At 37.6% G+C, this 72089-nt stretch overlaps 3 protein-coding genes across 3 annotated transcripts; 1 reads left to right on the top strand and 2 right to left on the bottom strand.

Moving 5' to 3' along the window:
- Positions 1 to 14185: 14185 nt before the first annotated feature.
- eef1g (eukaryotic translation elongation factor 1 gamma) lies at positions 14186 to 48178 on the bottom strand. Its single transcript, XM_056250385.1, has 10 exons — positions 48071 to 48178; positions 47095 to 47253; positions 46946 to 47009; positions 44466 to 44608; positions 38506 to 38649; positions 33914 to 34043; positions 25652 to 25877; positions 25393 to 25565; positions 25104 to 25228; positions 14186 to 14471 (listed from the first exon to the last, which is right to left on the bottom strand). Exons 1-10 carry the CDS (start codon positions 48080 to 48082, stop codon positions 14313 to 14315), a joined length of 1335 nt encoding a protein of 444 aa, XP_056106360.1. The 5' UTR covers positions 48083 to 48178; the 3' UTR covers positions 14186 to 14312.
- Positions 48179 to 49740: 1562 nt separating this feature from the next.
- polr2g (RNA polymerase II subunit G) lies at positions 49741 to 51589 on the bottom strand. The gene is made up of 8 exons (XM_056250403.1): positions 51488 to 51589; positions 51030 to 51139; positions 50768 to 50927; positions 50512 to 50562; positions 50363 to 50428; positions 50190 to 50261; positions 50047 to 50080; positions 49741 to 49827 (listed from the first exon to the last, which is right to left on the bottom strand). The coding sequence occupies exons 1-8, from the start codon at positions 51497 to 51499 to the stop codon at positions 49814 to 49816; spliced, it is 519 nt and encodes a 172-aa protein (XP_056106378.1). The 5' UTR covers positions 51500 to 51589; the 3' UTR covers positions 49741 to 49813.
- Positions 51590 to 61098: 9509 nt separating this feature from the next.
- Positions 61099 to 62564, top strand: neurog1 (neurogenin 1). The gene is made up of 2 exons (XM_056250401.1): positions 61099 to 61353; positions 61478 to 62564. The coding sequence occupies exon 2, from the start codon at positions 61488 to 61490 to the stop codon at positions 62112 to 62114; it is 627 nt and encodes a 208-aa protein (XP_056106376.1). The 5' UTR covers positions 61099 to 61353; positions 61478 to 61487; the 3' UTR covers positions 62115 to 62564.
- The last annotated feature ends 9525 nt before the right edge of the window (positions 62565 to 72089 follow it).

Here is a 72089-nt window from a genome sequence, read left to right as displayed (position 1 = left end):
AGGCTTAAATGGCAAAATAACAGTCGCAGAAAAATACAATGTGTATGTTTTTTTAGAACGTTATATAAACATGAGTCAGAACGTTCAAGAAAAATAGAATAATATCTCAGGAATTTTTTTATAACAATGCAGAGCTGCATATCAAGATATGCAGCAAGAGTTTGAATTATGCTGTTTGTTATCAGCTGTTCCCATTTTAAATTTAACATAGTCAATATAATGAATTAATGAATTAATGAACAAACAAAGTAAGAGACAAATTACAGATGCTCGCAATGACAAATGCTTTGAACGAAATATTGGAAAAAAAAAATAGAATAATGAATCTAATTAACTCAAATTATAAAGGCTGTGAACATTTTAAATCCAGTATTCAATTAAATGTAATTAGACTAATTTGTGATAGTTCACTGAGGCAAGTATGCAATTCAGAGCACAAACCTTTGAAGACGGATTCTCTGCATCTATAGCTAACTCAAGATGTTTGCATTACGCAATACATCAAATTGAAGATATGTGATGGCCTTTGCATGTCCACCTCAAAAATGTCTCAATCAATAATGTAAATAATATAAATCCAACTACCCTTCTGTGATGAACTTAATATTTAACACACACACACACACACACACACACACACACACACACACACAACTATATGTAAAGTTTTTAGATAAAAAGTAACCCCAAGAGTAAAGTAAAGTGAAATGTATACCTGAAGCAACAATTGAATACACATGATTTGCATGGCTGATGAGATACCTGGAAGACCTGGAATACTGATTTAATCGGGCTTGCCACCTATACCCTACCGTTGACACTTTTTCAGTTCTTCCTGTTTTATGTTTACTGCAAGGGGTTCGTTTGCTTCAGGATTTACCCTGCAGCGACCAAACCAAATCAATCCTTCATCCTTGTCAAAAAGCAGCCTTTCCTTGAAGCGTCTCACATGTTCCTCTATACCCCTAAATTCTCCCTCAATAGTTTTGCTTTGTTTTAACCTGCCCTAATCTCACAAAATAGGTTTCACAAGGTCTAATTCACATTTGATTGAGTAAGACGTCTGTGGTTGCTTCATTTAAAGGGCTGTTTCAGCTGCCTTAGATCACATCAGCAATGCAGGTAAACATTGTAGGTGTGCATATGTGGTTCTGGGATGGGAGGGAGGGTGGTTGGTTGGTTTTGAGGCAAACAGACGGAAAGACAGACAGGCAGAGAGAAAACCCTGAGGCACATAGTGAACAAATCCACGTGTCACACCCATATTCAGGGCTGTGTAATGGTAAGCAAAGGATGAATTCTCCAAACGAGAAAGAGGTTTTACTGTCTGCCCTGTAAAGAAGCAAAGGGAGTGGCAAGTTGATTTGAGTAAAAACACATGAAATACAAGAAATATGTTGCAGAAGCCAGTACTTGAAAACCTTATACGACATTATCAGACATCTTATAAATACTGTAACCAGAAGAACAGACAAAACGTTTGAAACAACTGAAACAATGTGCATGTGTTCCAGTGTTCTCTTGTTGCTTTCGTGGTGTAGGAGTTTTGTCTCCCCAATGCAATAAAAACTTTTGGATAACAAACAGGCGAAGAATGTCAAGGAACAAAACAGTCATGCTTTTCTGCAGAGTTCCAAAACCATGTGAGGGGGGGAAAAAGACACGAAATGGCCACAGCAAATGCAACAAAGCTCAGTTTGAGGCAAATGCATATTTGTGAGATTAGTCACTGTAATCTAAACAAGAGGATCTCTTGCTTTTCATTTGGATCATGTGAGTTATCCAACGATGCTGGAGTAGTCATAAAAAATATAGTAATAGTTCAAAACTAGGATATGTGGGAACGGGTGTTTCCTGGTGAGTGGCTCATAGGTGTGTCTGCTTGTATGAACTAGAGTGAATAACAGCAGTCAGGGTTGGTGTGTCAGGGTGAGTCATCCCGTATGACTACAATGCACGCAGTGCTATACCAAGAAGCGAAGGAAGGGAAAAGAACAAGGAGGGGCAGAGAGGATGAATTTTTTCGGGTGTGTCCTGGGATCAACTTTAGGGGATAAGAGGAGCCACATTATTTGAAGTTTAAAGATAACAGAGCAGAACAAAGTGATCTCAAATGTGCACTCTTGGTTGTGTTTTTACTTGTAAATCAGAGAACAGCTAGTTTTACTGCAGGGAGTATAGTCTCGAATATAAAGCTTGAAAGCTTTCATTGATGCTGACCACAGCCACACAATGGGCAAAAATCATAGTCCCATCCAGCCAAACAATATAAGTTGTATTGTTAAAGGATATGACATTTTTTTCACAACTGATCAGGTGACGGGTAGTTTTTGTTCCCCAAACACAAATTAGTCTGGAAAACATTTTTTTGGCAGTTATAATGAACTTTAATAGGTAAAACAAAATTTAAAAAAAGATGTTTATATGTTATATCGTGTAGATTTTGTATTTAATTAGACTATATATTATATCCAGTGTTGGGAACGTTACTTTAAAAAAGTAATTAGTTATAGTTACTCACTACTTGTTCCAAAAAGTAACTGAGTTAGTAACTGAATTACTCTATAATAAAAGTAACTCGTTACCAGGGAAAGTAACTATTTGCGTTACTTTAAAAAAAAAAAGTTGCTATTTGTCAAAGAATTTTGATTTTTTTTTTAGCAGTTTTCACAAGTCAGTTGAAATGAGTTGAACAGACAGGTGTTTGTACATAACTTTCTATATTTATTGCACGTCGACACGACAGACAGCAAGAGGTTTATCCTGCACTTCACTTCACTGCACTTATTAACCCACCTCCATAGCTGTGTGAGCCAGGGGTGCGTTCGGATTACACAGTTAATTCAATCAATACATAGTAACGCACAAAAACGCACTCGCTCTTTTGTCACGAGTCATTTTGTACCCACCAGTTTTAGAAACAAATAAATAAAACATCTCCAGTTAACTAGCAGAGCATTCATTTAGTTCGCTATTAAATAAGAGATGTTTTGGTTTTGACCTCAAGCTGAGCGCTCGTTGCCGCAGCTGCATTTGTTCTCTTGTGGCGCGCGCGCAGTATTCACTCGGACGCGCTCTTCAATCTATCGCCGTTGTGGAGAGACTATTCATTCCGGTAAAATCACAAAATAAAATGCACTCAACCGTCCCGTGTCTCTGCTTGATATAGACTGTAACCACTGATGAACATATTCAGTTTTGATGAGAAAAAAAAAAAAACTATTCGAGCGTGGATTAGAAACTGTAACCTCTGACACGCTTGGCACTCACACAATAATTGTGGATCGATAGATTTATTTACGGGTTGAGCAGAGAGGCTCCACAGTTTGTAGGCTGCCCAGCATTTCTGAAAATGCACTTCCGAATGCATCTCTGTCTGTCCCCAGCACATTTCAAACCAAACTGACGCCCGTGGTAACGCATCGCATTTAACGTCCAGTAACGTTAACGGCGTTGTAACGACGGGAAAAGTAATTAGTTAGATTACCCCGTTACTGAAAAAATAACGTCGTTACCTAACGCCGTTCTTTTAAACGGAGTTATTCCAAACACTGATTATATCATTATATTTTTTAAATGCAATTTCTTTAAAAATATTTTTATTGATTGCAGATATTTAAAAAAATATATTTTAATAGCAGATATTTTAAAAAATACTTTTAAAAATATTTTTAAAATAAAAAATACTATATATATTTTTAATTATTTATAGGCTACTATGTTTAACCTTTACTTTTATAATAAATATATTTTTAGCTTCTGTTAATGTCCTTTTCATACATAGGCATGAAATACACATTATCAGAAGATAAAAATGTCAGAAAATATAATTGTACTCTTAAAATAATCTGTATGCGCTACTTCAAAGAATGTATCCCTCCTAACAGACAGCTGTGCATACTTATTTAGATAACGTAAACTGAATCCACACACATTAGTGCCAGGTGTTTTTTAACACTGCGGAGACACAACAGACATTATGTTACTGTATCTAGAGTACAGTACAACACAAAGCAAGGTTTTCGTTTTTTTCAATAGGTTCATCCTGTTCTTTGTGGGAGGGTTTGTTGCACAGCAAGGGCGTTGGCTACCTGTGTATGTAGGTTACTTCTGAGGACAGCAAATATTAATAATATTTCAGTTGGTTTTCCACATGCGCATGGAGGATGGAAGAGTTTTTGAATAAGTGGTTTTTGCCACAATAGTTAATATGATAATTTCCCCTGTTTACTGTTTATTTCTTTGTTTAAGTGTTTTATTTACTGATTTGCATATGCTTTCACGCAATACTAGAAACTCTCTTAAGTAGAAAATCTTGCCCCATCCCCCCTTTAAATGGTTTTGATTACTGTGGTATCCATAGCCACATTTTTCTGTGTGTTTTAATGGAGTTCCCCTCTTTGAGATCCAGTTCTTATGTTCTAGTAAAAATGTAGGGGAGGAACATCGTGAGATACAGGCTGAATTGTGGTTTCCCCTGCAGGTTGTGAGTCATAAACACGAGGGAGGGACAAACTGAAAAGGACTATTCTGGGATGGCTGCCATGGCAACATAATAAGCAGGAGGAAGGTTATTGCAGAGATGTTTCCATGGCGATCTCCTCTGTGTATATAAATATGGAATGTCAAAATGTTTAAAAATTAGTAACATGTTGCGTTGCTGTGCAGTCAGCGATGGCATAATGAGATGTGAGCACAGGTAAATTAGTTTTAAACTATTTTTATTTCTGCCAAATGTGCCTCAAGGACTTTGTAATGCTTTACCACTGGTTTCGATTTACGTGTAGTTTTAGCACTTTGCTAAAAACATTCACACCTCTAATCATTCCACACAGCCCAAAATACTACATGTTAAAGTAGGCCTAATGCATACGTGCTTCAGAGCTGCTCCAATTAGAATTTCATCACATATCTACAGTTCAATTTCTTTCTAATATTTGAACTAAACAACAATATTATGAGATGCAATATAAATCTATAATAAGGCTGTATTAGTACATTGTCATTTTAACAACATGCATTTCTTTTTCACAGTGAGATATTCAATCCTGCAGCAGCATACAGTCAGATATGCTTTCATTTGTTTAGAATAATCAGTGCTATTATTGACATGATCAAATGTTCCACATTATTTCGGCCTCATGGTAAAAAAAAAGGGGGGGGGGGGGGTTGGGGGAAGGCAGCACTGTTTATGTTAACTTCACTGTACAATTTTGTCTTGTTTTTAGACGCAATAGGCAACCTATGATCATTACATTCTTCTCATAGTTGTGAAGTGTTACGACAACACAGTCTTCTATGGACGAGTTTCTAACCTTGTTAATACAGGAATGTCAAGCAATCTTTTACCCACAGAACAATGTGTACATTAAAAGTACGTTTCGCAACAAAAGCCTTGATGGTTGGATTAAGAAATAAACCTACAGTTTAGAGAATTTAGTTTTATATAGTAAAAATGGTTTACTATTACACACACATTTAATATTTACACACACTACAGTAAATGCCTTCTGTCATGTAGTGGATGCAGCAAAACAGAAATAAAAGGTTATACTGCAAGCAGTATCTTTAATCAAAACAAACTAAAACACTTATCAGGGTATCTCAGGAGACAAAATACTGTAAACAGAACAACCACTATAAAAATGACGAGATCTGACAAAAAAAAAAGAAACAAACACAGGGCTATAAACACACAGAGAAACACTAGGGACCAAACAAGATAATTAACTAGACACAGGTGTAACACATGAGGGCAAATCAAAAACCATGCCAAAAGATGAACTGGGACTTAGGAGGAGGACGCGGAGCTGGCAGAAGTGACCACTATGGACGGGGAAGAGCCAGGGACGAGACGACGGCGAGAGGAGCCAGGGAGTGACTTCAAACAATGCTAACAGGCTGAAGGCCCACGGTGGAGCTGATGGAGGGAGGAGCCATGGTAGAGTCTTGGTGGAGAGGCTGGGTGGAGCCAGAGAGATGACTGACAGAGGCGGAGCTGGTGGAGGTGAAGACCCGGGTGGAGCCGAAGAGATCGGGCGATGAAGAGCAGCCTAGGTGGAGCCATGGGTCTGGAGGACTGAGGTGGAGCCATAGACTGTAAAAAAAGATGGGCGATGCCCCTTCCCTCTCTTCCATTGGTGAAAAGGGAAGCCGCCAAAGTCCTAATATGGCGCTGACATCTTGCGCACATTTGGGACCTGCTTCTGCGCAGTAGTAACGTAACGTGGGACCTGATTCTGTGCAGTATCGAGCAGGAAGTAAAGCCGCGATATCAAGGTTCCGCCCTCACTCCCGCAGAAACGGTTAATACTAAATTTACTGTGTGAAATAAACAGTTATGGACATGAATAAATTAAAGTTGAAGCTCCTATCTCCTCCTGAAAATCCCCCAAAAAAAAGTCTGTTGGTGCCCTGGTGACTAATTTGTTTAGAGAAGCTGTCAATCATGAATCATGATGTCACATTTCCGTTTTTTATAGCATCAAATAACTAAGACCAAACTTATTTTTTTAAAAACGAACACTTAAACTTAAATTAGCGTGATAAAAACTAACTAAAATGACAGAAAACATCTTTGAAAAAAATGTATTTGAAGTGTAATTTGATTGTTTAGTTTCCATCGCATCCAGTAGACTTCATGGGGAGGCGGGGTTTATATCCTATCCTGGGACCAGCCACCAGGGGGCAATCGGGGCAATTTGGCTTCACTTTTCAGCACTTGTGCTGCACGCTTGGGTGGAGCCGGTGTGAGAGAGGACTGAGGAGGAGCTGGAGGGAAGGAAGCGCCAGACGGAGCTGAAGGGAAGAAGGACCCAGACAGAGCTGAAGGGCTGGAGTCCCGGAAGTCTGTGGTGGAGTCAGAGTGACGACTGACCAATGGTAGAGCTGGAGGGATGATGGAGCCCGGTGAAGTCATAAGGATGGTTGTCCTAGGTGGAGACGAGGGAGAGAGGAGCCAAGGTGGAGCCTACTGGTCGATGGGCCGAGGTTGAGTGACGGACTCGTGGTTTGAGGTGGAGCCAGGCGGTCAACACACCAGGGCGGAGCTGCAAACTGGAAGCCCAATGTGGATCCAAGCTGCTAGGTGGAGCCAGCGAAAGAGGAGCCGAAGGGCTGTAGGGAGCTAGCGGAGACAGGGCCAAAGAACTGGATAGCATTGGCAGAGGGTTACGAAATGGCATCCTTGGCCATGACAAGACAGGGAGAAAGTTCAGAAACAGCCTCCTTGAGCAATACTGGGCGGGCAGAGAGTTTAGAAACTGCCTCCTTGACAGTAATGCCGAGTTCAGACTGCAGGATTTTCAAAATAATCGGGTCACTGTTGTTTTCACACTGCATGACTATCTGGGGTAACATTCAGTTGCTGCTGTGTTCACACTGCGCAATGGATCGGCGACAGGAGGTTTCACACTGCATGACTTTACAAAAGAAAGAGACGCCGACAACTTCTGCCTGGTCCGCAAACTACGTTTCACAACCAAACAAACGCGAGAAGTGATAGGAAATAACGGAAGATCACGCGTGCGTGAGACCGGAGTTCTCGCGCGACACTGAATTTGTTATTAAAAATGATAGCCTACAAATTGTCTATGCACTGATTTGTAGCAAAAATGAATAATAAACTGAAAATAATAAACAGTTTATGCAGGAAATGGTTGGGAAGACGAGGGGAGCAAGGACTGTGTTTTGCAAAGAGAGTTGGGGGTAAATAAATAATTTTGCAAATGTCCTGCTGTTGCTGCTGGTCATGCAAATGTTTGTGCTTTGTTTCTGAATATCTCACGGGCGTCGGCAGACTCGTCGGCGATTCTCTCAGATCGCGTCTTTGCTCATTCACACTGCGTGATTGTCACTCGCGTGAACGAGCACCGATTTGCCTGTGATTTCGGGCATTTGTCGGCGATTTCTCAAAACCTGTCGGCGAGCCAAAATCGGGGCTAAAATCGTGCAGTCTGAACTCGGCATAACCGGGCAGAAAGTTCAGAGACGGCCTGAGTCTGCGGTGGGCTCAGTCTTATGGTCCGTTGGGGGCGTGGTTGATGGTGCGGCTTGCGCTAAGGGCGCTAGCGGGTCTTGATCCTCCTTACTCTCTCCAATGGTGTAGGGGGATCCGCACTGGTGTAACACCCACTCGAAAAATTCTAGGAACGTACCTCGAGGGCCTTCACCGGGAAGGTGCACCTTGGTCCTTTGATTCATACCTGCCTGGAAAAACACGCAGAGGTTGATGTTGTCATAATGCACGAAAGAGACCTAAAAACCTCTGCATGTGCACCTCGAGGGAGAGATCCCCTTGGGAAAGGAGGTAGATCCGAACTTCTGCTATACGTTTTGACAGTCAGATCTTGTTTCAGACAGTGGATGCAACAAAACAAAAATAAAAGGCTGGATCTACACTCTACACTCATTATTGTGGTGTATTGTTGGATTGAATGAGTGCACTGGATAATGTCCACTATGGTTTCGGTCACCACTACAAATGGCTGTCCCTTCAAATAGTACCCTATTTAAGGGTATAGGGGGTGATTTCGGACACAGTCAATTAACACAGGAAACCTAACTGGGAAAAGTACAAAACTAAACAATAGCCTGGATTCAGAAACAGGGTTTAGATTAAGCCTGGATTAGGCCTTAGGTTAATTAGGACATTTAAGTAGCTTTTATAAATGTGTCTTGGAAAAAAACATTACTGGTGTGCATCTTGAGACAAAACAATAGCACTGACTTTTTTAAGATAAGTTAGCAAGTCGCTTTCAGTTAACATGCATTTTAGTCTGGTACTATTTTAAGCCTTTCTGTGAAACCGGGGGGAGGGGGGGGGGGGGGGGGGGGGGGAGTCTTTCTTACTCAAGCAAAACACAAACACAGATCAAACGTGACACCTTCCTTTTTTACTCAGTTAATTATAGGTTGTAAAACTTCATTAGAAAAATAATAATAACAGAAATAGGCAAATACATTCAACATGAATTAATTGATAATAAACCATCACTGAATTCAATTTGATCAAGCATTATCTAAAATTTGTTTGACTACACAGTACAAAATTGCAACATGTATACTATTATTCTGAAGAATTTATTTTTTAAAATTTGTAAATAAACTACAAACATGCTGCATTATCAATTGATTTATTTTCATAAGGGTTTAACCTTATTACCTTACCTTACAACACACCATAATGTTCCTTCTTGATGGCACACAAGAATTGATGTGGTTTTATGGTCATTGCTGCTTTAAACCAGCGAAACACAAACATGTTTAACCAAGTCAATCATAAAATGTACACAACATATTGTGCACAAATGATACACACATCAGAGGTGTCAGTTTCAGAACCACAGACTCCTCTGAGGTCAGTGTTATTTCACCTATAAATGCCTGAAATGATGACTGACTGCAAATGAGACTGTGTTGCAGACATCGGCACCGGCAGTAATGAGGGGTTAGACTCTACTGCAACAATACAATCATTTAACATCTGTTTAGGCAGCAATGTAATAAATTAACACTTTTAGGCAGGAATATGATTTTAATAATTTATGATTTTATTAACTTATTCTGGATAAACCATTTTACTCATGCTTACTGTAGCTCTAGACTAAATGTGAGCATGCATTTACTCATCTCACTTGATTCAGATTCAGTATTATAAAAAAAGCAGTTAAATGCAAACTCAGAAATGTACGTAAACCTGCAGTTATTTAATGTTATTATGTGATTTAATATCAATGCCTATGCTGCTGACCTTTGATCCAATTCAACCATAGTTTTAGGGTTTTAATGAATGAATGAATGTCATGATGTTAATTTTAAAAAAAAAAGATTCTGCACTATTTCTAAGTCACCAATCGAAAAATCGAATTTGTGACGTTGATTGTGAGTTCATTTGTACAGACTGTCAGATGTTCTTACTTCCATTGAATAACAACACTGTAAAAAAAGTTGCTGCCTTAAATGTGTAAGTACAATCAACATGGATGTTTGAGTCATTTCAACTTAAATTACATTTAACTGACTTAAAATAAAAAATAAAAAATAGTTAAAGCAATGTAAAACATATGTTGTCATAACTTATTGATCATACAATTTTTTACAATGAAGATGCTTTTTTGTAATAGAAAAAAAAATCCATTAGTGGGCTCATACTTTTGGACTCTATATCTCTTTGGAATCTAGTTGTGAAGTTGTCTAATCTATATAAAAGTAAAGAGAAAATAAAAATGAAATATTGTTATTTTATTTTGTTACTTCACTCAACTACAATGGATTATGATATGGCCTACAAAGTGGATTAAATATGTTTATATTTATAGTATAATCCTTATATTGTAATATATTAAATAAATGTACTAAATTGTCAGTACAGTAACTGAGCACTTGAATATAATGCATACACATTTGTCCACTAGGAAAATAACATAGTTGCAGCTGTAGCTTTCCGCATCATACATAAACGATACAAGAATAGTTGTTCTGCGTGACATTTCTGAGCATTGTAGTAGAGCTCTGGATGAAACCAACATCTATGCTCCACCTCCCCCAATGGTAATCTGAGCCAGCAGAGTTATGTATGGGGTCTCATGTCCAAAAATGCAGGGGCTGCCTGTTTTCGCTCTCCCTTCTGATTTTTGCAATGCTTTGCACGAAATCGAAAATCACCCAGTTACTTTCTCGTCCAAACACATTGAGAGGCGTTGGTTGACTTCTAAAACTTCTGAAAGCAAAGAAATGGATGTTATAAGTTCAAATCATCAGAACCATTGTGGTGGTTCCCAGTGATTGACAGCACCATCTACATTCTTCCCTTTGGCACTCTGACCTTCAACCCCTTCACTGGAATGCCAAAAATTCTCTCTTGCACTCTGGAAAGGGGAAAAAATATACAGGCCATCATTAAAACTTAGATACATACCTGTCCACACAGTTTCCCTGAGAAACTACATGCAGGGTTAAAAAGCATAACTTCATCACCACGTAGACATTTTATTTGATTCTGAAGTAATTTAGCATAAAATGAAAGTGCAAGAGTACAGTTGGTGAAGACTTTTGTGAGTTCTGGTGAGCCTGATTGTAAAGTTGCATGGTTATTTTTTCCTGGCACGGGAGCATGGCGACTGACTCGAGGGGAAAATTCACCTATCAGCACAATATAGCACAAACCACGTTCAATGATATGCTTTCACAGCCTGGTTTCTGTTCTTCTGTTCCTCATTTTAAATTGAGGTTTCATTACTGACTCATTGTTGCCATGGCACTACTTGCATACAAGGTAACACTTACGTGACGCTGCTTTGTGTCAGTATTCTAGAGTTACCATTGCGTTCTAGAGGATATATTTATCTAAACTTCTCCAGATACTGGCTGAATGTTTTTCGAAGCGGACTGCTTTCCTAACCGCTGCTACCCCTCACTCTTTCCAGATGTGTCGAACAGATTCCTGACAAAGGCATACCAGGCTTTTTTCTTCTCAACTCAATGTACAATACAGACCTCACTATAACATTCTGTCACAAGTACTTGTTGTAGCCTCATAAAATCAATGCGGAAGGAGTCGAGTGATGGGAACTAAGGGAAGAGCCGGGGTGGGAATAACAGCAAGAGAGCGAGGAAGCTCTGGGGAACTTCAGGGGGAGCTGGCAGCACTAGTATAGTGTTGCTGTTGGCATTACAGTACGTATTGTTCATGAATCTGGTTTAGTTTGACCCTTTTAACTCCCAAGCCTCTGAACCAATACAAAGGAAGAGGAGGTTTTCTGGCAAACATTCCAGTTCCACACTGTGTTTCCTAACACGGATCGTATTTTCACTCGCTTGACTCTTAAAGGAAAAGCCAGAATTTTATATATAATTCTGGCTTTCAACGTTGATATTGAGAAATGTTTCTTGAGCATCAAATCAGCATATTAGAATGATTTCTGAAGGATCATGTGACACAAATGCTGAAAACTCAGCTTTGTCAGGAATAAATTACATATTAAATATATTAAAATAGAAAACAGGGTAACACTGAACAATTAAGTCCTACTAGTTAACAAGTCAACTAAAATTAGCAATAAACAATACATTTGTATATTCATTAATCTTTGTTAACGCTGATGAAAATGCAATTGTTCATTGTTAGTTTATGCTAGCTCAGGTCCATATAATAATTACAGATAAAAAAATTCAATTTAATAAAAAAAACACTTTCAAAAAAGCCACTTTCTTTTTTTTTTTTTACTTCACAAAAGTTGAGAAACGAGTTTTTAGTGTATTAGTAAATGTTGAAATGAACATTACGTTTATTAAACACTTTTTCCTTGTTAGTTCAACTTAACATTGTAAAGTATATTGGTGTAATTAAATTTTTTCATAATATTACTGTTTTTATTCTTTTTGCTCAACGTATCATTATGTGCAGGGCCTTGTAATCAGGCAGCCTTTATGTAAAAGCCCAAAAGACAGCTTTTATCTGAGAACATCAATGTCTGTACTCTTCAAAGGCCTTCAAGTGAATCGGCTATCACTGTGTGACAATGTCCTCCTGACACGCTCACACAGTTATAAGGTTAAGTGAGGACGGCGCATTCAGCTGTAGAGAAGCATTGACATGCTTGAGCCGAGGCCACACCCTGTGCTCACCATTGAGCAACACTACTGATCATGAGGACATTTTATCAGTGTAACTATTTAGCACTAAATCCATCACATCTTTTGTAAGTAGACTTGCTGAATTATTTACTTAACAGCAATCAATTATTCACAGTTTTGATTAAGATGCTACTCCATGTGTGTTTAATATACTTAAAATTCAAGCAATGTTATTTACCTCTCCCACACGGATCAAGGTTGTATACCTTTCTTTTTCCAAATATGAAATACAGAGGATTAGTACCTAGATTGAAGCACATTAAATTATTGAAGCGTTGAAAACAAAATAAAAGGATAAGTTACCAGTTACGCCCATGGGTAAGGTGTGGCTTTTTTTCTTCTGAAGTTTACAGAGTCTTACCTCAGGTGTGTCAACAAATATGACAACCTAGCATACTCCTATGCCAACAAAAGTGTGTGCTTGGAAATCAGCAAATGGGTAATTTCTCATCCAGGAACAAGACAGACAATATCACTGTGTAAGAACAGACTTGCAATAATTTGCCTTCATTAGGGTAATTCCATAACTTGAAGCCTGGCCTATGGCAATAAATGCATGTAAATAAATACCTGTGGTAAAGATCCAGACTTTATCCCCTCGCTTCACAGACGAGGCCTAAACCTAGTCCCAGAATAAATGCATGTTTAGGTTTTAACTGTACCATTGTTTTGTCTCAAAAAAGACGACAGTAAGGTTTTTTTTTTTCTAAGGCACATTTATAAAAGTTACTTAAACTAAGGTGTAATCCTTGCTTAGCCCTGGGAATCAGAACCATGACTGTGACAATATTGCAAAAGATCAGGATGCATTTTATGGAACTAAAATTAAAAAAGGGCTCAATTTTTACCATTCTCCCATGAATGCTCCAAAAAAAAAAAAATCCTCATTAGGCTGACTAAAACTAAATTTAAATAAATTGCTCACATGACTTTGAAACGGAATTAAAAGTGCAAAGTAGTTTACATGAAGGGTGCAGAATGTGAGGAGTTAAAACTTTGCCACAGGACAACCTAAAGAAAAAAAAAAACAATTTTACAGGGTTAATAATAAAAAAAAAAAAATCCTCAAACTTCCACAGGACTAGTTGGGTCCATTCCGGGGCATTAATGGGATCCGAGACCTGAGGCTCCCTCTGGTGGATTTTAGTCTGATCAATTTTTCCAAATGCCAAAGTTAAAATAGGCAAACATTTTCTTAATTAAATGGCTGAGACGCCATTTTGTTTCCAGAGTTTCAATGATTTCCAGATTCAAAGAGCATCACAATTTATATATGTTTTCTCAATTTCAGATCCCAAGAGAGCATCAGGCACTGTGAAAAAAAGACTTTCTGGGAACAGTAAAACCAGCACTAATTAAAAGCAAGTTTTATACGTTCAACCTTGTTCAAAGATTGACCCCCACCCCCCAAAATATTACCATCAGCTATTTATAAAACATGTATCTGCTATAGAACTAAGACATGCTTTTTTTTTTTTTTTAAAGAGACAAACTCAGGAGTAACAGTCAAAACAGAAAACACAAAAGAAAACAAAGTGGGATTGTGGAAAAAAAACGTTTTATTTCTCAACTTAAGTCTTCCTTCCACCACAGCTCAAAGCCTTGTACATGGGGTTCTCAAACAAATGTCATGTCCATTGATACTGATGTTGATAAATACTGGGCGCAAGATGTTCTCACTTGAAAATCTTGCCCTGGTTGAAAGCTTTGCCTACATGTTTGAATTCACCCTCCCATGCAAAGTATTCCTTCACCATGGTCTTGCATTCTTCACTGTCCACATCCAACTTGCGCCAAGTGTATGACTCGTAGTCAATCTGCCAATCATCACTCAGCTGAGGGGAGATAAGAAAAAAACATTGAATCAAATTTTTAAAGTAAAAAAATAAAAATAATAAATGCTCAACATTACATTTCAATAATAATGAATGTCATTGAAGTGATTAAACTCCACAGTGATTATAGAGTCAACTGAAACGGTCACAAATAATAGGGCAGATTGTGAACTTCTCAGCATATGGCAAAAATAAATGGTGAGAACTACAAACAAAACAGATTTGTAGTCAACTTATATTGATATATGGTTAGTTGACAAGTCGTGAGCTTAGAATTATAAGGTTCTATCTCCGTTTAGGCTAGTTCTGAGATATTGAGCATCAAAGTTTTTACATCCCTGCTGTTTTGTGAGATGGAACCTTTTTATTTTATTAATAAGTCACTGATTCTTGAGAGTCGGGACAAAACATGTCCCACATAGAAAAGTCTAATTTATAGCAAAAATTAAGAAATTCATCATGTATGACATACTTAAAAAGTTAAATCTAAAGGAATTGTATATACCTATCTAATTTTTAAAATAAACTTTATCTTTTTGGGTAAAAGTTGTTTAAATGTATGGTCTGTGGTTAGATGGTCCATGTTATTGCACTTGTCCTCAGCAAGAGGTTACAATATTAACCATCCCAAAAAACTTTTAAAAAGCTCTACAATTGTGAAAACATATATATCAAATAAAAAATAAGGGGTATAAATATAAAAAACAATGCATGAAGTGAACAAACAATATTTTCCATAAATATCTGCCTATTAAAGTTGTGTCCTCAGTTTCTGTCAACCCCGTCAGATTTTTTCATAAAGCTCTTTAAATCAGGAAATAGCATGGTCAGCTATATCCTTGAGGACCCCTTTTCATCTCCCTGTCTGTGGTGAATGCAGCACTACCACACATGCTCTGGAACGTTTTACATTTTTTTATATTTTAGACAATGTCAATATTCCTATGGTCACAGCTGGACCATGTCAATACCATCTTTCTGTTAAGATACTTTTTTTAAACCATAGTGGATTGAATTTAAGCATTTTAGTGAGGTTATTGGGACAGCTAGCAACTGAGGAAAAACTACCTAGCTGCAGTGTACAATACATGTTTTGGCGGGAAAATACATGCCCTTACGTCAACGCCATCAGACGTCAACTCCGTCAGGTTTGACGGAGTTGACCTGTAAGCTGACGGAGTTGACAAATCCACCAATAACCTCTTAATGTGCGAATATAATATTATTTGTGAATATAGTGAAGGGTTAAACTGTTATTTCAGGGTTTTATTTACACAAAAGCACATACATAGCATGCATTACATTATTTAACCATACGCATGTCCGACGCCTGCTGCTCAAGGCATAAGCGCAGGTTAGACAAAAATGAAATCTTAAGTAAGCTAATTGAACCTGATTCTAAGCTACAGATTATGTGTTGCAGTACTGTTGTCAAGGAATGTCAATTTAAGATCACACCCAGTATAAAGTAGGCAGTGCAGGGCAATCACACATCCAACACACCCAAACACACACACACACACACACGCCACTTTAAAGTAAATGGCTACTTACAAAGGAGGATAGGAAGAGGAGAAGAGGTGGATGAGAAAAAGGAGAGCAGAAAGTGGTATAGGGGAGGTAGATGAAAACAGAGGAGGGCCCCTGGTTTCTCTTATTGTTTTTTTTTTTATAGTTGGAAACGGTGTAATTTATAATAGTTGGAAACGGTGTATGTGCAATATGTTTATTATAGTAAGTTCAATACTCTAATAACAAGGAGTAGTTTTAGTAGTAGTTTAAAGAGCACATCTGAGCACATCACAATGCACACATTTTTTGTCAACACCGTCAGATCTTCATCAACACCGTCAGTTTTTCATCAACACCGTCAGGTTTTCATTAACACCGTCATATCTTCATCAACAGTGTTGGATGTATGTTTTTGTTTTTGTTAATTTTTTGGGGAAAAAAATGTTCTTCCTTCAGTTTATGTTGTTTTTGTAATAAAGGACCATCTGATCAACATCTTCTTTAGGGCTGTCAACGAATATTCTAAATTCGAATATATATTCGAATAGTTTTAAAAAACAGACATTCGAAGGTGAAAATTAATATTCGAATCATGTGGAAAAACACGCCCGCGGTAGCAGAGGCGCGGCTGTCTGTCTGCTTTGCGAGTGGCAAAATTCTGAAGCTTAAAATGTAAAACGCATTTTCCAGCTGCACAGACAGATAGCACAGTGAGTGTCTGGCTCACTCATTGGCTGTGCTGCGTCAACTGCACATCCAATGGCACGGGCGCCTCCAACGTGTGCGCCAATGAGCTAGCATTACATCAGACACGTCAGAGCCCGCCAATGGGGGCGTGGCCAGACGCCCTCGAAATAGCCATAGTACTAGCAGGCTAGCAGCAGTTTACCACAGCACAGCTCGCTCGGAGCGTTCAATGTCGGTTCTATATACTGTAAAACTTCAATTAATGTTAATATTTGTTTCAATCACCGAATGTTGATTTACTTGGTTTTGTGTAAGTTAATACGTTGTCAAATATGTTTAAACTTAAATAAACTACCTATACAAGTAGTTGCGTCTCTTTGTATTAATTTGTCCTGTTATTGACGTAATGCGCGTCATTGACAAAATGTGCAACCAGATATTCGAATAGTTCGAATATATGGGGTTTTTTAGAGGGAATATTCAAACATCATTTTTGAGCAATTTTGACAGCCCTAATCTTCTTATGTTTTATTTATTTAAGGAATTTGTTTTTACAATATTGAAATTAAAATCAAAGTTTGAAAATGCAAATATTTAGAAATCTGAGTTTTCAGAATAGTGTGAAATCACAACTTAAGTTTATATATATATATTTTTTTTTACATATCAGAGTAACTAAACACTATTACAATATACTTCAGAACTTTAGATTCTTGTTGGATTGGAAGAATTAAAATTGTATACTTTTTAGTGTGTCTGACGGAGTTGACACAAATTCAGTTCTGAAGGGAAACGTGTTTGTTAAAAATGTGTTTTTATTTAGAACTTGTTCCTTTACATGGTTAAATAGCTAAGACCTTTCTCTGCAGAAACATACAACTCTAAAGTTTTTTAAAACGTGTTTTGTCCCGACTCTCAAGAATCAGTGAACTAACAAAATATTTTTTTTACAAAAATAACACCACACAGGCATTAATAAACACCTGATGGATAAGATTGTCAAAAACTCAATTTCAACCAAAAGTGGAGATAGAACCTTATAATTCTAAGCTCACGAAGTATTGATACATACAGCTCACTGGTTTTGAAAACATTTCTGCTTTTTATAATACTAACATTTCCATCGATCTATTTAACTGCACAAATACTGAATGAAGCGCATCTAATAATGACAAAAACAGCTAGTCAATTAAGCCTGGCTATCCTGCCTCGCATGTAAACCACTGATGTTAATTTGGCGAGCCATTTTTAGTCTTAATCCTCTGTCAAATGTACTTTCTAGTTATATTGTGTCAACCTTGTCCGGTTTTTGTTTAGGGGCTGTTTACACAACACCGTTTTCCACTTGAAACAAAAAATGTTTATGCGTTTTGGCCGTTCATTTACACAATGGCGTTTTGGGTGCCTGAAAACTCAAACTTTTGAAAACGGCTTTCAAAGTGCAAGTTTTTTTAAATACGGCCTCCGTGTAAACAAAAACACAAATCCGTGAAAACGACCTCATATTACATGTTCACTCTATAGTGTGTCATCGTCATCTAATGGCCTGGCAGCAGAATACAGCGTTTTTAGTCATTTTCACGGATCCGTGTTGAGGATCATTTTGACAATGGTGTCATCTGTGTATGTGGAAAACCTTCAAACCAACGATAAGGCAACAACATTCAAGTGCTGTGACTAGTCCCAGTTAGCCTGGCCCAGTACTTTATTATTATTTTTTTTATAAATATAGAATAGTAAGTGTTAGTATTAATGGGTCAAGTGTGCCGAAACAGATGCGTCTTCAGCAATTTCTTGCAAATGGCCAAAGACTAAGCAGCTCGGGTTGAGTTAGGCAGGTCATTCCACCAGCAGGGAACAAACCAGGTGAAGGTCCGTGAAAGTGATTTTGTGCCTCTGAGATGGCACCATAAGGCGCCGTTCACTTGCAGAATGAAAGCTTTTGGATGGCACATAGGTCAAGAAGTAATGCGTTTAAGTATAGGGGTGCAGAGCCAGTGGTTTTAGCATTATAGTTTTAGTCAATGAAAACACATTTTCGTTATGCTGCATAATGGTTAAACTAATGATTATTTTGCTCAACTAGAAATCGCAATGATTATCATTTAAGAAATTTCTCACAATGATTGTCATTTTAGAAATGCATTTTTACATTTCATCAGAGTTATTGCACTTTCACCAATAAGCACAAATTAGAATAAGCCATGCGTAAGATTCAACATTCTATTACCTCAGAGGCCTGGTTTCAGATAGGACTTAGATAAAGCCAGAATTAGGCCTTAGTTCAATTAGGGCATTTAAAGCAGCACTAAGTAGGAATTCCGTTGTCAAACAGCGACCCCTAGAGTCGCTGTGGAGTACTTGTACTGTTGTGAATAGCACTCACGCAGAGATGGCTCGCACTCACGGCCGGATCCCCTCCCCCTGTACACCGGCACCTGTTCAGTAGGATGGACGCTGTAACGAGTGGAAATAAGGTATGGCCCCTTTTGGCGCTTTTCCACTGCTGGTACGGCTCGGTTCGGCTCGGTACGGTTCGACTCGGCGCGGAACGGTTCTGTTCGCTTCGCTTTTCCACTGCGTGGTACGACTCGACTCGGTACGGCATGGTTCGGTTCGCTTTAGCTCGGTTGCTTTTCCACCGCAGTTAGTACCCCTTCAAAGTGGGTGGGACTGATCGTTATTTTGTCCCTACACTGTTTGTAGGTCCGGTGATAGCCGTGTGCGGCTAAGAGCTGAGCTACTTCTTGGAACACTTTTTCATTCCGTTTTGCCCCATCCAGCTCTCGCTGGATCCGCTCCTCGGCAACCAACGAGAGGAACGTCTGCACCTCGTCCACTGACCACGATTCAGCCATTTCTTTTTAAAGTTTAAAAAACAGATGCTACCGCGTTGGCTGTTGTCTACTGGTTATTTAAATCTAGCGGGTTTAGTGTCCAATGACGCTGGTAGTGACGATTCTGTCTGACCAATCAGTGATCTGCAGTGTTTTTACGTCACATTTTAGTACCGGTACGGTAGGAACCTCAACAGACCAGGTACCATTTAAAGCGAGCCGAAGCGAGCCGTACCGTACTGTACCATGCAGTGGAAAAGCACCACAAGTGAGCCGTACCGAACCGTACCGTACTATGCAGTGGAACAGCGCCAAAGCGTGCCGTACCGAACCGTACCGTACTATGCAGTGGAAAAGCGCCATTAAAGAGCTGAGCGCCCTGTTTAACTGTCGGCAGTCTGTATTGTATGCGCGCCTCGAACACCACATGTATACGGCGCCGGGTTATTTCTGTTTGATGCTCATTTTATCAGATCTGTTTTTTGCCGTAAAGCAATTTTTTACCTCGCGAGACCTGATATCACACGATACTTCCTAACACCGAGGCCGGCGGCCCGCCGTCCCAAAGTTGCAAGGGTGGTTTTGCGACTCACAGGCACAAGGGGGGTACGAGACGACCACCATTATTCAACACAAAATCAGTAATATAAACATTACAATGACTCCAAAGCTGTTCGGTTAAGGTAAAAAAAAGTTACTTAGTTCACCTTTAAGTAACTTTTATAAACGTGCCTTAGAAAAAAAAAAACATTACTGGTGTGCATCTTGAGACAAAATGGCACTGGCTTATATTAGGATATGTCAGTGCAAGTTGCTTTCAGTTAAAACAGCTAAAAAAATTTTTTAGATTCTATCATGTTACAGATGAATTTATGCCAACCATACAATTTGATTGGAATCAGCATCAACAAAACATACAGGAAGTGTTTTCCACATCAGAGAAGATATGCTTCTTTGATGTGCTGGTTTTTATTTACCAACATGCATACATGTCAAAGGTTCAAGACTTCAGACATTCAGGTTGTTTACTGGGATGGAAAGATTTTTTTGGATATTGGTCACAATTGGCCAAAACTCAAAAGAAGCTAATGTTCCTTTTATTCAAAGCTTTCTGCAAATATGACACAAGGCGCTGAGTTAAACTTTCACAATGTGCCTTCAATTGTGCCTAATCTGGCTGGCACTTTTTAAAAACTTGATCTAGTCAGTGTGGTTTGCAATGTTCATAAAACTAATGCACCACATTAAATGTACTGCACATGACATGGGGAAAGACTAGATTGGTGTTGTTTAGCCTAGAAAACAAAAAGATGGCTTAAAATTATGATTCACAAATTTCTCTGAACTTAAAGGATTAAAGTTGATTTGCTCCAGAAATGTTTATTTGGGGGCGCATATCTGTCATTATTTTTTGAGAATCCAAGAAACACAAACACATGCCTATCTTCATAATTCTAGTTTTGACTTCTAAAGTTTTAAAATTTATCTAGCACTGCAATATACAGTGAAAGTTCAAAGTTTCAATACTGCTCAAAACTTTATTCATGATTAATATTGCATTGCATATAATGTGTGCAAGTCAACTAGTCTAAAAATCAAGAAACCCCTAGAAAACAGTAAAAAAAAAAATATATATATATATAGATGTGAACATTTATAGTGCTACTTAATTTATTATTCCAATATCCATTCCAAATATGATACTAAATCCCACAGAAAAAAAGGGCTTTTATTTGTGCCGTGCTGTCTTTGCATTTGAACATTGCACATTTTAAACAGGACACGCATTAGCTGAATAAACGTTAGCCAATGCAAACATATTTATAGAAAAGAGTTGACAATGAATAGACAGGAGTCCTGTCACAGGACCAATAATAGCAAACTGAATCACTTATTCTAAAAAGAATATCAAGTAAGTTATAAGTTAAATGAATCCGACATATAGGGCTGTGTTAAAGGGATACTCCTTTTTTTGGAAATAGGCTCATTTTACAACTCCCCCAGAGGTAAACTGTTGAGTTCCTAGCCATATCAGCCTAGAAAATCGCAACTTTACATTTTCCGTCGGTCTTAGTGCACGATGTAACTACAGAAGAGTCAAGTTTTAAATAGGAAAAATATCTAAACTCTTTGGTCATTTTTTTTTTAGAAATGCTAATGGTCTTGTCCACTTCAATGATGTACGCTAAGCTAGGCTAAAAGTGGTACCGCCAGAACCGGAGATCGGCTGAATGGATTCAAAAACGGTAAAACTCAACAGTTTAACTCTGGGGGAGTTGTAAAATAAGCCTATTTCCAAAAAAAGTTGAGTATCCCTTTAATAGTAAAACGTCCGTCATTTAACGAATTTTAAAAACACAGATGGATAATACAAAATGCTTTCTGACATTTTGACCAAAAAAAAAACAAAAAAAAAACACCAAGAACAATTTAAACTTAGCCCGTCAATTTTCAATTTTACAATTATCTTCTCTCTGAGCGCGCGGTCTGTTTGTGAGCGAGAGCTTGCGCAGCACTGATACAACGGTACTTTTTAATCCGCAAGTAACTAATTCGCTAGTTTTCATAAAAAATAATTATGTAACATAATTAGGTACTTTAGTGATTAACACAATAACAACACATGCAGGCGACGTTTCTCAACACTGAGAATGAATAAATAAACACCTGTTTCTCCAGACTCGCGCTTATCAGTCATCCACAAATCACAGAACTTTCATAATCACTAAGCCATAGCAATTTTAAATTTTATTTAGACTTATTGTTCATCAATACTTAAGCATTTTATAATTTGCATGGCTGAATGAGGTCTTCGTCATTCATGGTCACTCAGATAAGAGGGAGTATGGTAAAATAATCCATGCGATCACTCCCGTGTGATCATCGAATCCAGATTAAGTTAACTCTACAATATTTCAACTTTCCACATCCACCCCAGCCCGTTTACCTTCAGGAGTCAGAAGTACTGTGACTACTGTCCTCGCTTATGAAATCAGTCAGACGGCGCGCCGCGGGAGTGGAACGGGGATCGAGGGGGATTCTTTATTGCTGTTGGTTTTCAGTCTCTTTTTAATGATAGATTACGCATCTGTCAATCATCCCCGCTTGCTATTTGGGGAATGAACCCAGCGTTATGATTGGTCGAACTCTGCTTTTTTGCTGTTGCTTGATTTGAGGACTGCGCGTGCAGAGGCGTTACCAGGTTTTTGTGTAGTTTAGAGTGACAAATTGTACCAGCGTACTTTGAGGTCAAAATGCGTACCCGGTACGCAAAATGCGTACATGTTGGCAGGTCTGTAGCAATCACTAAGTTAAGTGGGCTAAATGTATTTATATGTATATATCGTCTGTGGAAGGTGTAAGACCATAAAATGTTTACCCAATCATTGCATTTGGTCCAACCTGCCTTAATGTATGCATTTCCATACCTCCACGCACCCTGGTCACATCACATGTCATCAGCGCGTTTCATGCTATGAGTTAGACAGACGTCAGTCACCGAGCACCGCAACCGAAACAGCAGGCGCCTTTTACAGTTAATCTTGAACCAAAACAACAAGCTTATGCTGCATTCACGCCATAAATACTGTAATTTGGAATAGATGGAAATCCGTATATACTTGGAGCAGTTTGTGACTTGAATTTACCAGTCAGGTGGTACAGGTCAGTGCTCTTCAAGTTATTTATGCTCATTATTATTGTAATGGTATGTGCTTTGAGACACGAGTTAATTTAACAGTATCTCGAGACCCTTTTGTTTGCTCCCTGCTGTAAGCATACATGTGTTTTGAAGGCGTGGCTTTGGAGACGCTCTGTGGGGAGGCTGGGATCTTATGCTTTCAAAGCTAGCTATTGGCTAGCCTCTCTGAAAATTGCCTACCCAGCCTTTAAACATTCAGTTCCTGAGAGTTAGCTTAAATTACAAAACATGGACATGTCTTTTACACTTCTCTCTTCCCAATACGAAACCTGATATCGCAATAAGTCACTACTGTAAAATGATATCTAGTAAAAAGTAACATTTGAGGTCAATAAATGATCGGGCTCGACATTAACGCTTGTCCAGGACAAGTGGATTTTTTGAAGGGACAAGTGAAAGAATTTGACTTGCCCGACCAGACAAGTAGCCTAATTAAAACATGAATAACAAAAAATAACTAGAGAATCACTAAAACAAGAGAATGATACAGATTTTATTTAATTTATTGTAAGTTGCGATCGATAGTGGATAAATGTATTACTGAAGGTAACAAGGTTGTGCGGTTGAGGGTCGTGCAGCCTCTCAAGGAGAAACTGAAACAAATGAGCGCAGCACACAAAGAAACAGATAACATACTGCCGGTAATTCAAAATGTGGAGTTTTTATATTTTTATCATGATACAGTTAAGCAACCTCCCACGACTAGTGTGGTTTATCTGAATACCATCACGATTGAAAATGTCATACAACAGTTCAATAAACAGGTAAAATTAAGTCACTTGCATTTGATGCAATATTTACTGTTTTTGTTCCGTTTCAGCAGCAAAAATAGTTCCAAAGAAAGATCACAGCAGAACCATCGCGAATCTCACAGCCAGGGGCGCCGCTAAGGGGGGAAAGTTAGGACGATTCTAAGGGCCCACACACTTTTAGGGGCCCCATAAATCGATTTTATTAATTGAACGGGTGCAGCAGTACCTATTTTTTCATGGGGCCCAAAATCCCTGGCCGCACCCCTGCTCACAGCAACCGTGTTTCATTACTGAATGATTCTGCATTTTGAACGAATCGGTTGAGTCAAAGATTTAATGACCCATTCATAAACAACTGCCTCATTCTTGAATGAATCAGTCATTTGAATGAATGACTCAATCATTAAGACGGTCGCCTGCCACCACCTACTGGCGGTTTAGTGTTATGTTTAAAAGTATCGTACTTTCCAAAGTTTCTTATTTGTATATTAAAAAATATTTAAAACAATCTCATAACATTAATGCAGTTGTCATTTTTTTTTGTGTAAATGATTTCATTTGATCAGTGTCCTATTCTACTTAAATTTATTGATCAAATTTAGGAATTTAAAATGAAAAATGAAGCATACATTTAACAAGATTGGGGGGGGGGGGGGGGGGGATGCCCTTTAAAGGTGCAGATATGACAATATGCCAAATATACCAAAGCTGATTGAACACTGATGAGAATATTCCTTCAGAATAAATTTAACACCACAATTTTTTTTTTCTCAGACAAGCAACTTTTTTACTGGGATAAGTGAATGACAGATTTCCTTGTCCAATGGACAAGCACATGAAAAGACTTAATGTCGAGCCCTAATTTCGATTTCCTGCCTGACATATTGCAATTACCACAAGGACCCGCCGTTAAAGATCTGCCCCTTATGGACTGCGTGACTTTGCCACTTCCTGTGGACTTTTTTTTTTTTTCCTCGACTAACCGGCTACTAAAATTTTGGTTGACTAAGCCTCTTCTCTAAACTAACGTTTAGTTGACTATTAGGAGGCAGCCCTACATTTTCGATACGGTGTTTATCCTGGAATCAAACTATAAACATACATAGATACTAAACAGGGTTCTGAGTACATGTAAATCACTCACAGTAAATGCAAGGTCCTGGCCTCTGAAGACCCAGATACCAGAGATACAACCGTCGTTGTTTGCACCGAAGAGGATGACACTGGCAAATGCATTCTTACGTAGTTTGTCAAGTCGTTGGAACATTCCTAAGGAGAGGAGCAAGAGAGTACTTGTACATATTTTTTTAAACTATGCAATGCTAAACTCTTGCGCAAGTAGAACATGCTGAATTGGAAGGAACAAACCAAAAACAAGGTTATAGCATTCCAGGCACTGTTTAACGAGACAAGGCAAAGTGACCTGACTGTACCTGTGATAAGATTACAGCTCATAAAGGCCATGGTCAGCTCTTCAGGGAAGCGGTACTCAGCGTACCAGATTGAGAAGCCCTCACGATCAAAGTGATCCCAGAAGTAAGGCAATGCCACAGTCAGGGTGTCCTCGTTGGAGTATTTCCTCTTGAACTCATCCATGACAAAAGAACTAGTGCAAGAGGACAAAGGCAGACTGGTGAGAGCGAACAGACTTTCAAGCAGTATCTATCTCTAAAGTGAAGGTGTATCAAGTACGTTTTTGGAAGGTGAGCAAATGGGTCCTTTGTTTTCGGCTCAGAAGCCAGTGCAGCCTCACATTCGTCCATCTCCTCCTCAGCAGGGGCGGCTTTCTTTTCCTCCTTTTTCTTCTCTTTTTTCTCCTGCTGCGGTTGTTGCAGCGGCTGCTTGCCTCCTTCCTTTCCACCTTTCTCCTTCTTGATAGGAGCCTCCTTCTTCGGCTGCATCTCAGCAAACTTCTTGGCTAGAAAAATTACAAGAAATAAAAGCACATATACTAGCACTCAATATCGGGAAAAATATTGAAAAGCCAACAACTGCAGCACATCAAGTTTACACAGGAGAGGACTCTGAAGATGAATTAAAATAAAATAAATAATAACGATAAAAAACATCCACAAACACACATGTGTGATAATCTGTCAGTTCAGAATGCATTATAAATTGTAGTGCTTCAGATAAATTTCGCCCAGGGTTGTACTGGCTTCAAAATCACAGCCTCGTTTTTGTCAAAATGTGAGAAACCCTAAAAAAAAAAAAAAAAGTGGATTTCCATGGTTATTTCCTCCTTTTATCCAGTCTAAAGAACTCCATTTGCGTATGTTCAATAGAAGCACTGCCCAGTTACAAAATTATGAAACACTGAGCACAAATACTTCAAAGAACTATATACATACATCATGTGCTTATGTGTGTACATCGTAATGCATCATGAACCATGTAACACATTTTGGAGCTGTCACAAGCTGATTTTTCCTGCACCATATTTCCATTGACCAGCAGGTGTCCCTGCGTGCATTCGAAGCCTTGAGAAATGAAACACTAACACATCTGGCTGGAAAGCTTCAAAGCTTCATCTCACCACCACTAATATATACTGTATATATATACAAATATTTTTTATGTATTTCAAGTTGCTTTTAGCATGAACATTTAAATATAAAATTATATGGTTTGTCACCATTTTGCTCAAGCCTGCTCTACAAAGACTTACAGCATCTGGCACCGTAATGGTAGTATGGCCTATACACAGGGATTAAAGTGAAAAAAAAAAAAAAAAATTCAGGCTAAGTCATATTCCTTTAACTTTAGAGGCCGAGACCAATAGTGTTTTAAGTGGAGATGTTTTAAACCGCTTTAATATTGCCAGTTTGCGTATTTTAAAAGCTATTTTAATAGGGCTGTAGCAATACGCAATATAAAACCGAAGTCGCCATACTCAGATTCACGAACCTGTGTCGCGGTGTGAGAAGGCAGAATCGCGACACCCCTTCCAACTCCCAGAGGTATCCTTCCCGTCCAGATCCAATGCTACCACATCTTTAAATTACTATTAGTATTATTTGAAGTTAACATTATAAAATACATAGACCTATACCACAAAACTAGTTGAGGATAAAATAAAATTGGGAAATTCCAGCGTTATGGACGTGACATTTGCAGTAGGGGTGGGCGCTATACCGGTATGAACGTGAATACCGGTATTATGTTGTGCCATGATATGGATTTTGCGATACCGAGGATACCGTATTCATAAATTCAAATTTTGCAGTTATATTGTTTTGTTCAATTTGGTAAGTTAGGCTACTCTGTTAACACAACTGTTAATGACGATACAGAATCGAATACGCTGTTTAAGGAAATGGCTGATTTGGCGCTTCATACGCGTGAAGTTGCTGAGGCGATTAACCGCTGTCCTGTGACGCGTTCAATGAAGGACCGTAACGTAGAACACATCGCTAGTGCTAAGCGACTGTTCATAAAGGATGCATCTTTTGCGGTGGAATGGGAAATAACAAGGTAATGAGACGCAAGTTTGACTTTTAACTTGAGCGCAGCATTTTTAGAATGCCGTTTCATTTGCGAGACGCGGGTGCAACACCAAAACAAGTTCGTCAAGCACAAAAAAACGTTAAAGTTCTAGGCTACTGTATGTTTGAGATGTCATGTTTTCATGAAGGCTGAAAGCTGCTATTATTATCTTTGTTTTTACAAAACATTTACTGCTAATAATATTATCCACGTGGAGACATTTCCCCGCAATGTAACGTTAGGCTATGAATAACAGGACACGACACACACATAAGCGCGCGCATACACACACACTGGTCCACTATCTTTGTGGGGGCTCCCCATAGACGTAATGGGTTTTATACTAAACTGTAGGCCTTTATTCTGTCTCCTTACACTAATGAATTAGTTTGTATGAAAATTTTCATTGTGTTTTTTCTTGTATACTTTTAAAGGAGAACTCCAGCGCAAAATGAACCTTTGGTCTAATTACACATTGTTACCTAGTCAACCGTTATCTGAGATTTGTTTTCATGATTATCGAATGTAAATAGTTTTATCTCTACAAACAGTTTAGCCTATAAAGCTAGTATAACGCTAGTATATTGGGCATAGTGTAATGACAAATAAAAATCGCTTGTTAATACCACTAACAAGGCTCAAAATAGCCCCACACTAACACGGTAGCATAATGAGGGTCCCTACCTTCAAACCGAAGCATTGAGAACTTTGTAAGTGTACAGACAGTTTAAGAAGAAGATATTTTAAACATAGTCAACTTCGCGTATACAGGCAGAAGCCATCTTTGAAATACAGTCTCTACCAGTCGATCTACGAACGCCGATCCAAGCCTGCTGTTCGCGCTCACCTTATCACAACTTATAGCTCGTTCACATTCTCACCAGCGCACTTGGATCGGCGTTCGTAGATCGACTGGTAAAGGCTGTATTTCAAAGATGGCTTCTGCCTGTATACGCGAAGTTGACTGTATGTTTTAAACATCTTCTTATTAAACTGTCTGTACACTTACAAAGTTCTCAATGCTTCGGTTTGAAGGTAGGGACCCTCATTATGCTACCGTGTTAGTGTGGGGCTATTTTGAGCCTTGTTAGTGGTATTAACAAGCGATTTTTATTTGTCATTACACTATGCCCAATATACTAGCGTTATACTAGCTTTATAGGCCAAACTGTTTGTAGAGATAAAACTATTTACATTCGATAATCATGAAAACAAATCTCAGATAACGGTTGACTAGGTAACAATGTGTAATTAGACCAAAGGTTCATTTTGTGCCGGAGTTCTCCTTTAAGTTCTAGTTAACTGTAATCTGTGCAAACATTAAACTTAAATTAAACGTCTTGCTTTGGTCTACACTGGAAGTGTTCTGCTCGCTCTGCTAAAGCTAAACTATAATTATTAAAACTGAAACTAAATAAAATAAAAACTATATGTGTTTCTATACTAGAAATGTGTTTGCAAAATAAAAATTTACAAAACCATTAATGAAACTAGCTAAAACTAAACAGAAATTTAAAGCAAAAATTGAAAACGATATTAATATAAAAACTAATTTAAAAAAGCAAAACTATAACAACAGATATTCCCGGCGGAGACAGAGCACACCCGAAGACGGCTCTCACTCAGAAATCAATAAAGTCTTCATTCGCTGCCGGTTCTCATTATGACAAAACGAGCAAAAAGTGGAAAGACATAACAAGTGCATTCAGGCCTACCTCATGTTGCACGTTTGCACTTTTTGAGAAAAAAAATGGCACAATAAAAAATAAAAAAACATTTCTGGTCTATGTCCAATGAAATGCCTCCCCTTTTTCTAGTTATCTAATGTTAAATTACATATTTTGCCTGTAATTTAACTAAGGTGTACTAAAATGTGATTCCAATTTTTTTTCTCATATCGCGATATAATATCGATATCGTCCAGACAGTGAAAAATATCGTGATATGAATTTTTGCTCATATCACCCACCCCTAATTTGCAGTCAAAACTTGAAATATAAATTCTCAGAAAATGCATTTAATACCAATATATTGAAACTTCTGTTTATATATCCATACTCCCTTAATAAAGACATTAGAAAAATATAAGTCTACACATGCATTTTATATTTAATATGAGAGAAATATAGATGCGTTACGGACATGACAAAACATCTTTAACTTTTAGGTGGCAAAATATTGTTTTAGTACCCAATTCTGTGAATTACACTGCGCAAACCAAAGGTAATACTACCGAATGAATGGTTGGTTCTCCCCAAAACATAAAATATACATTTTATTTTATTTTTTGTGTTCGCATTTATGAGGAAAAAACAAATGTTACGGACGTGACAGTTCTGGAAGCGGCACTAAAACTTTCACAGAGACCTCAAACAGAAAGCACAAAGACTTTCTTTAAAGTGAATTTCGTTTTGTATTTATTGTATCTTAACTTTAATCAATGGTTCATCAATCAATTACCTGGATTTAATAAATAAGTAAATATAGCAGACATTAGATAATCACGACACAGAGGCGCCGGCGCGTGAACTGGAGCTCATCTCAAATGAACCGAAACTCAGCGTAAGGTAGCCTACTTGCCTCACAGACCTGAGAAATATATCTATATTGAAATCTCTACTTTTAAACAGAACAATTCAAAACGAAAGAAAACAGACTGCTCTCTGCTTATGTAATCCGTATGAAAAGTGCATTTCCCTCTGGCGCGTTCATTACTGCAAAGATCGCGAGTCAGCATCGTCAACTTCATCTTTCCAGCCGAGTGAGACAACACTGACAGAAAACACTTGTTTATTAATAAACAATTATTAATAAATGTCTCCTTGCTATATTTGACATTCATAATCATTTTTGCCGGTTCTTTTTGACAGCTTTAAGGTTATTGGCAGCATCACCCTTATGTTACATGAACGCGTCAGCACCGAAAACATGGAGATTTTTTTTTGAATAATCGCACAACCTATTTGATATTCTATAATTAGATACTCAGTTACTTATCCCAACCAACTATTAAAAAAAATTTTGCAACCGTCTTTTTACATGTTAGTTTTTCCGTGAGCGGGAATTGAAAACCGCGGAGTGGATCATGAGCAAAGTGTTTACAGAATGCTTAGTGGAGAGAGGAACGTGCTTTCGCTCCACTCAAGGCTTTGATCACATCCCCATCAGCAGGGTGAATAGACCTCGTCTTTCCTTATTTAAGACCCATTCAAACTAAAATTAAGACATTACACTATTTGAGAAATGAAAGACTATTTACGGCCTTAAAATGATGAAAGGTGAATTTAAGACATTAAGGACAGACGGGAACCCTGCAATTGACAGAAATCCGTCATAAGCCGCTTTCCGACCAAGTAGTTACAGGAACTTAGTTATAGGAACTGTCCACTTCTAAACAGTTCTAAGAACTACTCTCCCCCAAACTCGGTTTTGCTGTTTGCGTTCGCACTGGCCAAGTGGCCATAGGAACTGGTAGGAGGGGTAAGGGAGTGACGCAAGCATGGCGGCGCCACATACAACAACAACAAACCAGCATGGAAGAGGCTATCGGAATGTTCCTGTTCTGCCTTGCCGGGACCTTAATAACGAGTACGAACGGCGGCGTTTAAAGACTATGCTTGAGTTCTGTACAGAGAAACACAGAAGAAGGCTCCAGCGTAATATGATCTTAAGTTATATAATGGAAGAAGATAGAAGAGCAGAGGGCAGGAGGCAAACAAAATGACGGGTAAGTTTAGCAAGCATTAGCAATTAGCTGGTTGAATGCGTTATGTTTGTCTTACATTGAGTTTAGCATAGCATACATAGGCGAATTGCAACAGACAGTGAAGAAAATGTGTTGACAGTGGGCGTGACTTATAAGTTGAACCAATCAACGTAGACCTAGGGAAAGGGAACTAAAAAAGTCCTCGCTCGAGACTAGGTACTGAAAGAGTTATAGGAACTAAAAAATCCCCAACTTAGTCCGGTCGGAACACGCGGAAAAAAGTGTTATAGGAACGTTAGGTTCTATGAACTGCAAAAGTCCCTCCGGTCGGAAAGCGGCTATAGACTCGCTGCAATTAAAGGTGCTATATGTATTTTTTAGCGGCCTCTATCTGCGATATTTCAGATTGCAACCAATTTTTACAAGAGCGCTCGTGCTCTTGCGCGTGCTCGAACACAAGAGCGAGCGCTCATGGTACCGGCCACACTGAGACTTTCAACACACTGGAGAAAGCATCACACAACATGCTGGAAACTCATGTAAACTCCCACTGCAATGTTACAATTATAGGCTACTTTTATCAGCTTGACGTTAAACTAATGCTCCATGCTCGTACCATGATAACGTTACATTGACTGCATTTAGCCGCCATGTGGTGTTATCTATAAGGCATTTCACTAACTATTCGTGTATCTTTCGCAATCAGGCAGCAATGTCAACATAGATGAATGTATAATATGACAACGAAAACGGTTAGTGACTAGACTGAACAATTTCAGTGTAACAGTAAGGTCGTAGGAAGTAACATTACTGTACTGAACGTGTCTGGAAATGTGTATTATAAACAATATGATACTAGTGGGATGAGTGACGTAAGACAGTAGATCTAGTACATAAAATAAAAGTTACATCCTAAAGCACCTACTTTTTGTTATCCTGGAACAGTCTTTTGTATTCATTTCATATCTCATGTATGTTGTAGATTACCTTGCTATTTCAATACAGTTTACCATTATTTTAGCATATCTGAAAACTTGTAATTTATCACAATAAAAATAGCGGAGGTCTCTCCATAATTCAAACGCTCTGCCGATGTTGATCCGTGTTTTCGTCCCGAGTCGATCCGATTCACGTTTGGCCTGACGAGCTTCAGCAGATACATTTTTGTTTTGTTTAGTTTTTTATATTTATGTGGAGTTAGTGTTGGAGTGTGTGTTGTGCTGGAGCCAGGTCGTTGTTTGGTGTTATCAGACTCCATGTCGTCAGCTGCAGTGCCGTCGCATAGACTGTATATAAGAAGGAGAGCGGCTCGGGAGCGCGCATGCACGTCACATCCGATGGATTTCGCAGAAAATCCGACCCGGAGACTTCACATAGAAATAGGAATACTGGCCTTCAGAGGTAATAGCAAAACCCGACAAGTGGATCATTGTAATGTGTGATTACAACCCCTTCACACACAGGCAATAAAAAAAGGATTCATTTTAGAAGAAAAGTTACATAGAGCACCTTTAATGGAAATCCGTCGTAGTGACGGAGAACTTTAATCCCTGCCTATACACTAGGGGTGGAACGGTACATGTATTCGTATTGAACCGAAACGGTACGGGCGTCACGGTTCGGTGCACGAATTTGCACGGAGAATACACGGTACGATAAATTTCGCTCTATTCGCTTTTGGTGTGACTGTGAATGCAGCAATGAACAGGCTGCGATCAAGATTGCAATACTGGAGTGTGTGTGTGTGAGAGAGAGAGAGAGAGAGAGAGAGAGAGAGAGAGAGAGAGAGAGAGAGAGAGAGAGAGAGAGAGAGAGAGAGAGAGAGAGAGAGAGAGAGAGAGAGAGAGAGAGAGAGAGAGAGAGAGAGAGAGAGAGAGAGAGAGAGAGAGAGAGAGAGAGAGAGAGAGAGAGAGAGAGAGGCACGATGAACAGTGTGTGTGTGTGCGAGAGAGAGAGAGAAAGGTGCGGGCGCGAATCGCGCGATCGAACAGTGTGTGTGTCAGAGGCACGGCCGATCGAACAGTGTGTGTGTCAGAGGCACGGCCGATCGAACAGTGGAAACATAAACACTCGTCATTTTTTTTCCTACAGGACATCATTAAAACTGCAAATTGTTTACTTGTGTACACTCGCAATAAAACACAACTGTGCTTTTGTCACACTCTAAACTCTTGTCAAACTGTAACCTACAACTGTTAACAAAAGTTTTTAATGGTAGTATTATTTTATATGGAAATCAATTATTTATAATTCAGATGAGAATAAAGTTAGGGTTAATTAAAATGAAGGAAAACAAATATATTGATCTGAAATAGCAAATTAATTTTAAATTCATTCAGGTACAATTACCAAACATATCTCAATGTCTTTTCGTCTTTTTAATCATTTAATTAATAAACTAATTATATAAAACTACTGTCAGTGCACTACAAATAAACTGGTTCTATGCCTTTATTAATAAAACTTATTTAAAAAATACAAGGCTTAAGACATTTATAAAAAAAGCCTTCTGCATTTTTGTTTTGCTATTCACTCCATTGTACCGAAATCGTACCGAACCGTGATGTCTGAACCGAGGTATGAACCGAACCGTGACTTCTGTGTACCGTTCCACCCCTACTATACACCATGTATTTAAGAAACATCTTTGATTGTGCTTGAGGACAATATGCTGATAACCATGAAATCAGATGTTCTGCACTTTAATTCAAGTTCAAGCAGAAGAGCAAAAACTACACCGCAAGAAGGTTTGAGAAACTTACCATCAAACTGAGCCATTTTCTCACAGAGCTTAACCTCCCCCAAAACAGTCTTAAACTGAGGTTGGTTGACACAGGTCACAAACCAGCGAGTGACATTGGGGTAGGGCTGACGGAAAGCAGGCTCAAGAACCTAGAAAGGTGAAAAAGAAATTGCACAAAACATTCAAATGCCAATTTAAAACCGAAATATTAAAATCACTGTAAAGCTGCTTTGAAACAATCTGTATTGTATAAAACACTATAGAAATAAAGGTGACTTGACTTATGCAACTGATTACCCAATCATTAATTCAAGATATTATCTAATGCAAGCAGGTTCTGAATAATAGATTTATAAAGTACATTTGCTGTACATTATCATTAGAATGTTCAGTCATCAGATGGGTGAGGAACAAATAAGTATGGGGCGTAACAATAGATTGTCATATCAGAATATAACAATGTGAGTGGCGATATATCAGTAATTTAAACGATATGCGTTGTTTTATACAAGATTCAGTTTACTGTATTTATAAGATAAAGTTCACTTCAAAATTAAAACTCATGTACTCACCCTCATTCTAACCTATAAGATCTGTTTATCTTCCAAACACAATTTTTTTTTTATGAAACCTGGGAGATTTCTGCCCCTAGGGGTGGTTAATCTGTCTGATTTCCCGATTCGATTCGATTACGATTATTGAAGTCCCGATTCGATTACAGTCGATTTTCGATTATTAACTATTCTCGATTAGCGATTATTGATTTTCCATTTCACAACAGTAAACTAAAATACACTAGACCAACATATGATTATATTAGCAGCAACATTTTGGTATTAATTGCACTTTTTATTTGTTTGATATTCAATGAAAATGTATTGATGGTTAGTGAGGACATGCAAACATGCTTGTTGTCTACTTCTTAGGCAACCCATTATAAATAAATACATTTTTTAAAGCAATTGTGTTGCATTATAATGCAAAGGCACCTGGTTCTATTAACTGACAGCATTAAAAGGCATTTGGTGATTTCCTTCAATTGAAAATCTTTGAAGCAAATTTGGGGGACTCTAGGGCACCCAATTCAGAGAATCATCCAGAAATTCAAAAGAACAGCATTTATCTGAAATAGAAAGCTTTTGTAACATTTAACAATACCGTTCAAAAGTTTGGAGTCGGTAAGAATTTTTATTTAATTTTTTGGGCGAAAGAAAAAAGAAATCATTACTTTTATTCATACAAATCGATTATCTGAATCTTTTGTGTGTGTGTGTGTGACTATAAATACGTTGCTTTAAAAGTAAATGACCCATAAAGAATTAACGTACAATATATTTTATTAACATTGCAAAGAACCAACAGGAAAATAAATGTGTGCCTGAACTAGGAGCATACATTACTTGTAGCAAATTCTTTCCTCTGACTGGAAACGTGTCAAATGGCTTCTCATATTTGTCGTGTTTCCGTCGTTAGTTTTATTCTACAAAGCTTACAACTAGGGTTGCTCTTGTCCAGCTCCTTTCCCCCTTCAACTTCAGAAGCCAAAATATTTCCACGTCAGCTAACCTAACAAGGAGGGTGTTTGGATTTAGCGCGCTCAGCCATCGCGTCTCTGTTATGTGCACGCCACAGACGGGTCCGGCCACTGCACTTCCGCGCTTCAGAGTTCCGTCTTTTGCGTTCCGTCAATATTACGTTATTATAAATATATATAAAAAATTTTTTTTTTTTTTTTGAAAATCGATTTTTTTACATTTGTGAATCGATTCAGAATCGTCCACGTCCGCATCGCGATGCATCTAAGAATCGATTTTTTCCCCCACCCCTACCATTTAAAGTCTATTCCCCTAAAATTTGAAAGAGCCAAAAAAGGTCATAAAGGCATCTAGGCCTGTCGCGATAGTCAATAAATCAATTAATCGCACGATAAAAAAATGAGCTCGATAATTTTTCTGGCCGCGATAATTTCCTTTTGCATGCTTGTTTGTTTTCCTAGTCTCTCTCTACCAAAGAGACTGGATGACAACTCTCGGTTCCTTAGCGTAGGAGGAGTGAACTAGAGTTTAGATTCTCTGCCCGAGCGGGCCGATATTTCCCGACACTATCCACTGTGCATTGTGGACAAGGACCAAGTCCAAGCCTATTCAAGCACACCCCGTAATAAATTTGTTAACTTTTGGAAGTAATAATAATAATAATAAACCTCTTTATTTTTGGCTAAAAGTATTGTAATAGTATTTCATGTTCAGTATCACAGTAGTATCGTACCGTGTATAGACCACTAAAACAGACCAATAACCAATTGTCCATAAAAAATTAAAAAGAAACACTAAACAATACATAGTTCCCACATGACGTCACAACATACGGGCATTTGCCGACCCGGCGCCATTTCTGTGGGCATGTTTCGGGCAGAATATTAGAAGAAGCTGAAACGAGTTAATTTCGTGATAAAAAGTGAAAATGGTCATCTCCTGCTGGGTCAATATATGTTCAAATCGTGCCGGAGGTTCAGTTAAATTTGGATTTTACAATATACCCGTCTTTAGACTTCATGAATGTGAGAAGACTAAGCTTTTGTCAGAACAACGACGGAGGTTATGGCTGCGAGGATAATAAACAAGTTAACACTTTGCAGTTTGAATGATGTCCTATTAACATAATGACGAGGTATTAAAAACAACAGTTTCCACTGTTCGACCGCGCGCGCAACTCTCAAACACACACTCTCCAGCATTGCAATCTCGGATTATGTCCCTAAAGAACCCGCGTATAAAGTAGTTCCGCATTACATTAATTTGCACGCAAGTTTTATTTATTTTTATACCGTGTATATACATGCACTGAACCGTGACGCCCGTAGTTTCGGTTCAATACAAATACGAGTACCGTTCCAACTAGGGCTGCACGATTTGGGGAAAATGTAATATTGCGATTATTGAGGTCAATATTGCGATATGCGATTGCGATATTATAAACAAATGGTTTCATGAGTCAACTTGCTTGGTTCTAAAGCAAAATGCACACACAGATTAGTGATAATTCTGAAATGTGTATTTCTCAACTCAAACTATCAACAACAACTAAATGATTGATAACACCTATAATGATCAATAAGCCATTGATGTCTGGATAAAAATGAATTTAATTTTAATTTAAGTGAACTTCAAACAATCCTCACATAAACCCATAATAAATGTCATATTTACCTGTGCTCTTCCTGTCTAACAGGTAGGACATACAGAAATTGAATAAAGTTATTAAACAGTCTGCGCTGCATAAATTATAAATTTATGGACTAAAATCCTATTTAAAGCTACACAAGTTCTTTGGTCAAGAGCAGTGAGTGTTTTTCTCTGTTTCCTTTGTTCTTTGATTAACTTTACTGACAGAAAGCATTATTGGATGCTGGCCCTTTAAGAGTTGCTGACAGACGCGGATCTCACACGCGCCTTATTCTCTCACAACTCTTTACGTCGACGACCATCATAAGACTGCTCTTATGTTATGATGAAGACACTCGACAAATGATATTTTGGCATAATTGTGTGTGTTATTGTTCGTTCACTTCAAGCGGAAAAAGAACTGTATTCTGGCGCGCGGTCTGTGCATGCGCATTATACTGGCGCGCGTCTTTCAGTCAGGACATTCACAGGCAGCGCGCTCTCTTTTGACTGGCTGAATGCTTTAAAGCATTCGCGTGAATAAGAGCGGGATCATGTAACACTAGCCAAAGGATGACAAAAAATAACAGATGCTGCGTTAACAGCCCTAATTTGTTTATTTCATATAAAATCGCAGTATTTTGCGTCATATAATCGCATAGGCTTGACATCGCGATTACGATACGATTAATCGTGCAGCACTAGTTCCAACCCTATTATTCAGTGTACAAATAAGTACATGCATATTACAGAAAGCACCGATGACTGTTATAAGGGCTGTTATGAAGGCTATGGCTTTTTAATAGACAGATAGTCTAGCATCACGCTACATACATTCGCTATGATGACAACTTTTCCATTAATTGCACTTGAGCAAAAGTCACCAACCCAACCCTCGACAAACTGATTGTACGCCTCCAGTGATTTCCAGGCTCGGAATTGCTCACGTGTATAAAATACCAGATAATGGTAACGTTACACATTATAATACTGTATGAGGCAAAGCTGCATAATCAGTGCTCGGTGCTTCCTCCACACCATTTATGACTGAAATTTTCGCATTGTACCTCTCTCCGTCTTGTGTTAATAGAGTCTCTTTATAATCTCTGCCACTTTGTCTCTTCATGATTTTCGTAACATTATAAATCGAAAGAAATATTCGAAATTTGCTTGTAAAACTTTGTAAACAGAGCAGCTTATGCCCTCAAAGATGGCATCTCCGGGGAGGTCACGTGACATTAATTAGCCTGTGGGAACTATGTATACAATAATAGAAATAATAAATATATCATCTTTTAGAATTAAATCTTAAATCAACAAATCATACATTTCCAATAGACACTTAATCACTGATAACAGATGAACCAATATGGACCCAATTTGTTGTGCATCCCTAATATAAAAGATCTGATACAGCTGAGATTTTCATGACACCCTGTAGACTCACCTGTTTGTAGAGCCAGAGCAGAGAGCAGACAACAGTGATGTCAGCCAGACTGACTCTCTCCCCAACCAGGAAAGTGCGAGTTTTTAAGTGCTGATTCAGGACGGCAAGGACTCGTTTCACCTCTTCCTTAGCCTGTTCTGTGGCCTACATAAAAGACAAAGGACAGTTTTACAAAACATTCAATGCACTTCCTGAAAGATAAATGCAATACATCTAGGGCTGCAACAACTAATCAATAATCGATTATGTAAATCTTTGTCACCGAATGTCATTACCGATTAGTCTGCTTACATCACGGGGAGCGTTTACTGGTGATTGGTTGAAACAGGCCAATCATGATGCTCTAAGTCTTACATGCGCTTCATGAGGCACACACACGCAAGGTCTCTCTCCCTCCGCCACTCTGCCGTGCGCCCGCACTACACGGTTTGGAGCACAGTCTCTTCTGTCTCGCATACGCGCTCTTGCATGCGTGCTCTAGATTCGGGAGTTTGAACTAAGGAGGCTTTCACACTGGCAGTTTAGTTCGGAACAGGGCACGGTTCGCATGAAAAATCCCTAATGTGAACGCTGTCATGGGACCCGGGTGCGCACTGGGGTACCGAACCCGAGACTACCTGGAGGAGGTGTTCTGAGTTCGGTTGCTCCCGAACCGTGCCGCAGTTCGCGTGAATGTGAAAGCAGCACGGACTCGGGTGCACATGCGTTTTAGCTTATTGTGATGTATTCAGTTAAATAAAACACTTGTAAGGGATGATAGTGTTGATGATTTACCTTGGATACGAGCGAGAGTGAGCCTGCAGTGTATTCGTGCATTGCGCGTGAAATAAGGGCACCAAATTTGGAAATCCTCTGTCTCCTCAAAAGAGTCCGTTTGCAAGCGGCAGAAGGCCACCTTGTGTGACACACGCACAGTAAACCTGTATTGTTCACTCAACTGCGCATAATAGCAGCGAATTAATAAAAAACACAATATTGACCCGCGTTGTTTTCTATCATGCACCGTGCACGTTTGCGATGACGTAATATGCACGCAAACGCACCAGAGTTCGATAGAATCAAGTTGAGTGTGAAACCAGACCTACGCTGCAGGGGGCGCCGGGAACAAACGCGCTCGGGCTCAGACCGCAGCAAACGAGCCCAGTGTAAAAGCCCCCTAATTTGCGGGCATCAGGGAGCCGCTATCAATACGTGGGTGACTCCCGGAACTTCCGGGAGACTTGGGATGTCTGTATTTTGTCTCGAGCATCAGGTTGCGCAATCAGTTCGCTCGCAACATAAGTGATGGATTAAAATAGCGCTACCGCAGAAATAGGTTAAATTAAAACAGTGTTTACAAAGTGAAGCACTAAATAAAGGCAGTTAATAACATCAGCAGTAAAAGATTGATTTTTAGTCACTGTACTCAGTGGTTTTCAGCGAATGCTTGTGCACTAATGCATTATTTTTCCTGGCCTTTTAATCAAGCCTGTTAGCTTGCTGCGTACCTCCATTCCGTTCTCTTTTTATAGCATTTGTCTACTATTAAGTTTTAATTGTTTTTCAAACGCGATCTACTGTGGCTCTATGTTCACACGCTTGTTGTCAGTCTTTCTATATTTATTTTATCCTTATAATTCAATTAATTTTAAATAAAAATTAAATTTAAATAAATTAAATGCTTTAAATAAATTATTTTTTTTTACATTAAAGGTGCAATGTGTAATGATTTTGAGTATCTATTAACAGAAATGCAATATGACATCCATAACTATGTTTTCAGTGGTGTATAAAGTAATAAACCGTAATGTTTTTATTACCTTAGAATAAGACATTTATATCTCCATAACCACGGGCACCCCCTTCTATGAAGGTCGACATATTGTGACGTCATGTTTCTACAGTAGCCGACAGCGAACAAACAGCGCTACAGACCGCGTTTCGTCACTACCTTGAAAGAGAAGCAGCAGAAAGCTAGAAGCTAGCCATAAACACTGCGAGTAGTAGGGGTGTGACGAGATCTCGTGCCACGAGATCTCGCGAGACTAAATATGACGAGATTTTTCGTCGAGTGAAAAAGCTGTCTCGCGATATCCCCATTAATATTCCACCGCTACACTCACATTCGCCTAAACTATCGTTTTGTTGTTTTTATAAAAAAATAAAAACCATTATAAACTAATGCAAAAGTCTGCTCTGCTCATCCAGCGCGAGTTGCCGTTGCAATCAGTGCAGCACGAATCACAGTTCACTGATCGCGTGACGATGGCGGAGGATTCGTTGCGCAACAGACTAAACGTCTGGTAAATGTCTTATCATTTAGAATGCGCTCAGCACCGCTGCTCCCTATACGCGCGGTCACGAATTTGTAAGTGAAAGTAAAACACAAGCTCCCTGATGTGCATTGCGCACAAATTAGGCTGCATACATAAAATAATCCGTCTCCCAATACCCATCTCTGGACTGTTTATTTGCGGCTCTGGTCTCTGTTGGCACTGCGAATATTGAGAGAGCACTGTAACGTACAAAGGACAACAGACAAGGGAGGCTCCGTTTCTGAACTTATAATCGGAACGCAAGAACAACTGTAGAGACAAACAGCCTCGTTTCTCTCGGCCTTTTCCGAACTCACCGCATTAACCCTATAACTGCCGGTGCAAAATAAAACCGCAATTTCACAACAATTATAAAGAGTCTGTGTGCTAACTTTGATTATGGTTGCACTCGCACTTATTGTTTGCACTTAATAAGACTAAGAGAAAACAGTTATTTATTTTTGTTATTTATACGGTTTTTATTTCTCTGTTAAATGTGTGTTAACCGTCACCAGTGCGTGGGCGCTCTGAAGCGTTTTTTTTTTAAATAGTTCAAAGTTACTATCATATTTAATGTTATTAACTTGACAAACTATACATCATTAAAACGATATAAGACTCAAGTTTCAGTATTTGACCACTATTGTATTCTGAGAAACTTATAGTGACAGTTATGTCTTAATTTGTGTCAGGAGTTATGAAATTACAAAACGAGTCGTTACCTTTAATATGAATTATGAACGTCAGCTGCTCTCATTCAGAAAAAAACTCCCGTGCGATCGTCATGACAGCGCTTGACAAAACAACGTCCCTCAGGGCTTTTAGCTCAAACATGTGCAGATTTGGAGAAATATTGATAGATTCTCATAAGTTTACATCAGATTTCTATAGACAGGAATAATATTTATTGAATTTATACCCAAATGCGTCGATGTAATCATTTTGAGCGCTGGATACTCTGATCTACTGTATTATCAATTCATACTGAAGTCTGGGGCGCTGTTGCACAGTAAAGTCCATATATGGATCACATGAAGAAGAGCCATAATCATGTGACATTCAGGAAGTCCTGACACAACAAAGCTATCAGAGATCGCTGTAAAGTGCAGATAAAGATGTTTTGAAGACAATAAACATGATTGCAATGATATTTGATTTACCTGTGTTCTTCGAGTCATGTCAGGTATTTTCATAATAATAGATTATATGTATAATGTAATGCTAATCGAGATAGACTTTCAAATTGTGCAGAATACAATAAAATAATATATTTTCTATCTGATTTTTTTATCTGAAGCCAAATCAGATTACAGAAAGTTATTAAAAACACTCGACTTGCGCTGTAAAGTAAGTTTGGAGCACAAACATAGTTTTATTCTCATAAATTGTCGTGTATTGATGGTGTGCTAAGCTAACATGCTAGCTAGTACTGAGCACCTGCTACCTAACTTCGGTGTAATTTTTATGATTTTTTTTCTAAATAAGAATGCTTACTAAAATGTTTCGTTTTTCAAAAAGGGCATTTGATACAGTTTCACTGTGAAGTGAGAACTTTTATAAAAGAAATGAGGGATTGAAACAGTGTGAATTGCTAGTCATTAGTGATTATAATGCAGACAAAAGAAAAGCATATTTAGAGCAATAAACAGGCTGGAGAGGTGTGAATATGTGCAGGGGAGACTGACACTGAATGGGGCTCGTTTTTGCATCACAAAACAATAGAGGCAATAGACTGAATAGATGCTTATAAGATGACAATAAACACCAGTCTAATCAAAATAAAGTCATATGACATGATCTTGAAAAACATTGAACTAAATACAGAGTTTTAGACTTATCATCTTCAGATTTTAAATATAACATGGCCAGACATGTGGCTTTAGCTGCAGTGCATTTCTAGATTGCTACAATGCCAACTTCAATTTTATTTTCATGAAGATGTTTCATAAAAATAAATGTATAATAATTTTACAAAACTTTGAAGCTATTTATAACTATTTTTTTTCATTATGACAATAATTAATTCTACATTTACAATAAACTTCCAGGTGTCAGCTTTCAAATGAGATCTTACTTGTGCTTTTAGTACAAAGGGTTCATGAACTGTATCTGTTTCGGTTTGGGAATGCCATATCTGGGGATTTTTCAAAAATGGGGTTGCAGGTTAACAGGTTAAAAGGAGTTCAGTTAGGAGGTCACACACAGCCTCAATCAAAAGTTCTGAAAGCTCTTAAATGTACAGTAAGGTCTGAAGAGACTAATGTGAAATTATACAGGAGAAAAGCCAGTCAATAAAAACCTTTTACAGTGCTTGAATATTGTTTTCTTTCAATGCATTTGATAATTCATACTCATAAAGTAGACCTGAAATGACATGCATTAGAAGATTATTAGTTAAAACATTGAAAAATGCACCTGCATACTATTTTTCCAGCCATGAATTTTGTCATTGAGGATTTCTGAAAAATTGTGCAAAAATCTCGTCTCGTCTCGTTCTCGTGAACCCAATCTCGTGTCTAGTCTCGTCTCGTGAGATAAGCGTCTCGTCACACCCCTAGCGAGTAGTGATTTTTCCTTTGTCAGTGGTGTAAAATATGTAGTTGGATTGTTTCATGTAACTTAGTTCTTCTCCCTCGCTGTGTTATGGCTTTGCTATGTGGGGATAAATGTGCTGGTTACGTTCGTGAGACAGCTGATTAGTACTCTTGTCATTGACCGTAAAACAGTAACGTTACAGGAATAACCAACGCGTCGATCGCGGTCGACAAGTCGATCTTGGAAGCATTTTAAGTCGATCGCGAAGAGTTTTCAAAATCAGAGAAAAAAAAAGCCTATTGTCTAGGGGATGCGGAGGCGCGCGCGCTGTTACAATCATGTCATTTTTGCCGCACGCACCTTTGGGCTCATATCATGCGGACGCGTCGAGTTTAAACAAGGCTTTACGCTTTAACCAGCTCAGCCACAGTAACCGCTCATATTTAGCCAGCTAAACTTTTACTACCCTGTTAGAAAAACTATATAGTTGCATAGTTCCATGTGGTTCTTCTCCCTCGCTGTATTATGGGTTTGCTATGTGGGGAGAAATGTGCTGGTTACGTTTGTGAGACAATCAGCTGATTACTATTATTATATTATATATTAAGACCCTTGATCCTCAACTGACTATGGCTTTGTAAACTTTATCCATGATGTGGTTTATAATGGACTGTGGTACAGAAACAGTGACAATGTTACACACTCTTGGCTTACTCTGGCTATTCTCTGCTGTCTCAGACGACGATATGTTTGTCCCGTTTTTAGCCACCGTAGCTTCTTCGAAAGGGAGGGGTGAGCAGTGGGCTGAGCCCTTAGTGCAACTCGCAACCGAACCGCTAGATGTCGCTAAAAATCACACACTGCACCTTTAATCATGGTTGTCAACTTGCCATCAGCAATTATCATTAAAATAATGTAAATATTGATTAGTAAAACTCAATGTGTGGCTTTTGCACTTTTTAAAGTACACTTTTACACATAAATACCCTGATTTAGGGTTTTATTTAGTTATAATAAACAAATCAAATAGAATTTATCCGATTAATCGTAAAAATAATCGTCCGATTAATCGGATATCAAAATAATAGTTAGTTGCAGCCCTAATTACATCAACAGATATACAAAGCTCACCTGTTTGTTGAACTGCATGATACCCAAGGTGGGGAACACCCAGGCACTAGCTGGAGGGATGATCTCAGAATCAGCAAAACTGACCCACTGCAGCACCTGGGCACTGGCTTGGGGAGTGCTGCCACGAAGGGCATCACTGCTCACTGTCGGGACACACATCAGCATTGATGGTGTGCAATAAAACACCATAATGGGCTTACTTACAATTGGCCACTTCATGCATGAAGAACTGGGGTCTCATTTATAAAGACATGCATATGATAATCCTAAATTTAAAAATACAACAAATTTCCAAACTGACCGCTTTTGAAAAGTCTGTACGCGCACAAAAAAATAGATTGAGTTCAGGCCCTCAGCAAGGAAATCCAAGCACACTCTCCAAAAAATTGATATGGGATAGGCACGGGCTGGTTTCTGTACAAGAATATTATTAGTATATTATATCTGTATATAATTTTTTTCAGGAAATCATTCATTTCAGTGATGTAATTAGCACAAAGCAGTAAAAATTACGCTAATTTGCAGATACAATTATATTAAAGCATATAGTGATTGTCTATTTATATTTTCATAAATTAAGAATTAATTGAATTACAGCGGCAAAAGGTTTGTATGCATGCTCTTCAGTTGGCGTGCGCGTAAAACATTTTTTACATTGGTTTCTGCCTGTATTATAAATCCACAGAACTTACATTAAAAACAAATGATGCCTCGGGTTTAAAACCCCCCTGAAATGCTTTTAAATTGGAATGCAATCGGATCGCTCAATCCCCTTTAGGATGTGGTTTGAGATGCATTCAGACACACCTGGACAAGTGTAGGAGAATTTGGTTGAAGTCACATACCGTAAAACTTCAAATAATAGCCCAGGCTTTTATTTTCCCAAATCGCCGAACTGCACCAGATTGTATTTGAGACAGGCATCTATATGAGACAGGCCTTTAATTTAGTGTTGAGATGTTGTTCATTGAGTGTAGGCCTATGATAACGATCCAAATAACATAGGCTGATAGACGGAAAGCATGACAGTCGGAGGTTACCACATTATATTACGTTTTATTTATAATTTGAATGTGTTTAACAAATCAGTAAGAATTAGCCTACTATATTACCATATGTCTAAAGGGGGTCTCACACCGGACGAGAAACGCAGCGACGGCAACGGCTCAGGACCTTGTTCAAAATCCTGCCGCGCCACAGAGCGCCATTTACATAGTTTTATATTAAATTTACATTTGTCTCAAATCGTCGTTATGTATATACTGACTTCACCCTGTGCTTCAATACACATTTAGTTTTACATTCATTTACAGAAATCAGCTAGTTGAATGAAAATTGCTGATGTTATCAGATTTTCAGGTGATATTCTCAATTCATTCAGTTAACGTACACCCTGAGATAAAGTGAATTCAGACTGCAGACTAAGCAACGTAATTAATTGTACAGTACAATCATAACATAGTACAGACATGATCTTAATTCCATAATATCCTTAAACATAACAATGTTGCTGGCCATAAACTGACAAAGTGCGCATCCAGTGTGCTATACCTCAAGTTGTCAGACGCGACGCTGCGCTTCTCGTCCGGTGCAAACCCTTTAGATTATTGGCAGGATAAAAAAACGAAACGATGTGACAGCCATGGGCTGAACAATACAAGTTACTGGTAATATCCATCGAGCCTATGAACTTGTTGCCCGAAACACATCAACAAGAAACAATGAAGGCTACCCTGTAAAACAACTGCAACCATGCGATACAAAATGACCACTATCATCACCGCTCTCCTCCACTTCTCCCTCTCGGGCTCCGCTAACTCTGCCTGCCTTTCTTGTGCTAACAGCTCCCGCCCAGATGTGCAGGGCTCTCTTGCGTGCGCAATCTGCACCTTTAACTGCTATAACTAGCTTAAACAGATGATCTGACGGGTTTTAGAAGATTAAATACAACCCGAAACTAAAAAACAGACCAGGCCTCTATTTGAGACCGGCCTTTATTTATCCAAACCTGTAGCCACATCAGGCGTGTAAAAGAGACAGGCGTCTATTTGGGACTCGGCTATTATTTTAAGTTTTACGTTATGTAAAATACACTTCTCCCAAAATGGTAAAAAATAAAGGTGTGAGAGTATGTTATATCAGCTCCTGGCTACCAGATACCACAGTGCTACTGCAGCACACATCTCCACAGATACGGCCCGCCACAAATCAGCATCTCTCTTCAGCAAGCCGCAAAATGGCCGCGAATGAAACTCAATATTCAGCATCCTGAATCTTCAATAAAATGAGGTGAACACGAATTTCTCTCACCAGAGCTGATGCTGCTCTCTCCCATTGCAGCCGTTGCTCTTGAAATTAGATAAATAAAATGCATTTGGGCGAGTGCAAACGGAAATTTTGTATCAAACCGGATAACTTATCCAATAAAAGAGAACGCATGAAGAGGCCAAGTGTAAATATGCACTATAAAGCTTACTTACAGTAGTGAGCAATGGCATTGCTCTCAAACAGACAGAAGCCATCATCACCCTGGTAAGCAGGAACCTAAATTGGATCGAAACCACAACAATGAATTCATTCAACATCAAAGAACATATGCAAAAAAAAAAGAAAAGAAAAGAACACTGACCTTGCCCAAGGGAAAATTGCTAAGGAAAGCAGGGGATCGGTTCGTCTGCCCAAAGGTGAAGGCAGGGGGGGCATTTGAAATCTTCAGACGAGCCCCACTGTACTGGGCAGCAATCTGAGCCTTAAAGGCCCTCCAGTTCTCTGGGTATGTGTAGAGAGTCTGCAGAAACAAGGTTTGAAATCAGATTGCTGAAACTAATGCAGCTTGTTCGGCCTCCATTATCTATAACAGAAAATGAAAACACAAGCTGCCCCCTTCATTTAGACCATTCATAGAGCATTACACAGCACTTTCCACAAGCTGACGCAGCTGACAGTGAATACCCTGCAATAAATTACTTCACTGATTGTAAACAATGTTTGAATAATCAAATAGGGGGTTGCTAGTGGCAGAACCTACGAACCGGATGGTGTTGCAGTGCCATTTATTTGTAAACCATCTGTTATTGTTAATCTTTAAAACCTCTGATAGAGATTTTAAAGAGTCTGAAAGTGTTTGACACTACCACTGATTGTCTGAAACGGACGTGTAAATAGTTAAAACGGAAAACGTTTTACTTTGTCTTAACTACACAATGAATGCATAACTGACTAACGTTACGCTTTCTACCATCTCACACTGGTAATTTATGCTCTTAACCTTTACGAAATGTAAGTTAAACTACAAACATGACATTCTGCTTTTTACAAAAAGATTTAAGCGGAGAATGAGGGGCAATGGAAGGAAAGACAGGGGAAACGTGGCACAAAGAACGCAGTGCTGTACTTCTGCCCGTCATCACATTAACCACCTTATAAAGGGGTGTGGGGGGTATTTACAACTAAAATAATCATCGTAACAGCTTCATAAGAGACTACAAAATAACACGGTATGAAAACAACGTATAAAGATATAAGGATTAGAGTGATTGGGGTATGATTGTGGAGAGAGATGTGCTGTAATAAGGCATGTAAGGGTTTTCTCCCATCTTACTCACCCCTGCCGCCATCTTCAGGACGAGAGAAAGGAGGAACGAGTTGCGCGGTGCTGACGTATAGGCCTGTCCTGGCGCAGAAATAATACGTCATAAAGGCGTGAAAGTGAGAGCTGGACGACGTGTTTTCTCTTTATAAAATGTGATTAAACTTATCGCTGGACGATTTACTTATTTATTTTTGACAGCAGCCATATTTTTAACTTATATTCTTTGTTTTGCATTGCAAATTATTCATTCAAAAGAACAAGAATTTGTTCTCAACACTTTGCCTAGATTTGATGTGTTTCTCACACTGTAAAATCTCTTAAACTCATAAATAATAGTAAGAATAACACATTTCTTAAGAACTATGATATTATCTTTCTTACAGTTTGAGGTTTTCGTTTGTTTACCTCTTTCCTTTTGTTCTTTGCATTTCAAATGCAGTGGTTTCTTCTTTGCAATAAAAGGGGAAATTATATTATTTCAATGTTTTGTTGTTGTTGTTGTTTTAAAATAAAAGTGTTTAATCCTGTATTTATTCTTCTGAGAAAGAATTGAAATAAAATCATCTAATGACAGATCAGTCCCAACATCTGCTTTTGTGATCCAGTGGAAAAATACAGGCTTGGAACAGCAAGGTGACGGATTTTTTTTTTTTTTTTTACTTTTTTGGAATTCAATATCATTTCATATCAATAACAGCATAGTACTCTCACTTGAACACATATGACCATGTTTAAACCCATCTACAGATTTCCTTTCAAATCAAAATGTAAATAAAAAAAGTCTACAGATTCTGACTAGCCCTGAATGCTCAACTTATTGATCTCTGTAAAATCATATTTAAAGGACTTAAATCAACTTGCACTGATATTTATGTTGAAAATACATTTCTGTGAATGGACCCCGTTTTGAAATTTAATTTTAATTTTGTGCAACATTAAATATGATCAATGTTATCATTTTGGGGGGATGGTGCAATTTTGTTTATAACTAAACATGTTGAGAATTTATGGAAAAAATACATTAAAAGGTAAAATACTTAAAGTTATAGTGTCAGAAAACTGTGAGCTTTTTGTGTGACTGGCATAATAGGTTTCAATTGCAAATATTTTCCTGTCAAAATTTGTTGCTATGATATGTTATTAAAGTGGTGTGGAATCAAAATATTAGCAAAAATCAGCAAGACACACTGTGCAATATGTATTAAGTAAAGTAAATATCTTTGCTTAATATAAAAGAAAATCAAAATAGACCACAACAAAAAAAGACAAGATGGAGACATGTTCAAAATTGAATGAGTGCTGTATTACAAAAGAGAAATGTATTCAACAAAAGGCTGACAGGCATTTACAAAAATAATTCTAAAAATGACCTTATATAATAATGAGATTGAATAACTTCTAAAAGCAATGTGATGAATGATTCCTTCCAAAACTTGATTGTGAACTGCTTACAGGATCTTTCAACAGCCGAAGAACTCTATATATACTCTTTTCTCTGCTGCCTCACTATAAATGAAACAGTACAAAATCTTTCCATCATGTAGAACCACTGCAACATTTTGGTCCCATTCGACTTGATGTTTCACAAAACAAACTGTTGCTATAGGAAAACTATAGATATACCAACATGGGGATAAAAAGAAGACCATAATAAAAAAAAAAATCAAATGAATGGGGAAATAATTACAGTATATACAAACTACGTAGCATCCTCACACCATCAAGTTTAATATTTCCCATATTCTTGACAAAAGAATCAGCTCACAAGACCTAGAAGTATAAGAGTGAAACTTTTAGACAATGGTTGGATAGCACAACGTAACTTAGAAATGAATAATAATAAATTGAGAGAATCAGTTTTGATATCACATTTTAATAAATACAAGAATAGTATCAAATCAACATAAAAGTTATAGCACAGCTAACTGCAAGCCTCTGACATTAAACAAAGAGCTGTGACAGAATACGTTTATCATAGGAAATACATACCCAGGTAGTCATCCATAAGAGATCCAATGGCAAACTAATAAAAAAGGAACAAAAGAAATGGAGTGATCAAAAAACAGAAGAAAATATTTGTATCCAAAGAGAATATTATTCAGCATATTCAAGAGAAAGTGCCAGGGATTTACAATATCATTCTTATCCACTCGAGTTCCCACAATCTTCAGTCGAATTTCATCATCTTGTTGGATGACAATGTCCTGTTAAAGAAAACAAACTGAAATGTTCGATATTTGTACATATGAGGATTTAAAAAGAATCCTTTCAATAAACATTTCTTATTGGTGATTTATAGTCTTACCTCATCGACTGTCTTATAGCATGGAGGATTTGAGTTTGGGTCAAACTCCATCTCAGAGGGAATAGACTGGACATAGAAATATCACAGATATAAGACAACTACAAGTGACACTGAATATTAACACAATTTTTTCTCCATGGAAAACCTACATGACGAGAAATGAAGCAAGACATGGGGCCAATTTCTGTAAAGAGTCCGACCTGGAGAAAGAAAGAAAAAATACTGTACTGAAGACTATAAAAAATCAGAAGCAGGGACAATGAGTTTTATTAATACTGTATAAATGATCACTGTGCATGCAAGTTAAATGTCTCCACATTGAGTCACACTGGAGTAGGGTACATGAACTAATGAACATCCTGAATGAGTGTCTAGCACTAGAAGACAATAAAAATGGACTCGTACTTTGTTAACTTGAGTGACAACAGCATCCACAACTTCTCCCTTGAAGGGACGGAATACAATGGCTTTGTATTTGACGGGATACAGCACAAAACCTCTGCCAGGCTGTATTACACCTGCTCCAATATTATCGATTGTGGTTACTGCAATAACAAAGCCATACCTGTGAAACAAAAGAGAGACATTAGAGACTCATGTTTCATAATATTCATTACTTGAAGAATCAAGTTCTCAACAAGATCTCAAACCCTTCTGTTGGACTTACTTTCCTGTACATGTTCCCTCCACCTCAGTAAACAGTTTCTGCTTGACTGTGTTCAAAAGGTTAGGTCCAAAGTATCTTGGATGGAGGAGAATCTCATGCTCCAAAGAGATCTATTGTGATGGTTATTGACAAAACAACAAGCTACATTATGGTAATGAATATAACGTTACATCTAGAATCGGTTTATATAAACACACTGTATTAACAATAACACATTTGACTGATTTCGACTTTTAATCAAATACGGCAAGTAAATATATCAACACAATATTCATTTCAAAATGACGAGATCTGTCTAGCTGCATTTCAGCCACCAACACTTTTAAAACCCAGCGAGTGTGCAAGTAAGTTAAGTTAGCCGAGACAAAACACAAGCTGAAAATATGACATTCTTGATGATGATGATGATGATGATGGGGTTTATTGTACACGCAAACATAAAATAATTACGGACTTACATGATAAAACATCTCTAAACGGGTTTTAGCTCACAAATGTCTTGGTTTTAAATTTAAAAAGCCGCGAGGATTGATTTCTGCGTGTCAAGGCGCCGACCCTCAAAAGAATCGAGCTACAAACGCGTTTCCGGGGGACCATGACTTCAAATTAAGAGTCACATGAAGGCTTTTATATAAAAAAAAAAAAGAGAAGGTTTTGCTTCATAAATTGTTTAACCCCTTTGGTTAAATAAATATTTTGTGAGCTATTTTCTTTTATTAAACAACTATTTATTTACTATTTATTAAAAAAAATTCGATGCATCATAAAAATGCATTATAAAAACTCTGATTGTGATTTTATACTTTACTAGAAATAAACATCATTAAAATAGCCTACGTTTATTCAAATGCATTTCTGTCATGCTGTATAAAGGGTCCAAATGATGTTACCCCTGGGTTCTGCTTTCATTAATATTTCAGTCCACAATTCCATACATTTTAATTAACATTACATTCCACGAATGCTACATTTTATGTAATTAAAACTAGCTAATAACTAAAATAATGTTTACATATATTTTAAAATCACTTCAACAAATTATGCGAACTTTTGTATAGCCAAGTAACTACTTTTAATAGTAGGATAGGCCTACACATTTTTAGGCGAGTTACACGTTTGATGTGTTTGAACTAGATTATTTTAATGCTAAGTTAATTTTATGCTTTTTTGTTTTGTTTTTATAACATATTTAATTGATCTCACAGCAAAAATATTTTTCAATATTTTACCTCAAAAAACAAATGCATCAGTACTCCTTTGTATTGCAAAACATATTTTTCAAACGGCATGGCAATGTTTGCTATACAGATAGCATAGAACAAAGTGATATATTCATTCTAAAAGTATTTTAACATAATGTAGCCTAAAGGTAGAATTTCATCAGCAATCAGTCATTTTGTTGTTTCCACAAAATCAAGATTTTTACTCAATCAATTTTAAAAGGGCTACTTTGTCTCGAGAATCTCGTTCTCTGACATACAGAATGCAAGACAAAACATGGACACAAGAGGTCCCCATAATTCCAAACATATTCAACGTGTGGCCATTGATAGGACATGTACAGTTTTTCTCAATCGCTTTGGCTCAGTCAAATGTCGAATTTCTTTCTCAAAACAATACGTTTGAACGGTTAGATTCTTGATCACATCAGATTTTAATTTCTTATTGATTTGATTTAAGCAAATTGCATGTGTTTTGGCACATCAAAACTGATGAGTTGATTCTCAAACTCTTCACAAATTCTAAACATTCTTTCATCATATGAGCCTTCACATGAAAAATGATACATTCAATTATCAAAATATTTCAGACGTGCATGTATGACATGGAATGTTTGTAATGTCTGCTAAATTGGCAACTGGCCTGTCATTGTGATGAAATCACAATCAACCAATCAGGGTTGGAAGCATGCAGGAGGTTATATGGACTTTCTCCAGCAGGATCACTACCATTTTTGCAAATGGAGGAATGTCACAACCCTAAACAGCAACATCAGTTTATTTTTGTACAAATGTGTTATACAAGCTGAAAATTCACAGTTGCTTGTCATGGAAGAATATGTGGATATGTAAGAATAGGGGAAGACATAAGAGTGTGTAAAAATGAACAAGCAACTGTGCATTTTCAGTTTACGTATAACACATTTGTACAAAAATAAATATGCTGTATAAATAAAAAAAATTCAGTCCCTCTTTATATTGGTTGTCTTTAACTACCATTTACTAAAATTCAAATTAATAATTTGATACAATGCACTTATTATGTACATACGTTTTTACAGGCCTACTTGTATTTAAAATATAGGCTATATCAAAGTCATTTTAGTTAAAATAAATAGTCTCTGGCTATATGTATGTATATATATATATATATATATATATATATATATATATATATAATATATATATATATATATATATATATCATGTAATTGTAATTAAATCTATAATTACACTGTTGACCATTCTTTTACCCCTTAAAACACCCTTAAATCTATAGATAGTGTATACACCTGTCCCTAACCTTACCCATATCCCTCCTCAATAGCAGCAAAAGTGTTTTTACAATACCACATGAACACAATAAGTACCCTATACATTGTACTTATTTATAGTTAAGGAAACCTAAAATAAAGTGTGACCAAATGTCCAGGGTCTTTTTGTGTACGTCATTATTAACTTTACTGAAAATGACTGAAATCTGTATCGAAAAAGCATTTAGCATTCAGCTAGGCAAAACTGACATTTTTGTATAAAACAGACAGTGTCAACTGAAAAGTAGAAAACATATGAAATTTGTATATAACAAATATTTCCATGGTGGAAAAAACATAAACATTTTGACCAGTACAGCTGATACATTTTGACCAGTACACCAGTACACATGATGACAGAAACACTTTTACTGTTGGGGCAACGCATTCTCATCCCAAGGCGTCATATACTGACGCTTTTGCCAAAGTCTACATCCAACGCACATGGCACCCTTTAGCGTCAAAACACGCTTGTGTTAGACCACTAGGAGGCGCCTTCTGGCCCATATATATCTGCGTCTCATATTGACGCTAAAGGGTGCCATGTGCGTTGGATGTAGACGCTTTGGCAAAAGCGTCAGTATATGACGCCTTGGGATGAGAACGGGCTGGTTGGGGGCATTGGCCAATTTACTTACACAATAACTAGGTTTTGAAGCATGAATTCAATGTTTTGGGTGAGTTATACATTTTGCAGACATGCCATAGAGTTCTGATGTTCCAGCAAACAGTTGTGACATTTGCACTTACACTTTAGGGAATGTTAAGACTGTTTTGAAAGATGTGCCAAAGTGATTGAGAAAAACTGTAACTTTCTATCAGAGCAAGCAGACCGAGTGCAGTTTGCCTATAGGTTTGCCAAGGAACAAAACTAAAATAGATAGATAGATAGATAGATAGATAGATAGATAGATAGATAGATAGATAGATAGATAGATAGATAGATAGATAGATAGATAGATAGATAGATAGATAGATAGATAGATAGATAGATAGATAGATAGATAGATAGATAGATACGGGATGAGTTTAAGAGGTAAGAGGTCCCTTGCACTAAATGTAATGTGACAAATAAAGCTTATATTGGGAAATCCTGAAAGTATACTTCCAGTTTGTTGCTATTCTGTAGCTTTAATAGCAAGTTTTAAAAGCTTCTCTTTCACAAGCAAATAAAAGCAAATGCAGTGGAGTGCTATAGATCAGACTGTCTCACTATTGTTGCTGAGGCAGGTCAGATACCCGAGGACTAAAGCCATGCATGCTGATGAGCATGGGCAGATGTCCACACATATCTGAGCATGGTGGATGGGGTTTGGATCATGCATAGTCCAAATCGAAGACGGTCCTTGGGGACTTCTTCCTGTTGTCCGCACCACATTCTCGCAGAGAGCTGGCACTCATCGCATTAACCTTGATATTAAGAGAGAGAGAGAGAGAGAGAGAGAGAGAGAGAGAGAGAGAGAGAGAGAGAGAGAGAGAGAGAATGCTTGCAGATGTCCTCACAGTCACAAGTTCATGGCCTTCATGTTGTGGATGAAGTGCCTTCATTTAAATCAAACCCTTCGGTGGAATATTGCTTTATATCAAATTATACAGCAATTTCTCGTTTCAAATTGGTGCTGTCTTTGACTTAAGGAGAACACTGAGTGCAAATCCAATTCAAAATGCCTTAAAAGGATAGTTCACCCAAAAATTATGCCACTTGCTCAACCTCGAGTTGTTCTCAACCTGCATGAAGTTCTTTCTTCTGCTCAACATTAAAGAAGATATTTTGAAGAATGTTGGTAACCAAACGGTTTTTGGTCCCCATTGACTTCCATAGTTTTTTTGGGGGGTGCTATACAGAAGTTAATGGGGACCAGCAACAGTCTGGTTACCAACATTCTTATCTTCTTTTATGTTCAGCAGAAGAAAGAACTTCATGCAGGTTTAGAAGGGTGGTAATGAGAATTTTTGAGTGAACTATCCCTTTAAGGCAGACAGATATTTAAGATAGATATATTAAGACGATATTTTACAGATATAAAGGCATTTTGGCCAAGCTCTGTGGAACTAATCATAGACAGGTCTACATAGAAAAGTATATTTCTGCATTTATTTCAATGTATTGCTGAATAATAACATAATAACATACTCACTTAATCACTTTCTGCAACAGTAAACTCAGTTTGAAAATAAAACAAATGCATAATTTCAAAAATACATTTGTTTAATTTATTTGAATTTATTTCTTAATTCTCATTTCTGTGATTGATTTATCCATAGGAAGTGTTTTAAACAATTTGAACATGTAAGCAAATCTACAATTGTCGTTTATTCCCCTTTCATTGTGTGCACACATGTGTTTCGACCAACACGCTGTGTTTAAATATATTTCTCGTGTCGCTTTTGTTTTTTTGAAAGCAAAGCCCTTCTCCAGTGTTGATCCGAGTGCTCTCGGAGCTGATGGAAAGAAAACCCCTGTTCCTGAGCTTCAGCTCACTCCTTTCCTTCCTTCCCCCTCTCCCCCTGTTCTCGCCAAAGGTAGCTTTCAGATGCAAAATAAGCAGACATATGGAGAGGAGGTCTTTCTCCAGCCCTCCTAAAGATTCAGATTGTATGACAAATCACGTCCACCACCACCCTCCCAACCCCACACAGAATCTGCAGACAACAGCTTCATTAGAGTGAAAGAAGGAGTTTTTGCAGCTTTGTCGAGTCAAGCTCAGACTTCTTTCCCTTCTCAATTACTCCATTGTTGGCTGGAGATTCAAGTTATTGCACTCAAAACCATATGGCCGATTTGAACACCTACAAGTGATGCCATCACCCAAACCTACGGGTGCACATCTAGAAATAGAAATAGACAGCCATGGCACGTTTTTCTTTAACAAATGGATGTGTTGACTTGCAGTCCAGCAGGACTACTAAGTGAAAAGTCGAATGCATGGAACAGTCTGGCGGCGAGGTCAGGTGTATGGACTTATCATTAGTCAGGGAATCGCTGTGTACTTCCTCCCTTTTACGGTGATGTGGCTTGTGCAAAGCTTCTTCTCATTTTACCAAAGAGTTGCCCTGGTTACTTTCAAATATAAAGTCTTTAGAGACACAGCTCTCATTGTTAGCACTGATGCTGGGTAAACTAGAGGTAAATTATGCACTTGCACAAACACACGAAGACAAGTGAATGCCCCACCGTAGGGTTTGTATTTAGAATTGGACGTCTGATTGATAGTACTAGGTTCACGAACTGGTACATTATGTGTCTGACTCACAAAGAGAGCCGAAAATTTACATTCACATAGCTTGTAATGAGATTCCATTGCATTTTGATTATAGCACCTGTTCTGAAATCTTGTAAATATGCACAAAAACAATATTCCAGGTATATCTGGCAAACAAATTTGGATCCATTTAAATGTAGGAATGTAATGTTTATGAAATGCAGCTTTCAGTTATGCATTTCAGACACATGCAGCACACATGATACAATATCTGTAAAATGTCTAAATAATAATAATAATAATTATTATTATTATTATTATTATGCTTTTACAAAAGATACATGTTTTATGCATTTAAAAAAAAAATATCAATAATGTAAATATAACAAAACACCACGCATTTATTGTTTAAACAAATACATTTCAGTATAAAAACAAAATTCAGTATAGAAAGAAAGAAAGAAAGAAAGAAAGAAAGAAAGAAAGAAAGAAAGAAAGAAAGAAAGAAAGAAAGAAAGAAAGAAAGAAAGAAAGAAAGAAAGAAAGAAAGAAAGAAATTAGATGTGCAATATTTTCCAACATTAGCAAAATAAATTATATTTTATTTAATATTATATGTTTTTTTTTTAAGTAGGCCTTTAGCAGTTAATTAAAATATTGAGTTGGATTAAGTATAGATTTTTAGGCTTTATTAAAACTTCAAGAATATTACAGGGAGTGACAAAGCATGCTGCATGTCTTTAACCATTGTGCAACCATAGAATTTATTTGCAGTCTCTTCTTGCACGAGGCATGAGGAGCTGATTTTCTTATTCGGGGTGTGGTATCCCCGTACAATTGAAGCACTGGAGTAAGGAATTAATTATCATTCAAAAGTAATGGCCCTATTCTGCCCTGCTTGAATCCTGAAGAAGGAAGAAAAGGTCCTCTGGCCCCGATCCTGCCGCAGCGCCAGGGGAAAGGATTATTCCGGGGATTACCATGTGAAAACTTCTATCAGACTTTCTGACTCAAAGATCTTTTGCGAACAGTAATCGCGTTAATACCCGGGGATTAATGCTGGGCCAAATGCAAAATTGAATTTTAATTCGAATTGCATAAATAGATATCAAATAAATTAAAAGACTATTCTAGCGGAGACTAAAGCGAGTTTCTGTGCCTCACACGTCACATGCCAATCCAAGACTGGTCGAACAAGACCAATGCACCTTTCACTTCTTGATGTGCTTCACACCTGTCATGCAAATCTTTCGCGTTTTAATACTGCTCTCTTTCTTTTTCCCTTTTTAATGTTGCATTAAGCCATTGTGCATTGAAATATCAGTTCCATTCAGGCCGCATATTTAAGTTTACTCGCAGCAGACCCTCAACCACGCGCGTTGCATCGCTTTCTTTTTAAAATGTGCAGTGTGCATGATTGTTTTGGGGTTCGGATCAGACCCTCTTTAAGTAATTCAGTTGTTTCATTTTCTCACGTGCTTCTGCTATTGAAATGCAATCAGGTCTCGTGCACTTGTGCCTAATCCTGTCAAAATCTCCTTGGCAACATCTCTCAGCTGTGGGCAAAACCCTTCTTCCTCCCCACCGCCCCTTTCGGGGGGGCTGACACATCCATCACTTTGGTGGAAATAAGTAATGTTAAGTAACATTGTAAAACAATAACTTTTTTATGACTTTATAAGAGCAATAAGTACAAGGTCCAGACCAGATCACTAATGCTCTGACTGGAAGCAAAATAGTCATTCAAGCTGTTTTCTCTCTTTGAAGTTATTACTGACAGGTTGGTGTTGTAATAGTAAAATCGATCTCCCCCATCACCCCAGTCTGGACCTCCACAGAGTGACCAGAGGGGTTTTAAAACGCATGCATTCGCAAAAGCGTAAAAGAAAAGAAAGAACATGTTTGTTTATAAATATGCTATATATGTTTATGTGTGTGTATATATATATAGGATATATATGTTTATTTTATTTATATATAGGCCTATAGGCTATAGTGCAATGATGAATCACGATTAATCGCATCTAACATAAAATTTGTGTTTAAATAATGTAGGCTAAGTGTGTGTTTTACATAACTTTAAAATGTTATTTTAATGTAAAATACAGTGGAAGATTGTAATTGACCTACCCACCTTTTTTTAAATAACATATTATAAAAAGCGAATTGTATATGTTTAAGTTGCATTAAAGCAGTAGGCCTACTTTAAACATTATTGTAAAATGTTAAGGTTTTTTTTTTTTAGTAAAACGAACAAATAGCTATCAATCATTTATTTCCAGAATTCCTTCCACTTACCAACACATTTGATATACACATTTTATATAGGCTACATTGCATTTAGACCCTATTTTATGTTTATTTTTATTGTGCATGCATACAGGCCTTAGACACACACACACACGCACATTTAAACACAAACTTTTATGTTATATGCGATTAATCGCGATTAATCGATTTGACAGAATAATATATATAGCCTATATTATACTAGTCTGTAATAGCCTACTACTATTTGCATTTTCCAATGAAAAAACAGTCTCGGGTCATTCAGAAGTTCACTACATCTTCATGAGTCCATATTAGTTTATGTATCTAAAATGATGCATCTCCACTGTGCTTCACTTCATGCCAGCGAAAGCACAAACGTGCCTCAGAAGCGGGGTGTTTTTGTTCACGCTGGGACTATTTGAATAAGAATAATGCTATTGGAGTGTCGCAGGCCGAGAAAAATGAGTGACAAAAGCTCAGAGGCGCAGAATTTGGACGGGGGACAAGCCGTATAGAGCTGAAAAGAAGAGAGAGGAGAGGCGCACAATGGAACAATTCACCTTATAATCGCTTTGATATATCATACATGCCTGAAGACTCTAAACATTGTGTAATTATTTATAAATGACTGTGCCCCTATCGCCATAATACCGCACGGAGAAAGGCGCCGCAGGTCTCTCCCCAAACTATTTCTAAATAGTGCCCGTTCATTTTTTTTCCAAAGAAGGGCGAGTTGCTTGCAATTGAATAAATTGAATAATTAATGAACAATTGTACGGCTGTCTCATAAAGATGTCTTTAAATAAAACTTAAGGCTCTGGGCACAGCGGAGGAGTTTGATTGAACTGCATCTTTCACCTCGAGAGTTATAACTCAAGATGCGTGCAGCAGGCAGGGGGGATGAAAGTCAAATATAGGCTACACTAAATCCTTATACACTAACACGTTATTTGAATGTAAAATACAGTAAAAGATTGTAATTTACCAACATCATATGCCTATTTATTTATTTATTTATTTATTTTTACCAATAGCCTATTGGTAAATATATATATATATATTATTTTAAAAAAAACCTATTTTATTTATTTAAATGTATGCATTAAAGCAATACAAAACATTACAGCCTAAAATGTTAAAATATTGTTTTCAGTTAAACGAACGAATATGGAATATCATTCATTTCCATAATTCTTTCCTCTTGCCAACACATTTGAATTTTAGTTTTTTTTCACACTGTAAAAAAAGTTGCTGCCTAAAATGTTTACGTAGCCTACAGTCAACTTGGATGTTTATTTTCAACTTAAATTACATTAAACTGGCTTTTAAAATTGGTTGAATCTTGTTGTAGCTATAACTTATAAAAAAAAAGATAAAAAAAAAAATGCTTATTTTAAAGCAATGTAAAATATGTGGTCGAAACCTTTTGATCATATTTTTTTTACAGTGCAGTTATGCACATTGCAGCCCTATTTTATGTTGCATGTTATTGTTTAGTTACCATTTTTGTATTGCCACGTGTGTTGCACTTATGCTTTGTTTGTCTATCACAGCTTGCGAGAGGCAAATTCTGATTAACTTTAGTCATCACGTCGTAACATTCAGTAAAATAATAAGCAATAGGCTACATAAAAATAATTCTTTTTTTGCAATATACAAAATTGTTTGTATAGAAGTATTAAAATAACTAATACTAGCACGTTTTACCTTGTATTATAGGTAATGTGTAGAATGAAAAGAGCTGAAACGTTAAAAAAAATCACATTCATTTGGCATCAAATCAAAACAATTGTGTATAAGTTTGTCAAATAAAATTTTAAAGAGCTATGCCTACAAAATACAAAAAAGTGTCTTCTAGCCTCGGACCACTTCGTTTTGTCTCTTCTTTTCAATTTCCTTCAGAGATTTAAGTTAAAGTGGGCTTGGTTCATGCTGGACAGATAGCAACAGCTCTGCTCGCGTGGCTTGGCGGCTCTCCGGCTCTCTGATTGGCCAGTGGTGATTACAGGCACGCTTCAGAGGGCGAACAAACAACGGGCATAAATTATGTTAATGAGATGGTCGTGCGGCACGGGGCAGACCTGATGCAAACCATTCATTCATCCTTCACAAAAATGCCAAAGCGAGGGGGGTACGTCCATTGTCTCACCAGGATATATAAGGTAGGTGAGGCCAGTCGTGTGCCAAGCTCACAAGCTCACACGAGCTGATTGAGGGGTAAGAGCAAGACAGACGCGTGCCTTTAACTTCAACACAAACTATCTGCAGGACTCTGCAACACCTCAAACACCCAGTTTCATCTCTCAGCCCACATAAGGTGCGTATTTGCAGCCCAAAACACCCCCGATGCTGCACGCAGAGTTTTTGGAATGACTTTCCACGACTGTTTATTTATTTATTTTTTGGTGCATCCCTAACTCTTTTTTACTCTATATCTCCAGGTTATCAACAATGGAAACTGTCTACTCCGACATGGACACCTCAAGCTGTGACTACTCCTTTACGCACACCGACGATGAAGACTCGGGCAGCAGCCTCCACCCCGCGTCCCCCGCGTCCTCCTGCGGCAAGCCACCTGCGTCTCCAACCGAGCTGCAGCAGAAAAAGCGGCGCAGGGGGCGCGCGAGGAACGACGGCACCGTGCACGTGGTGAAGAAGAACCGCCGGATGAAGGCCAACGACCGCGAGAGGAACAGAATGCACAACCTCAACGACGCCTTGGATTCGTTGAGAAGCGTGCTGCCTGCCTTTCCCGACGACACGAAGCTGACCAAAATCGAGACTCTGCGCTTCGCTCACAACTACATCTGGGCACTTTCGGAGACCATCCGAATCGCTGACCAGCGGCAGAGCAAGTCAAGAGACCCTCCGTTGCTGCTCCCCGGACTAAGCTGCATGGGAGATGCGCCCAGCCCCGGCCGGGACTCTTGCTCCTGGCCATCCAGCGCATCCTCTTCGTCTTCATCCCCATCTTATTGCAATTCAGACCCGAGCAGCCCCGCAGCCATGGACGATTATGGATATTTGCAAACCGATGTAGTTTACAGCTACACCAAATTCGTACCAAGCATCTATTAATGTGACCTAAAGCATTCTCATGTCTGTATAGAGTCTGCAGAAGTATGTAGTGTAATATCAAAGGATGTTGCTGTTACTTTTCTATTAGAACCAAGAGCACAGAGACAACATTAGGTATTCACTGTTTGCCTTAATGACAGTTCACAAATGAGAATGTTTTTATTTTTGTATTTTCTGTACGTTTTGTTATTGATATTGATGCTTTTCCCGATATCTTTGCACTTTTTTGCATTCCTTGGAGGAGCATGACCTTAACCCCTGTTAGAGAAAATTATAATTTAAACCAAGACAGATTGGCCTTTGCAGTCCAAGGTGAAAAGTCAATATTACAATTTGTAGAGCGATAAAGCAGAAAAACGAGCGTGAAAATTCAGTTTCAACGCTGTGACAATAGGCTGAAAGGACAAGACAAAGATCTGGCCTTATGCATTATGTATTTTGACCTGAAGAAACCTCCTCTGTCTGACTGATCCGTAGCCTACAGTTAACTATAGCTCTCTTGACTGCTTTTCTTTTTGTTTTATTTATTCAACCTGTTGCTTTCGTATACTATTGTATTTTTATTGTATATAAAGAGATTTATTCTATTATGTATTTACCTCAAAATTTAAATCTGGTGCAAACATGCTTTTGTACGAATAAATATAACGTTTTCTACAAAAATATCTGTGCTTGCTTGTTTGCTTCATAATGTGACGCTAATATAGACCATAAACAACTCATAGCAATGTCTGGCAACATAATGGGCATCATTGTAATGAGTGCAGCCATTGAAGCGTCACACTGGGTCACAGCGCATAAAATAACGGTTATGCAGCAGGTGCATGGATATAGATCGAGATCGTACGCGTCATCTAATCTGTCAACCAATGCACATTTTATACACGATTGCACTCGATTGTGTCGAAACGTCCACGTGAGTTTTAGTCATTAGGATCTCAAAGATAAAATCTTGAATAAAAAAAAAATGCAAATCTTTATTGTAAAAAATGCACGAGGTGGCATTTGGTCACTGTGTATTTTACAATATCTGCAGCCTATATTCCGTGAAATCATATCAATATACCAACTTATCTGAGTTTTGTTTGTTACTATAAATTAATTAATAAGACAGGTGCATGCAATAGTAATAGCCCATAATAAAATAGGAACTTTTATAATAAACTTTTATACTTTTATATTAAAATCGAAATAAATGCCGCTATTATAAGGTAATAAAAAACATGTCTCAACTTTTTACCGTAAAACTATTAAATGTTTCCTACATTTTCTCCCTAAATTACTATTCTTCTAAAATAAGTTTGCATACAGTTTATTGTCTTTACAGTATCGTTTTTACAGTACTATATAAGATACAAAATAAAAACAAATTAACAGGCTTGTTTCTAGCCTTTTTACATTATTTTTCAAACCTTTTTACAATGCATAAATTAATAAAACGCAAATTCATTTACAGGCTAATCTGCACGTTCAGATAGCCTACTCAAGAACATTCTATAGCCTGAACATTCTATAATCCATTAGGCCTACACAATTTGCCACAAATGAAAAAAGAAAAAGAAAAAAAGATTGAATTATACAAATAAATTAAATATAAACAATCGAATATTGTTTGGACCTTATGTAGTCTACACTAACTTTTTTGGCGAATGCACATGGCTTCATGAACGTTTTTATTCTGTGCACGTTGTGCATGTGGATCAGTTGATTTCTGAAGGGGTTCAGGTTAAATCCTCTATTTGGGAGTTCCGCATGAGGTCCAGCCAAGGCTCTTGTATCTGCACGTGTCGGGGATAGAAAAGTATAATAGCGCGTGCTGAAAGCCTTAGGGAAGGGCGCATGCCAGCTGAAACGAGAAAAGGGGGCACATGCATGATGTTTATCACCCTCTCAAGAAGTTCATTTTACAGACCTTCACTGCACATCAAACACTGATGAGTCGTGTGGCACATTCACAAAGTAAAAATCTGCAATGGACTTCAAAGTACAGCACCCCCCATTCCCCCCCAACCCCACACACCCCCCACACACACACAAAAATGTCTTCATTGACATTATGACTATCTCTTTGTTCTCAATCAGCCATAAGCAATAAGCTTCAAACTGAAATGCACCTGCAATCTGCTATTTATTATATTGTTTAACATGCACTGTAAGAAATTATATGATCAATTATATGACAACATGTTTTTACATTGCTTTAAATCAGAATAACTTTTTTATGTTATACACGATTCAACTCAATTTTTAAGTCAGTTTAATGTAGCCTAATTTCAGTTGAAATGACTTAAACATCCAAGTTGATATACTTCAAAATTTAAGACAGCAACTTTTTTTTTGTTTTTTTTTACAGTGGCTATTCAACATATTAAATGTAGTCCAACTACACATGTGCATATTATTAGCAAGTGCCAATCTTCTGGAATTCAGAATTTCAACATGCAATGCAGAAACCATAAAAGATGGGTTATCATGGATTTACATTTCCTTGTTGGTTAAACTGATTGATGGTTTATATTTATTCTTTGTATGAATATTTCCCATTATCTAAACTAAAAGAATATAATATCAAGGATAAAAGAAAAGCCTGCAACTGAGCCTTACAGATGAGAGCTCTCCCCCTTCCCTTAGGGCTGAAAGCCTGTATCAGTGCAGAAGGGCTCACTCGGGTCACAGGTCACTCAAGGGCAGGAGACCCCTCACCTCCCAAGGAGATGGCCTCCCATGTCAACGAGCACAAAAACATCAAAACAGCCTTCATGTTTGTACAGCCATTTGCACACAGCTACATATCGCACCCCTTCAGAGGTATAGACATTATGCCTTGGGAGGTACATATACTTGACCTCACTTCTGTCAAAAATATCACTTGCATCATTTCAGTGAAAAGTGATGGAAAGAATGTAGGTATTTGGGAACGTAATGAAAAAAAATCAAAACTGTCCCGCATACACATAGTCTCAACAGATTCCATCACATATGGAGTGTAAGACAGTAAAACAAATCTGTTGTTCTATTGGATCTAAACATGTTTTTGAGTAGTTTTCATGTCTGGTTAATAACAGAAGCTGTGAAATTCTACTGATAATAATGCATTCCCAGCTAACAAATATATGGTTTTTGAACAAATTATAACATTTTGAAAACGTTGCCATTAAGTTATAAAAACGTTATTTCTGAACATTCTCTGAATGTTCAAAACGCCCAGTGTTTGTTTTATTGATTGATTTATTGATTTAATTTAATTTAATTTAATTTAATTTAATTTAATTTAATTTAATTTAATTTAATTTAATTTAATTTAATTTTATTTTATTTTATTTTATTTTATTTTATTTTATTTTATTTTATTTTATTATTTTATTTATTTTAAATTATTTTTAAATTATTTTTATTTTTATTTTTTTTACATAATTATGTGAAAGTTAATGGAACATTCAATTTAATCATTTGCAAACATTATTAGAACGTTATAGTTTTAACCTGAAACATTTAAAAAATATTAGACAACCATCCAAATAAAACGTTTCAGTAAAAAAGAAAATGATTGAGGAATGATGTATAAATATATGGAGCCCTGCAAATGACATGCGAGAAAAAATATGTACATTGTGGCCACAAATTAGGACAAAAAAGAACTTACCAATATGTAAGCACAATTTACTAATTCATTCCCTCATTTAAAGTAAATCGTGTGCACGATATAATAATTTATGCACTCGGTTGACTAAATCGTGGTCATGTTGTAATAATTTGTTCCCTTGTTTTAGTTTGAGGGAAGGAATAAGTTCAACGTGGCCCAAATTTATTAACACGAGGGAATGAATTAATAAATAGTGGGAACGAATTCTTAATTCATGGTCAAAATTTAGCTAAAACGAGTGAACGAATTCTTAATTCGTGGCCATGATATATATATATAACAAATATATGTTATATAGGATGGGAGGAGATATGTATATGTTATATAGGATGGGAGGAGATATTTAAATCAGGTCAAGATGGGAGGAGATATTTAAATCAGGAAAAGTATGACCAATGCATATGTGGACTAGATGCATAATTCATACATAAACAAATATGGACTCATGAAGATGTAGTGAACTACAAAGTGAACCGAGCATTGGAACATGCTTTGATTATAAAATACATTTTAGAAATATATGAAAAGAAATAGTAGAAATATATATGGGTTATATGGTAGGTATTTCTTTCTTTCTCCTGACCATAGATGACACAAAATCTCACCTCAGTACTTTTGTTGAATGGCTACGCTATTTTAAAATTTTGTCATTTCATCTGAATATCAAGATTTGTGAGATTTAGTCAGCCGACACAGTTTTGAGGGTAATTGATCTAATTTTGTGTCTAAATAATGATCTAAGACATTGCATTATGTTGAATATCAACGTTTTTGTGTCTATTTGTTAATGAGGGATTTGTGGACACATTATTTTTTAGATTTGAGGAGCATATAAGTTATAGTAAAAAAAAAAAAAAGATAAAATTAGACCCAATTGGGACAGAATTGTGGTATGTTGTTGTGTTGTTATTTTTTTAATGTAATAATTATTGTAATTAATGGGGTTATTATTCAGTATTTCCATGAATTATATATTTCAGACATCTTTGCTTTCATTAAAACCTATAGGTTAGTGCTAGGGTATAGAAAATGGCGGCCTGAGCAGCTTCCACCCAACAAGCGATTTTGCGTTTAAAAGACGTCTAATTGTCATCACTGACATCCAGACAAAATTTGGGCTGTCAGTAAAAAATTAATAGACGTCTAACCATAGCCCAAGAATAGACTAGTCATTAATTAGAGAACATCAAAAAAATAAAACCAAACACCTTGCAATCACTGTTGACTTTGCTTACATCTTGCAAGTTATTTAGGCAAAACCGACATGTAACCAAATTCAAGGTTATTTTGGCTAGAATTGGGTTACTCATAGTCAGACTATACCGATATTTAACCTAGACAGAGAAATTATGGCTATTGTTTGCTAGAAGCATGCTGTCTGTCAATAACATATACATAACGCATGCACGTGAGTATAAATTAGCTCGAATCGGTATGATCAGGGAACTGAGTGAAATACACCAATCCAATTGAAAAAAGTGCTGATTTTTTATGCATAAACTATGCATTCTGATATTCCCGATGTGAATATTATTTTCCAATAATTTTCTATTCTTTTCTATTCTATATCTTTTTCATGATTTTTGGAATAAGATGAACTGTGATCTTGAGATGAGTCCCTGCAGTTGTCCAGTTTGACTCTTCTGTAATATCTACACTTAACAGGTGAATTTTATAAAATGTAGTTTGAATACTATCTTCTCAGTTGTTTAAAATATTAAGACAATTATCGAAGTTTGATAAAATGTTTAATTTCATAAAAGATTTTTTCTTTGTTACATTTAATTACTTTGAATGATTTTGATTCACACTAGCCTTATGAGCCGTGTCCGATAAGCCTGAGCTTTAGGGGTAGCAGAAACCTCAGCCAGCCCTCATTGCTTGTTTTGGGTTGTGTAAGGCTGCTCTCCTGAACCCTGGAGATCTGTGACTAATTCTGTTTGGGGCCTTATCCTAAACAGAGATTAACAGATGAGTGCTGAAAATTGGATGGTCCTGCCCTCTGCAAAACTCACCTTTAGATCAGTGCAATCCTTCCCTTTAGCACCTAAACAGAAACCTTCACACCTTGAGCTCTGATGGACCTAAAAGAGTCAATGACAACAGCAGCACAGGATCATTAGGGAAGCTAATGGTTTGTTGGGAAAATAGAGGATTATTTTAAGTCTGATTGGGGAGACAGGTGTCACAAACTGTCCTTTACTAGCCATCTATTCCTAAAAGCATTTAAGAATCTGGAATTCTCCTTGAAATTGATCTGATTTCACAGTGCGTAATGTTTTAGATTTCTAAGTGATTTTGAGTCGATCTCTTATCAACAGATTTAATGTGACCAAATTCCAGTTAAAGCACTTTGGCTACACACTTTCGGTCGCTTCTTTCAGTGGCCACAATGGGCTAGTATTGATCACACTGTAAATTCCTGAACATTGTTCTCAATTTGTAAACCCACTTTATATTCTTTGTCTGTTAGAACTAAAGCCCCACTTCTCAAGACCCTCCCTCTGAATCCTCCTACAGTCGGTTTTACGACAGTTCAACCTTTGTTTTGTATTCACTTGTCCGTGGAGAGGAACCAGCGAGTGCCAGGAATGTCAAAAGTCAAAGGACCTCTTGGCCCTTCTTCAGCGTGCTGACAGAGGATTCAATCCAACTAACTGTATTCTGCCACAGGCTGCTGGACTCATCCTGTTTTCCTCCCATACACCTTGAGCGTCCTCTCTTTGTGCTTTCCCCTGGACTTTATGAAGGTGGAAATGAGTCCATTAGTGTTTTATTTCTTGCTAGGAGCAAGAGGTGTTTTCTCATTGATGTATCATAATGGGGAATTTAGCCTAAAGCATACAAACCTTTCCTCAAATCAACACTATAGCTTTTATTTTGGATGCTAATGCCAGCAGCTTTGATTTGCAAATGCAGAAGAAACACACACTGACAAACACTGAAAAGAAGTGCAAATTCATGTTGCAAGAAAATTTGAGGCATTATTGTCTCCCCCTCTAAACTACAGTCATCTATCTATCTATCTATCTATCTATCTATCTATCTATCTATCTATCTATCTATCTATCTATCTATCTATCTATCTATCTATCTATCTATCTATCTATCTATCTATCTATCTATCTATCTATCTATCTATCTATCTATCTGCTGTCTGTCTGTCTGTCTGTCTGTCTGTCTGTCTATCTATCAAGATGGATTTATGTTGTTTATAATATTAGATTAAAATATTAGATTACATATAGTAGATATAGTAAAATAAAATTCTGACATAATACTTTTGAATATCTTTAAAATATCAAATATTTTAAGACACACTAGTGTTCAAAAGTTTGGGGTCAGAAAAAAATGTATTTTTTTGTGGAAATGAATACATTTATTTAGCATTAAATGAATCAAAAGTGACAGTATTTCAAATAGTATTTTAACCCTTACATGCATGAATGTTTTGCCAATAATTATTACATATTCTGGTCTTTAGCGATCTGGATTTATATCTAACAAAAATGGATCTCCACTTGTCGCGATAATCCAAAACTCTCCTGATATTAGAGTAACAATAAAATAAAGCATATTTCGTTACCTTTTGGAGCTTGTAAGGGTTCAGTTTGAGCAGATGTTTTATATCATCATCACTGTCCTCATCAGAACTCATTTCCCAGTACATTCAGCATCTGGTTCATATTCGCCATCTCAAACACATTCTCAAAACTATCATTTTCAACATCTTCTAAATCAATATTTTGATCGCTATTATCAGATCCACCATCAAGTGACAGTGACACTAATATTTGATTGCGTTCAGTTCTTGCTCTGCAGTAAATCACTGAGCCATTTCAAGTTGTGCTGATGATACTTCCTATTCTTTTGTTTTCTGCCTGCGGTAACTATGAGTGAAACGTCACTTCATCATTGTGTATCAGACATTGCCACATTGTGGAATAAAGGTGAATTGCACTTATTCAGTTATCAAAGATTACATTTTTAAATTTAAAGATTAAAAAGGGAAAACAGGCATTCTTTTATTATTTTATTATTTTTCCTTGTTATATTGTTTATTACAGTTTTTCTCAGTCGCTTTGGTGCATTTCTCACATAACTTTTTGCATTTGCACAACAGTTAATGCAATTCTCAAAACAATTAGTACAAAGTGCAAAACCTATTGATAACCTGCAAAAGCGTGTCACTTGCTCAAAATGGATAGCTCAAGTGTCAGTGTCATCAAGATGAAAAGTCCTGACACCATTGTTTATGAACAAGATAGTCAAATGGCTTTGTCGTGTTTTCATTATGACAGTTTACTCTGTAAATGTTTTCCAATGCAAAAAAGTCAGATCTTGGTGACACTACCTGAAAATGCTCAAGAGAGCACTATATACTATTTGCACAGCCATTTGAAAATTACAGTAAAGTTGCACATTACTGTATTGTGAGGTGACTGAGTACAAGACACTGAATATGTGTTTCACATTTTTACTGCATATGCTCTTTGCAATTCTAATTTGTTCACAGCATTGTGCAAAAGAAAAAAATACACCCTTATTTACAACAAACATATACTCCCTTTGGGTAGAGCTGTGCACAACTGTAAACAATATTGCAGTACATATTGGAACTGAACATACAGCATACATAGTACTGTAAATCATTCATGCACATCCCTTCTCATCAGTGAAAGCTGAGGTTCACCTGAGAGAAATTGTTCAATTTAGGAAAATTATTTTTTTAAAACATTAAAAAAAGATTTAAAAAATTAAAAATTTGCTTGACAGATTTTGACAACTAGTTCAACATTTTTGTATGTGATGACTCAAACAATGAAATAAGGACTATTAGTTTTATATGGAATGACTATTCAGCATTCACAAGTATAGTTAATTTTGACTGACATGACATAAGCAAATGATAATGTTATAAAACAGCAGAGAGTTGTATGAAAGCAATTGATGCATGTCCAAAAGCATTTGCAATTTGTTGGAAGGAATGAGAAACGTCTCAGGTTACTACTGTAACCATAGTTCCCTGAGAAAGGGAACGAGACGATGCGTCATCGACGCTTTGGGAACGCCCCCAGCGTGAATGCGTCTGAGCATCAATGTCAACTAGTCCAATGGAAAGAATGAGCGTCACGGGCGGGTGACGTCATGACCAGGAAGGCATAAGAGCACATCCGGTGAAACGCGGCATTAGCTTCAAAAAGTCGAAGCAGGCCGATCACAGGGATGCAGGAAGTATGGCAGGGTGACGCATCGTCTCGTTCCCTTTCTCAGGGAACTATGGTTACAGTAGTTACCTGAGACGTTCCCTTTCGAGGGAACTCGCGATGCGTCATCGACGCTTTGGGAACGAAAATACCCAAAACGCCAGAATTCCAAGTACCTGAGTGTCAGTCTGTTGGAACTAAGCACTAAGCACCTGAGAACCTGGGGCAGCATCCAGGTCCAAACTGTAAAACCTGACGAATGTGAGCGGTGAGGACCAGCCTGCCGCATCACAAACGTCTTGAAGAGAAACTCCAAATAGTAAGGCTTTAGAGGCCGCCATGCCCCTCGTAGAGTGAGCTCTGACCGCCAAAGGACACGGCTGGTCAGAGTACTCGTATGCAAGTGAAATAGCCTCAACTATCCACTTACTAACCGTCTGTTTAAAAGCAGGAAGACCCTTCTTAGGTGATCCAAAGCAAATAAATAACTGGTCGGACTTCCTCATTGAAGATGTCCGATGAACATAAGTATCCAGTGCTCGCACTGGACACAAGAGGTTCAGCCTTTCCTGGTCCGCAGATGTAAAAGGAGGACAGAAACCTGCAGCACAATAGGCCTCAGAATAATGGTAGGCACCTTTGGAACATGTCCATGTTTCGGGTAAGATTGCCTTGGCCATCCCCGGTGCACTCAAGGCAGGTGGGGACCGAAAGGGCCTGAAGGTCTGACTCTAATAGGGACGAAATAGCTAGCAGAAAATAGTCTTAAAAGAAAGGAACTTCTCTGAGACCAAATCTAAGGGCTCGAAGGGAGCCCCAGATAGGCCTTCTAGAACTATTGCAAGGTCCCAAGCCAGCACCCTAGTGCAAGTTGCAGGCCTCAGCCTCAAAATGCCACGAAGGAAACGAGTGATCAGGGGGTCTCGACCCAAAAATGTACTACCCACCAGGGCGTGGAAAGCCGCAATGGCCGCCACGTATACCTTAAGCGTGGAAGGACATAGACCTGATACAAAGCGTTCTTGCAGAAACTCGAATACTGTGTTTACTGAACAGTTAACCGGATCCCACTGACACTGGTAACACCAAGAAGTGAAAAACTCTCGAAATAGTGAATATAGTTCT

The sequence above is a fragment of the Rhinichthys klamathensis genome, unplaced genomic scaffold (genome assembly GCF_029890125.1).
Source record: "Rhinichthys klamathensis goyatoka isolate OS25496 unplaced genomic scaffold, OSU_Roscu_1.1 h1tg000068l_1, whole genome shotgun sequence".
Classification (NCBI taxonomy): domain Eukaryota; kingdom Metazoa; phylum Chordata; class Actinopteri; order Cypriniformes; family Leuciscidae; genus Rhinichthys; species Rhinichthys klamathensis.
The sequence above is the reverse complement of the archived record's forward strand: the minus strand, read 5'-3'. Positions and strand labels throughout refer to the sequence as shown.

Coding starts and splice junctions, on each gene's coding strand:
- eef1g (XM_056250385.1), bottom strand. Junction 47,010..47,094: donor GCAATTTTCCCTTGGGCAAG/GTCAGTGTTCTT, acceptor GATCCAATTTAG/GTTCCTGCTTACCAGGGTGA. Junction 14,472..25,103: donor GCCAGGACCTTGCATTTACT/GTGAGTGATTTA, acceptor ATCTCCCCTCAG/CTGAGTGATGATTGGCAGAT.
- neurog1 (XM_056250401.1), top strand. CDS start 61,488: ATGGAAACTGTCTACTCCGACATGGACACCTCAAGCTGTGACTACTCC.
- polr2g (XM_056250403.1), bottom strand. Junction 50,563..50,767: donor TTGTCACTCAAGTTAACAAA/GTACGAGTCCAT, acceptor TTCTTTCTCCAG/GTCGGACTCTTTACAGAAAT. Junction 50,429..50,511: donor CTTGCTTCATTTCTCGTCAT/GTAGGTTTTCCA, acceptor TTCTATGTCCAG/TCTATTCCCTCTGAGATGGA.